This window comes from Trachurus japonicus, chromosome 4 (assembly GCF_045865225.1).
Source record: "Trachurus japonicus isolate A0001 chromosome 4, Traja_1.0".
NCBI lineage: Eukaryota > Metazoa > Chordata > Actinopteri > Carangiformes > Carangidae > Trachurus > Trachurus japonicus.
Window position 1 is genome coordinate 32,257,052 of NC_140910.1, and position 63,616 is coordinate 32,320,667.

A 63,616-nucleotide genomic window follows, 5' to 3' on the forward strand; every position below is an offset into this window, starting at 1 on the left:
TTCTCTGTTTTTCCAAGACTTTTCATGACCATGTTGAAGATCTGAGACAGGTGCTCTGTCGCCTACGAGAGCATGGTATCAAACTACGTCCAAAAAAATGTGAACTGTTTAAAAGCCAGGTTAGGTATTTAGGACGCCTAGTGACTCGTGAAGGTGTACAGATTGACCCTAAAGACATTGAGGCAGTTCAGCATTTGAAAGAGAAAGAGCCAAAGAATGTGGGAGAGGTCAGAGCTCTCTTAGGTTTTTTAGGCTATTACAGAACATTCATACAGGACTTTTCTAGGATAGCAAGACCCCTGTTTCAGCTAATAGAGAGTCCTAGTGAGCCTAGTCAGAGAGCTACCAAAGTTAAGTCAAAAAATGCTAAGAGTGGTCAGCTCTCATCCAAAACACCTGTGTATTGGACACCAGATCACAGTGTTGTAGTGTCACGCCTGGTGGATACGTTAACCAGTCCACCCATTTTGGCTTATCCAGACTATGACTTACCTTTTGTACTCCACACAGATGCCTCGAACGAAGGTCTGGGTGCTGTGCTCTATCAACAGCAGGGAAACAAGCTCCGGGTTATTGCTTATGGCTCCAGGACACTCACGCCTGCAGAGAAAAACTACCATCTCCATTCTAGCAAGCTTGAGTTCCTGGCGTTAAAGTGGGCAATCTGTGATAAATTTAGAGATTACCTCTATTACGCCCCCACTTTCACAGTATACACAGACAATAACCCCCTTACATATGTTTTGAGCTCAGCCAGGTTGAACGCAGTCGGGCATCGGTGGGTGGGTGAGTTAGCCGACTTTCATTTCAACATCAAATATCGGCCAGGAAAGTCAAACGCTGATGCTGACACCCTGTCACGACACCCAGTGCATCTTGTTGATCACCTAAAAGAGTACACAGAGACAGTGTCCCCTGATGTAGTCTCTGCCATCTGGCAGGGGGACAAAGCGGCAAAAGACAGTGATGTGCCATGGGTGGCGGCATTACAGCTACAGTCTGATGTAGGTGACACACAAACTGGAGGCACCCCAGTTATCACCCCAGAAAGTGTCAGAGCTGCACAGAAAGAAGATGCTCCTATCTGTGAGGTGATAAACTTAAAGAAAACTGGATGGAGTCCTCAGGATAAAGAAAAGAGACAAATGGGACGAGAAACACGCAGACTGGTACACGAATGGAACAGACTCAGACTTGACAAAGGGATTTTGTACAGACAGACAGGACAGAGGAAACAGTTGGTTCTTCCCAGTAAACTGAAGGCGACCGTGTTAAAACACCTGCATGATGACATGGGCCATGTGGGCGCTGACAAAGTCATACATTTAGCACGAGAAAGGTTTTATTGGCCTTTTATGCAACGGGACATAGAAGATTATGTTATTCGCCAGTGTCAGTGTATTAAACAAAAAAAGCCAAACATCCCAGAGAGAGCACCTATGGGTTCTATAACAACCAGTGCCCCATTTGAGCTCATCTCAATTGATTATCTACATCTTGAACAGAGTAAAGGTGGTTATGAGTACATTTTAGTCCTGGTAGATCACTTTACTCGGTTTGGTCAAGCTTATGCGACAAAAAACAAATCTGGCAGAACAGCAGCTGAGAAAATCTTCTATGACTTTATCCCTCGCTTCGGGTACCCTGAAAAGCTACATCATGATCAGGGCCGGGAGTTTGAAAACAGTCTCTTTCAGAGACTCCAGCAGCTCGCAGGCATAGCACACTCCCGAACGACTCCCTACCATCCGCAGGGGAATCCTGTCGAGCGCCTGAACAGGACACTTCTACAGATGCTCCGCACTCTGCAGGAGGAGAAAAAAACAGAGTGGAAGGATCACCTACCTCACATTGTCCACGCATACAACTGTACAAGACATGAGGGAACGGGTTATTCACCATTTTTTCTTCTTTATGGTAGAGCTCCACGTTTACCGGTAGATCTGCTCTTTGACTTGAAACCTGAAGAGGAGCCACGGTCCAGGCAAGAGTATGCACAGAAATGGGCCTCACGCATGCAGGAAGCATACAAAATTGCTTCAGAAAACAGTGGGAAGCGTTCAGCTAAAGGAAAGAAGTATTATGATCAGCATGTTAAAGGTATTACACTGCAGCCCGGAGATCGTGTGCTTATCAGGAATCTGTCAGAGAGGGGCGGTCCGGGCAAACTCAGAGCTTATTGGGAGAAAAAGGTTCATCGAGTGGTTGAAAAGATGGGAGACGGACCTGTTTACAGAGTTCAACCAGAAACAGGAGAACGCACTCTCCGCGTGCTGCATCGCAACCTTCTGCTACCTGTTAATGATTTGCCCTTAGAAGTCCCACCGAGTCAGTCCGCACCTAAAAAGAGACAAAGACAGACAGACTGTTACAGAAACAACAGAGAGACAGTGGAGCAGGAGTCTGAACACTCTGAGGAAGAGGAGGAATACACATATTGCCTTCGAACAATCCCAGTGTATAGCAGGAGGAGAGTCAGACCTGCAAGTCCTCAGTCTAACCCACCAGATGAGCTCAGACCCGTAGCTCCAGAGTTTCAACCACTGAGACAGGTAACAGATATGGCTCAAAAACAACAACAACATGATCCTGTAACCCTCCCAGATCCAGTGCAGACATCAGACCAGCTGGCAGCTGCTCCACCACCAGCTCAGGAAGTGCAAGGAGAACTCAGACCTGATGACACTGCAGAGGAGGTTGATTCAACAGAGCAGGAGGACAATGAGGAGCCTGCAGTGGAACTGTCCGAGGAGGAAGTGCAACCTGTGAGGAGGTCAGCTCGAGCACAGAGACCTCGTGAAATGCTCACATACGACCATCTTGGACAACCATCATACCAGTCTTGGAGACCAGGTGCAAACCTGATGTTTGCTTATGCCCCTTATCCCATGTCTCATCTCCCAATACCCCTCAATCCATGTCCCATACCCTCCTTTTACCCAGCTGTCCCCGAACATTGTTTCTACCCCCCACAAGCAGCGTGGACATGCTAGAGACATAAAGACTTGAAGAACAGACTAGACCAGACTTTACTGTACACATACACACCTACACCGACACACACTTATACATGTGGACATATGACTGTACGTTGACAATTGGACTGTTTTGTGACATTTTCTTTAAATACTTTTGTTGGTTCTAGATGTCCGGAGACATCTCTTGAAGCAGGGGAGAGTGTAGTGGGTCTGAATAGCCACATATAGTTTATTACTTTAACAGACACCCCCTCTTTTTCATTTTAATATTTGAACCTTTATTTGAAACTTTATAAACTCAGTTTTGCAGAAAGCATTACCACTTTGCGCCAGTAGATGGTGCTTTAACACCAGTGGGTCCAGCAAATAGTTTCTGCTCTGCTTTGCTCTGCGCATGTGCAGAGAATAAACCTGCTGAGCAGCAGTAGCATGAGCTAACAGCTCTCGTGTCCTGTGTTTGGATCCACAGGTATGTAAAATGTATTAATTGTACAGTTTTGTTCAGTTAAACTATGTAACAACATAAGGCGAAGCCGTGAAGGGAAGCTAAGCATAGTAGGATGTTGAAATATGTACTTTATCGTCGTTGTTTACTATCGGGCGTTCATGTCCGCAAAAGGTCGGGTAAACCTGAATGAGTGTATATGTGTGTGTGTGTGAGCAGTTCCGACCATAAACGTTGCCTGCTAGAGTTATTGTTTATTAATATTTTTCTGAGAGTAATTCGTACGGTATTTACAGTGTTGTGTATTATGAAATGTGAACATTAAGCGCATGTGCAGAGAATAAACCTGCTGAGCAGCAGTAGCATGAGCTAACAGCTCTCGTGTCCTGTGTTTGGATCCACAGATAAACTGTTAGCACCGTAACTCAGCCGCTCAGTGCCCGCCGCCTGAGAGGCTCATGCTGCCGGTCCAGAGACCCCTAGCTCTGGCGCCGGTAACAGACGCAATACACGCGATTCTTTTATGGCGACGGGACCATCGCGTCTTCGTCTATTTCATCGTGTTTGGTGGGAAGACCCACAAGGGGCTTCCCACCAAACACGAGGAACGCTTTTTTTTCGCGCGAGCTTTGACGCGCGACCAAACGCGAGATACGCGAGATACGCGATTTGACGCTCGTTTTGACTCGTGTAAAAAAAAAAATTCATTTTCACTACAACATTTTTTATTTTTATTTTTTCAAAGGAGGTTAAATCGAAAGCAACTGGACTTAGTTATTTGTCTGAAGACGTTTCACCTTCATCCAAGAGGCTTCATCAGTTCTACGCATCTGACCAGGCTGGGACTGGTCCAACTGGTCTGGAGACTCAGTATAAGTCCGGTTGCTGAGACTTTAGAGTCAAAGAGGAGCAGTGCGTCTGCGTCGCTGTGTCGGACTGTTTGGATTTAATGAAGAAGCTGCACGGTGTCCTCCCGTATTTTACCTGGGTCGCTACCGGAGCTTGATAAATGGAGAGAAAAAACAAACGCCAGGCGCACGTCGCGGTGGAACCGAGAACAGCTGAGTTTTCCTCCTCCAGCTGAACAGCTGATCTGTGATCTGTGGTGAAGACGTACAGAGACCTGCCACTGTGTCACGGTGCATTAATATAAACTTCAACCTCAGAGCTGTCTGTCCTCAGACTGTCCTGACTGTCCCTGAACACCACACAGAGACAACATGGAGCTGTGTGAGGTTGAGTTTTATTTATCATGATAATTAATACATACTTAGTAACAAGCCTGTAAGTTCAACACATCAGTATGCTACTGTGATTTAACTAGCCTAGTTAAATAAAAAGATGTAGTTTAATACCATAATATCTAGGGCTGACCAAAGGCCAATGTCTTTACTTCATGTGTCAAATATTTATTACTTGTTGCTACGACTCATTTTAGCTTCTTTCACCAAACTCCCATGATGCACTGAGCTCCTACATCCCATCCTTGTTCTGTAGGGCTGCTGTGTGTGGACCAGATGCTGCCGTCACCATGACAACGTCCCAACGTGCAGGAGGACACACGGTCAGAAACTCCAGAGGTCAGAGAGGAGGTGGGTGGTGTGTGTGTGTGTGTGTGTGTGTGTGTGTGTCATCAATAATTCATCAGTTCATTGATCAGTTTGGACTCTGTTATCCTGGACCGGACCAGTTTTGTTGTTTTTTTTCTATTTGGAAAATTAATCCTAATAATAATAATTTTAATCGGTGAAACTTTTAATTTGAAAATCACAGGAAGTGAGACTGAACCAGTGTGTGTGTGTGAGAGAGATCCAGAACCAGAGTCTGGGGGGGTTGGGGGGAGGGGGGGGGGCAGAACTGGGTCCTGAGACCTGAGACCCGGGTTCACCAGAGTCCAGTTCCATCAGTTCGATCCAGATCAGATGAACCCGTCTGGGATCTGGTCCAGTTTAAAGTGGTTTTCTGAGTCCAGAACCAGGACCAACCGCTCTGTGAAAGGTCCACAAAGTCTCCGCTGATCATCAGGACCAGAACTTCACCTGGTTCTGGTCCTGGTCCTGGTCCTGGTCCTGGTCCTGGTCCTGGTCCGATCTGGTCCTGACTGACTGAACTGTGTGTAAATGAACCGGTGGACCTGCTGCTGGTTCTGGTTCTGGACCCGTCTGACTGTTACTGCTCCTCCAGCTCCTGAGGGGAAGACCTGGTCCTGGTCCTGGTTCTGGTTCTGGTTCTGGTCCTGGTTCTGGTCCTGGTTCTGGTCCTGGTTCTGTAGCTGCTAAGTGCCCCCCCCCCTCTCTCCCCTCCCCTCCCCCCACCAGCTGCTCCCTGACCTGGTTCTGGCTCTGGTCCTGGTCCTGGTCCCGGTCCCGACGTCTTCCTCTGGGCTGCTGGGTAACGATGGTGTCGTAGTTTTTTTTTTTTTTTGATACTGACCTTTATTTTGTCTATTTTGTTTTGTTTTGTTTTGTTTCATGTGTTGAAATGTTTGTTGTTTGTTGTTGTTGATGCTGTCGTGGTTTTGTGTTGGGATGTGGATCCAGATCAGGACTCTTGGACCTGGTTCTGGTTCTGGTTCTGGTTCTGGTCCGACTCATAAACTGTGAAGTGTCTGAACCCTGGTCAAACGAGAAAAAAGAAAAAAAAAGAAAAAAAAAAAAACTCAATAAAGTTGAAGTGAACCAAGTCTGAGTCGTTTGTGGTGAGTTCAGGTTCCTCAGAGAACGTGGGAGAAGTCACTGTCTGGTCCTGGACCCAGTTGTTACAAAGGGTTAAAAACTGATCGGATTTTGGATCATTGATCAGATCAAATCTTGAAAATGGATCAAACCTTCATCAGTTTGTGTCGTTCAGAGCTTTTTAGTCGGATCAGGAAAACGTTGATCCAGAACATCAGGATTATTCTGATCCCAGCAGTTTGGTGGATTCAGGAACAAAATGGGATTTAAATTAAATGTTATCTGGTCAAATAAACAACATTTATAATGTAGAATATATAAAGTTTTGATTATTTCACAATTAAAGAACTTTTTCCCAACTATTAGCAAATTTAATGAGATTTGAAGTTTAAATTTGAAACACATGGGGAAATGTTCCCAATGTATTTGACTGATGTACTGTATATTTGCATTTTTAAAATCTATTTAAACAGCCAGACCAGATGAGATCATTTCTGGCTGTTTAAAAAACACTGAAGAAACAAAAAACCAATCCAACAAAGTATAAATGAAACAGTAATCTCTTTCAATGAAAAAAACATTTTTTTAATTGCTTTATATATATATACGGTATATATATATAATTATATACAGAACAATACAATTCTCTTTCTCTTTCTTGTTTTTGTTTTGTAGTTTTATTGAGATTTTTGGGGATTATTCTGTTATATGTATTTTAGTGATTATGTATGTAGTTGGTATATTTGTGTTTAATTTTTGTATGTTGTTATTTATTTGAGTCTGATGTAAAGGATTTATATCCTGTATCAGATGTTTTTCATTAAAATTAAATTAAATTTCATTAAATACATTTTTTGCCAGGGGTAATAGTTACAGGGTATCCGCGGGGTCTTAAAAAGTCAAAAATTTGAAAATCTAAATTTTAGGCCTTAAAATGTCTTAAATTTGTTGAATTATTGTGTTCAAGTCTTAAATAATTTTAGACAGGTCTTAAATGTTCTTATGCCCACCATGGGCGAGCATTTCACTCGCATTTGCCCCTAAAAAAAAAATACATGTGTGAACCGGGAAAATCACAAAAACAGAAAGAGCACAACCTGCGATTGGTCAAAAACTACAAATCCCACAATTCTCTGGCCTCAACAATAACAGTAGTTAGTGTAAGTAAGGGAGAGTGGAGCTGTCGGTGAAAAGAGGAAACAACGCCACGTCTGGTCCTGTTCTATGTTGTCCGTTCACACCGTCACCGTTTATTCGTTACGTCCGCGGTGTAAAAGGCCGTGACGCAAAGACGCGATTAGGCGCGAGACGCGATTAGGCGCGCGACGCGGTATACGCGACTTTTTTTTTTGCGACGCAATACACGCGATTCTTTTATGGCGACGGGACCATCGCGTCTTCGTCTATTTCATCGTGTCACGAGGAACGCTTTTTTTTCGCGCGAGCTTTGACGCGCGACCAAACGCGAGATACGCGATTTGACGCTCGTTTTGACTCGTGTAAAAAAAAAAAATCATTTTCACTACAACATTTTTTTTTTTTTTTTTTTTCAAAGGAGGTTAAATCGAAAGCAACTGGACTTAGTTATTTGTCTGAAGACGTTTCACCTTCATCCAAGAGGCTTCATCAGTTCTACGCATCTGACCAGGCTGGGACTGGTCCAACTGGTCTGGAGACTCAGTATAAGTCCGGTTGCTGAGACTTTAGAGTCAAAGAGGAGCAGTGCGTCTGCGTCGCTGTGTCGGACTGTTTGGATTTAATGAAGAAGCTGCACGGTGTCCTCCCGTATTTTACCTGGGTCGCTACCGGAGCTTGATAAATGGAGAGAAAAAACAAACGCCAGGCGCACGTCGCGGTGGAACCGAGAACAGCTGAGTTTTCCTCCTCCAGCTGAACAGCTGATCTGTGATCTGTGGTGAAGACGTACAGAGACCTGCCACTGTGTCACGGTGCATTAATATAAACTCTGTCCTCAGACTGTCCTGACTGTCCCTGAACACCACACAGAGACAACATGGAGCTGTGTGAGGTTGAGTTTTATTTATCATGATAATTAATACATACTTAGTAACAAGCCTGTAAGTTCAACACATCAGTATGCTACTGTGATTTAACTAGCCTAGTTAAATAAAAAGATGTAGTTTAATACCATAATATCTAGGGCTGACCAAAGGCCAATGTCTTTACTTCATGTGTCAAATATTTATCACTTGTTGCTACGACTCATTTTAGCTTCTTTCACCAAACTCCCATGATGCACTGAGCTCCTACATCCCATCCTTGTTCTGTAGGGCTGCTGTGTGTGGACCAGATGCTGCCGTCACCATGACAACGTCCCAACGTGCAGGAGGACACACGCGGTCAGAAACTCCAGAGGTCAGAGAGGAGGTGGGAGGTCCTTCGCTCTGATTGGCTGAGAGACCCCGACTCCTCTCCCAGGACCCAGGACCGGGACCGGCCCAGTCATGTGACTCTGAGTGGAGGGGGGGTAAGAGGGGGGGTAAGAGGGTAAGAGGGGGGGTAAGAGGTGGGGGTATCTGTCGGTCACATGACCTGGAGACTCTGACTAAAATTAACCAGCAGCTGATCTGATCTGAGGTCAAATTTCTCAGCAGCATGGACGACGACTGTTGCCGCTGCGCTGAGACAAGGTGAGAGCTGCTACACTGAGACTGTACTACTACAATAATACTGCAATACAATACTGCTACACTGTAATACTACTTCACTGTTATACTGTAGTACCACAGTACTGCAATAACTATACAACTACAGAACTACACAGAACAGAACTAAACTACAACATGACACCAGTGTTCACCGACTACAACACTAACACTGTGGTACTGTGTGATACTACTACAACACTGTACAGCTGTACTCTGATAATACAACACCGTAATACTTTTGAATACTACAATAACACAGTGGTGCTATGATAATACTACTGTAATTATACTGTAGTTCTACAACACTGTTAGATTACAGTACCACAACACTGTAACACAACAGTCCATTACTGTGATACTACACAACAATAACACTGTGCATTGTTATATTACTGCACTGTAATACTACAGTACTAATGAAAATACAACTAACAAGATACACTCAGAGTAAATGTACTTTTTTTTTCATTCTGTGTAACTGTCAACGTGAAGATAAATGGAAAATAAATCAAATCAAATAAATAACTTGTAATTTCACCAAAATGAGGATTTTCTGTTATCTTGTAAATTTCAATTTTCCTTTATTGTCATCGAGCAACGAAGCACAACAAAATATATGTGAATCTCTCCCTAATAACTTTAAAGAGTAATTTAAGATATAGATATATTCATTATGTAATAATGCAAAAAAAAATTCACCTCATGATGTAATGATCTGCCACATTTTGTGATAAAATTCTTAAACGCAATAGGTAATAAACCTTGTTGCATTTTGTTACAAGTTGTTACATATTGCATTAGTTACAAAATAAAAGTGTTGCACTTTTTTATATAGAAAATGTAAGAATTTTGTGCAAAATGTAACAATTTATTACAAAATGCAGCAAAGTTTATTACATATTGCATTCAAGAAGTTTATTACAAAATGTGAAAATGAATTACATTATTACAAAATGCGGCCTCAGCACAGGCCTTAATTAAATAAATCATTTTTAACAGTTTTCTTCACAATTTATTTAGTAAAATAGAAATTAAATGAAAGAAATGAAATGTTTTGTGTTTGTTCCTCTGGTGATAATACGACAGGATGATCAGGAGGAGAGCGAGGCTGCAGCTCAGAGGTCAGAGGTCATCTCGCCTGTCTCCCCGTGCGGCGCTGTGACGTCGTCGTCGTCGTGGTGACCATGGTGGGGGGCGTGGCGGTGTGCGGCTCCATCAGCTCGGTCAGAGCTCTGTGGGAGACCCGGATCAAGAGGAGGAGGGAGGAGCAGGACGAGGAGGAGCAGCAGAGGAGGAGGAGCGGCACCGAGCGGCGCTCCAGACTCAGCCTGGGGGTCTGGGAGGACCGGGCCCTTCTGGCTCGACTCAGACAGAAGCTGCAGACCGAGGACGGACGGCTGGTGCTCCGCATCGAGCAGGAGGAGTGGAAGGTATCAGATTATTGTCCTGGTCCAGTCTTCGGTCTGATGCAGGGGCCTAGCTTTGGGTTAAACATTTGGGGGGGGTTAAGATCTCTGTCTGTATAGGGATTTTTTTAAGCAAAAAAGTCAGCGTATGCGTGGAAAAGTGCAAAATCATTAACTTTGATAAAAGGACAAGGCTTATTTACCTCTTTATTTTGTCATCCCCACCTTTCAGTCATTTACCACTATTAGTATTATTATCTTGCCTGGATGAAGCATTATGAACATAGAAAAAACTGAAATGGCAGCACTCACAAAATAATCTTGAATCATTTATTAAACGCACAGCAGTGCCTGACGGACGCGTTTTAGCCCTTGGCTTTCTTCAGCGTGGGGAATTATGAACATAGCACATCACAGCTTGTAAATAGCACAATGCAAAAAACCAATTTGATTCAGAGAGAAAAGCCAATCAGTAGCCTAGCTACTGAGACCAGACAAAAACGTAACTTTTTAACTCAGTGATATGACTACAACCTCCTTGGGACAGTCCATTTAAGACTGTTTCTTGGCCTTGTGGCTCTTTTCATTATGTTTCTGAGCAGAATGTGGGCTTGACCAATTATGACCAGGGATTACTACGGCGCTACTTTTTTCAGTAACAGTAATCAAAAAAGTTACTGTTTCCCCGTTACAATGCTGTTACTGTTACTGACAATAAAATGCGCCGTTACTTGACTCAAGAAGTCCCATCAGAAAATAGTAATACACCTGTTAAAGTTTACGTTATAACATTCTTTTTCAGTCCATCAACTAGTCTAACATATTTGAGCATTTTATGAAATAAAAGTAATTAGTAATTCAGTTACTAACTCTTTTTGGTAGGGCTGCAACTAACGATTATTTTCATTATCGATTAATCTGTTGATTGATAATCTTTTTTTAAATTTTTTATTACGGACTCAGGTCCATTATGGGGAGACAATACAAAAACACATACAATACAAGATAAAAAAAACACCATCATAAATTTAAAACACATACAGACACCTGTTCCAGTGTCTCCAATGTTAAAAAATGTTGAAAAACATCAATAAGTGTTTCTCAAACCACCAGACCTCAAATGTCTTGTTTTGTCCACAAACCAAAGAGAGACTCAGTTTATTGTCATAAAGGAACAAAGAAACCAGAAATATTCACATTGAAGAAGCTGGAATCAGAGGATTTGGACTTATAAAAATAGTTGATGATTAATTTAATAATCGATTATTGTTTGATTAATCCAGTAATTTTGTTTTTTTTTATATCATAAATTACGGCCTTGGTCTGATATGAGTGTTTGTCTCTGCAGGTCCTACCGGGCTGTCTGGTCCAGCTCAACCAGGTCCAGGAGTGGCAGCTCCACCGGACCGGACTGCAGAAGATCCCTCACTTCATCTCCAGCTTCCAGAACCTCCTGGTGCTCGATCTGTCCCGCAACGGCGTCTCTGAAATCCCCAAACAGATCGGTCAGTAGTACCAACGACAGGTCAAAGACCGACCCTGTAGCCGGTCTCACCATGTGTCCTCCTGGTTCTGGTTCTGGTCTCAGGGATGTTGACGCGGCTCAGAGAGCTGATGCTGAGCTACAACCGAGTGCAGGTGGTTCCCGAGGAGCTGAGCGGCTGTGAGAGTCTGGAGAGACTGGAGCTGGCCATGAACCGGGAGCTGGACCACCTCCCTGACCAGGTACGGACCAGGGGCCGCATGAGAGTCGACTTAGGAGTGAATGCACTTAAAAGGTAGTTATAATCAGACTTTTAGTGGAGTGTAGGACTGAATCTTAAAGGAATAGTTCACCAAAAAATGAAATTCAGTCATTAGTGACTCCCCCTCATGCTGATGAATACTCCGGAGTAGTTTTTTATTCCTCAAAGTGCATCTGGAGACCCGGGAGGCCGGTTCCTAGTCCAACCAAAACTTTATATGAGAGTTATAGGGTCCGACACAAAAACGTCCATAAAACTACACAAAAACCATTTAATATTCCTCCACACTGCTCGTCCACTGCAATCCAAGTGTCCTGAAGGGAGATAGTCCAGAATTTACTCGAAACAACGTCATTTAGGCAAGTCCGGTCGAGAGCGCACACCAGGCAAATTCAATCCAGGACTGTTCAGGCTGTAAAAATGTCCTAAATGAGGTTGTTTCCAGTAAACTCTGGACTATCTCCCTTCAGGACACTTGGATTGCAGTGGACGAGCAGTGTGGAGGAATATTAAATGGTTTTTGTGTAGTTTTATGGACGTTTTTGTGTCGGGCCCTATTACTAACTATCATATAAAGTTTTGGTTGGACTAGGAACCGGCCTCCCGGGTCTCCAGATGACTGTATTTTTAGTGATTATGTATGTAGTTGGTATATTTGTGTTTAATTTTTGTATGTTGTTATTTATTTGAGTCTGATGTAAAGGATTTATATCCTGTATCAGATGTTTTTCATTAAAATTAAATTAAATTTCATTAAATACATTTTTTGCCAGGGGTAATAGTTACAGGGTATCCGCGGGGTCTTAAAAAGTCAAAAATTTGAAAATCTAAATTTTAGGCCTTAAAATGTCTTAAATTTGTTGAATTATTGTGTTCAAGTCTTAAATAATTTTAGACAGGTCTTAAATGTTCTTATGCCCACCATGGGCGAGCATTTCACTCGCATTTGCCCCTAAAAAAAAAATACATGTGTGAACCGGGAAAATCACAAAAACAGAAAGAGCACAACCTGCGATTGGTCAAAAACTACAAATCCCACAATTCTCTGGCCTCAACAATAACAGTAGTTAGTGTAAGTAAGGGAGAGTGGAGCTGTCGGTGAAAAGAGGAAACAACGCCACGTCTGGTCCTGTTCTATGTTGTCCGTTCACACCGTCACCGTTTATTCGTTACGTCCGCGGTGTAAAAGGCCGTGACGCAAAGACGCGATTAGGCGCGAGACGCGATTAGGCGCGCGACGCGGTATACGCGACTTTTTTTTTTGCGACGCAATACACGCGATTCTTTTATGGCGACGGGACCATCGCGTCTTCGTCTATTTCATCGTGTTTGAAACAGGAACGAGGAACGCTTTTTTTTCGCGCGAGCTTTGACGCGCGACCAAACGCGAGATACGCGATTTGACGCTCGTTTTGACTCGTGTAAAAAAAAAAATCATTTTCACTACAACAATTTTTTTTTTTTTTTTTTTTTCAAAGGAGGTTAAATCGAAAGCAACTGGACTTAGTTATTTGTCTGAAGACGTTTCACCTTCATCCAAGAGGCTTCATCAGTTCTACGCATCTGACCAGGCTGGGACTGGTCCAACTGGTCTGGAGACTCAGTATAAGTCCGGTTGCTGAGACTTTAGAGTCAAAGAGGAGCAGTGCGTCTGCGTCGCTGTGTCGGACTGTTTGGATTTAATGAAGAAGCTGCACGGTGTCCTCCCGTATTTTACCTGGGTCGCTACCGGAGCTTGATAAATGGAGAGAAAAAACAAACGCCAGGCGCACGTCGCGGTGGAACCGAGAACAGCTGAGTTTTCCTCCTCCAGCTGAACAGCTGATCTGTGATCTGTGGTGAAGACGTACAGAGACCTGCCACTGTGTCACGGTGCATTAATATAAACTCTGTCCTCAGACTGTCCTGACTGTCCCTGAACACCACACAGAGACAACATGGAGCTGTGTGAGGTTGAGTTTTATTTATCATGATAATTAATACATACTTAGTAACAAGCCTGTAAGTTCAACACATCAGTATGCTACTGTGATTTAACTAGCCTAGTTAAATAAAAAGATGTAGTTTAATACCATAATATCTAGGGCTGACCAAAGGCCAATGTCTTTACTTCATGTGTCAAATATTTATCACTTGTTGCTACGACTCATTTTAGCTTCTTTCACCAAACTCCCATGATGCACTGAGCTCCTACATCCCATCCTTGTTCTGTAGGGCTGCTGTGTGTGGACCAGATGCTGCCGTCACCATGACAACGTCCCAACGTGCAGGAGGACACACGCGGTCAGAAACTCCAGAGGTCAGAGAGGAGGTGGGAGGTCCTTCGCTCTGATTGGCTGAGAGACCCCGACTCCTCTCCCAGGACCCAGGACCGGGACCGGCCCAGTCATGTGACTCTGAGTGGAGGGGGGGGGGGTGAGAGGGGGGGTAAGAGGGTAGGAGGGGGGGTAAGAGGTGGGGGTATCTGTCGGTCACATGACCTGGAGACTCTGACTAAAATTAACCAGCAGCTGATCTGATCTGAGGTCAAATTTCTCAGCAGCATGGACGCCGACTGTTGCCGCTGCGCTGAGACAAGGTGAGAGCTGCTACACTGAGACTGTACTACTACAATAATACTGCAATACAATACTGCTACACTGTAATACTACCTCACTGTTATACTGTAGTACCACAGTACTGCAATAGCTATACAACTACAGAACTACACAGAACAGAACTAAACTACAACATGACACCAGTGTTCACCGACTACAACACTAACACTGTGGTACTGTGTGATACTACTACAACACTGTACAGCTGTACTCTGATAATACAACACCGTAATACTTTTGAATACTACAATAACACAGTGGTGCTATGATAATACTACTGTAATTATACTGTAGTTCTACAACACTGTTAGATTACAGTACCACAACACTGTAACACAACAGTCCATTACTGTGATACTACACAACAATAACACTGTGCATTGTTATATTACTGCACTGTAATACTACAGTACTAATGAAAATACAACTAACAAGATACACTCAGAGTAAATGTACTTTTTTTTTCATTCTGTGTAACTGTCAACGTGAAGATAAATGGAAAATAAATCAAATCAAATAAATAACTTGTAATTTCACCAAAATGAGGATTTTCTGTTATCTTGTAAATTTCAATTTTCCTTTATTGTCATCGAGCAACGAAGCACAACAAAATATATGTGAATCTCTCCCTAATAACTTTAAAGAGTAATTTAAGATATAGATATATTCATTATGTAATAATGCAAAAAAAAATTCACCTCATGATGTAATGATCTGCCACATTTTGTGATAAAATTCTTAAACGCAATAGGTAATAAACCTTGTTGCATTTTGTTACAAGTTGTTACATATTGCATTAGTTACAAAATAAAAGTGTTGCACTTTTTTATATAGAAAATGTAAGAATTTTGTGCAAAATGTAACAATTTATTACAAAATGCAGCAAAGTTTATTACATATTGCATTCAAGAAGTTTATTACAAAATGTGAAAATGAATTACATTATTACAAAATGCGGCCTCAGCACAGGCCTTAATTAAATAAATCATTTTTAACAGTTTTCTTCACAATTTATTTAGTAAAATAGAAATTAAATGAAAGAAATGAAATGTTTTGTGTTTGTTCCTCTGGTGATAATACGACAGGATGATCAGGAGGAGAGCGAGGCTGCAGCTCAGAGGTCAGAGGTCATCTCGCCTGTCTCCCCGTGCGGCGCTGTGACGTCGTCGTCGTCGTGGTGACCATGGTGGGGGGCGTGGCGGTGTGCGGCTCCATCAGCTCGGTCAGAGCTCTGTGGGAGACCCGGATCAAGAGGAGGAGGGAGGAGCAGGACGAGGAGGAGCAGCAGAGGAGGAGGAGCGGCACCGAGCGGCGCTCCAGACTCAGCCTGGGGGTCTGGGAGGACCGGGCCCTTCTGGCTCGACTCAGACAGAAGCTGCAGACCGAGGACGGACGGCTGGTGCTCCGCATCGAGCAGGAGGAGTGGAAGGTATCAGATTATTGTCCTGGTCCAGTCTTCGGTCTGATGCAGGGGCCTAGCTTTGGGTTAAACATTTGGGGGGGGGTTAAGATCTCTGTCTGTATAGGGATTTTTTAAAGCAAAAAAGTCAGCGTATGCATGGAAAAGTGCAAAATCATTAACTTTGATAAAAGGACAAGGCTTATTTACCTCTTTATTTTGTCATCCCCACCTTTCAGTCATTTACCACTATTAGTATTATTATCTTGCCTGGATGAAGCATTATGAACATAGAAAAAACTGAAATGGCAGCACTCACAAAATAATCTTGAATCATTTATTAAACGCACAGCAGTGCCTGACGGACGCGTTTTAGCCCTTGGCTTTCTTCAGCGTGGGGAATTATGAACATAGCACATCACAGCTTGTAAATAGCACAATGCAAAAAACCAATTTGATTCAGAGAGAAAAGCCAATCAGTAGCCTAGCTACTGAGACCAGACAAAAACGTAACTTTTTAACTCAGTGATATGACTACAACCTCCTTGGGACAGTCCATTTAAGACTGTTTCTTGGCCTTGTGGCTCTTTTCATTATGTTTCTGAGCAGAATGTGGGCTTGACCAATTATGACCAGGGATTACTACGGCGCTACTTTTTTCAGTAACAGTAATCAAAAAAGTTACTGTTTCCCCGTTACAATGCTGTTACTGTTACTGACAATAAAATGCGCCGTTACTTGACTCAAGAAGTCCCATCAGAAAATAGTAATACACCTGTTAAAGTTTACGTTATAACATTCTTTTTCAGTCCATCAACTAGTCTAACATATTTGAGCATTTTATGAAATAAAAGTAATTAGTAATTCAGTTACTAACTCTTTTTGGTAGGGCTGCAACTAACGATTATTTTCATTATCGATTAATCTGTTGATTGATAATCTTTTTTTAAATTTTTTATTACGGACTCAGGTCCATTATGGGGAGACAATACAAAAACACATACAATACAAGATAAAAAAAACACCATCATAAATTTAAAACACATACAGACACCTGTTCCAGTGTCTCCAATGTTAAAAAATGTTGAAAAACATCAATAAGTGTTTCTCAAACCACCAGACCTCAAATGTCTTGTTTTGTCCACAAACCAAAGAGAGACTCAGTTTATTGTCATAAAGGAACAAAGAAACCAGAAATATTCACATTGAAGAAGCTGGAATCAGAGGATTTGGACTTATAAAAATAGTTGATGATTAATTTAATAATCGATTATTGTTTGATTAATCCAGTAATTTTGTTTTTTTTTATATCATAAATTACGGCCTTGGTCTGATATGAGTGTTTGTCTCTGCAGGTCCTACCGGGCTGTCTGGTCCAGCTCAACCAGGTCCAGGAGTGGCAGCTCCACCGGACCGGACTGCAGAAGATCCCTCACTTCATCTCCAGCTTCCAGAACCTCCTGGTGCTCGATCTGTCCCGCAACGGCGTCTCTGAAATCCCCAAACAGATCGGTCAGTAGTACCAACGACAGGTCAAAGACCGACCCTGTAGCCGGTCTCACCATGTGTCCTCCTGGTTCTGGTTCTGGTCTCAGGGATGTTGACGCGGCTCAGAGAGCTGATGCTGAGCTACAACCGAGTGCAGGTGGTTCCCGAGGAGCTGAGCGGCTGTGAGAGTCTGGAGAGACTGGAGCTGGCCATGAACCGGGAGCTGGACCACCTCCCTGACCAGGTACGGACCAGGGGCCGCATGAGAGTCGACTTAGGAGTGAATGCACTTAAAAGGTAGTTATAATCAGACTTTTAGTGGAGTGTAGGACTGAATCTTAAAGGAATAGTTCACCAAAAAATGAAATTCAGTCATTAGTGACTCCCCCTCATGCTGATGAATACTCCGGAGTAGTTTTTTATTCCTCAAAGTGCATCTGGAGACCCGGGAGGCCGGTTCCTAGTCCAACCAAAACTTTATATGAGAGTTATAGGGTCCGACACAAAAACGTCCATAAAACTACACAAAAACCATTTAATATTCCTCCACACTGCTCGTCCACTGCAATCCAAGTGTCCTGAAGGGAGATAGTCCAGAATTTACTCGAAACAACGTCATTTAGGCAAGTCCGGTCGAGAGCGCACACCAGGCAAATTCAATCCAGGACTGTTCAGGCTGTAAAAATGTCCTAAATGACGTTGTTTCCAGTAAACTCTGGACTATCTCCCTTCAGGACACTTGGATTGCAGTGGACGAGCAGTGTGGAGGAATATTAAATGGTTTTTGTGTAGTTTTATGGACGTTTTTGTGTCGGGCCCTATTACTAACTATCATATAAAGTTTTGGTTGGACTAGGAACCGGCCTCCCGGGTCTCCAGATGACCTTTGAGGAATAAAAAACTATTCATCAGCATGAAGGTGAGTCAATAATGTCTGAATTTCATTGTTTGGTGAACTATTCCTTTAAGTGCCGGTCTCAGAGTCGAGTTACCACAGTACTATGTGCCGTAAACTGAATTTTAGATGATGTCACTTTCAAGTCGACCCTTATCTAAGAATATAGAAATATCTCAGTGAGTTAAATGGCCAATTGGATTCAACTGGAATCTACATAATAATACAAAATATATAGCCTACATTTCCCTCATCAAACTCATCAAATACACAATCCAACAACTCCACAACGCTCTGGTGGACAAGTTGTGAGCTGCACATTCACCACGCTATGAGATAATAACACAACGTTACCAGACAGAGTTGTTTTAGAGGGAAATACAGAGACTACTTAATGAAAAACTGTCACTGAAGGCAACACGTCGCATCAGCGGTTTTGCATGAATTTCCCTCTAAAACAACTCTGTCTCTGGTCCAGCTGCTGGTCTCAGGTCTGTTGTGTGTCCCCGCTCTAGTTCAGACACCTGAGGAACCTGCAGCACCTGGATCTGTCCATGAACGACTTCACCGGCATGCCGGACTGCGTGGTCGCTCTGCCGGCGCTCGAGTGGCTCGACATGGGAGGAAACCGACTGCAGTGTTTACCTGAGGACATCCACAGGTGGGTGGTGGTGGAGACACAGTGTCAGCCCCCCGCACTCTGCCACTTTTATTTATACATCTATTCTTGGACTTTTGCCTACATATTTGTATTTACACACCCTGTGTAGAAACCTTAGCCGATGTGGCCTACGTTCTCTGGACATTATACAGATGCAGGTCCTGAGAGTCAGAACGGAACTGGGCAAAAAGGCTTTTAAATGTTCTGCCCCGTCTACCTGGAACGATGTGCAGCAGGACTTGAAATTGACTCATCTTGTAACTCTGGGGGAATTTAAGTCAGTTATAACAAGGAAATGAGCTCAATAGGATCTTGTGATTGCATTGTGTAATCATGTAATCCCACTCTAGTTTTCCTGTAATGTGTCATCGTTCATTTTACTTGTTGAGTCTTGTGTGTTTGGTGTAAACATCTTGGCTAGGTCACTCTTGGAAAAGTACGACGGTGTATTAGGGCCACATTGAGGAAAAAAACAAAACACACAGACTTCAAGAATAAAGTCGTAAATTTACGAGAATAAAGTCGTACATTTCCTACAAGAAAAAAGTCGTAACATTAGGAGAATAAAGTCGTAAATTTACGAGAATAAAGTCGTACATTTCCTACGAGAAAAAAGTCGTAACATTAGGAGAATAAAGTCGGAAATTTACGAGAATAAAGTCGTACATTTCCTACGAGAAAAAAGTTGTAACATCAGGAGAATAAAGTCGTAAATTTACGAGAATAAAGTCGTACATTTCATACGAGAAAAAAAGTCATAACATTACGAGAATAAGTCATACATTTACGAGAATAAAGTTGTACAGTTCATACGAGAAAAAAAGTCATAACATTACGAGAATAAAGTCGTAAATTTACGAGAATAAAGTCGTAAATTTACGACTTTATTCTCAAAGCTTGTGATTTTTTTATTTGTCAATGTGGCCCTAATACTCCGTCGTAGAAAAGAGTTTTTTCAATCTCAATGAGTTTTTTACCTGGTTAAATAAAGGATATTGATTGATTGATTGATTGATTGATTGATTGATTGATTGATTGATTGATTGATTGATTGATTGATTGATTGTCAGCCAATCAGCAGCCAATCAGCAGCGAGGTGTGTGTGTGTGTGTCCTCAGGATGGAGAAGCTGCACACGCTGTGGCTGCAGAGGAACGAGCTGGAGAGACTTCCAGACAACATCAGCAGGATGCAGAGTCTGGACACGCTGGTCCTCAGCTGCAACCGGCTGAGGGACATCCCCTCTCTGATGGAGGACATGTCCAAACTCAGGTCACTAGTGTACACACACACACACACACACACACACACACACACACACACACACACACACATCTGTGACCTCTGTCAAAGGCAGAGTCCCCATGAGTCCACATGTCAAAGTCTCACAGTCAGAGTCTGAGTCGACATACGGTAAGTCAGAGTCCCCATAAGTCAGAGTCCCCATAAGTCAGAGTCCACATGAGTCAGAGTCCCCATAAGTCAGAGTCCCCATAAGTCAGAGTCCACATGAGTCAGAGTCCCCATAAGTCAGAGTCCCCATAAGTCAGAGTCAGAGTCCCCATAAGTCAGAGTCCCCATAAGTCAGAGTCCCCATAAGTCAGAGTCAGAGTCCCCATAAGTCAGAGTCCCCATAAGTCAGAGTCCACATGAGTCAGAGTCCACAGAAGTCAGAGTCAGAGTCCCCATAAGTCAGAGTCCCCATAAGTCAGAGTCCACATAAGTCAGAGTCAGAGTCCCCATAAGTCAGAGTCCCCATAAGTCAGAGTCCACATGAGTCAGAGTCCCCATAAGTCAGAGTCCCCATAAGTCAGAGTCCCCATAAGTCAGAGTCCACATAAGTCAGAGTCAGAGTCCCCATAAGTCAGAGTCCCCATAAGTCAGAGTCCCCATAAGTCAGAGTCCACATGAGTCAGAGTCAGAGTCCCCATAAGTCAGAGTCAGAGTCCCCATAAGTCAGAGTCCCCATAAGTCAAAGTCCACATGAGTCAGAGTCAGAGTCCCCATAAGTCAGAGTCAGAGTCCACATGAGTCAGAGTCCCCATAAGTCAGAGTCAGAGTCCCCATAAGTCAGAGTCCCCATAAGTCAGAGTCCACATGAGTCAGAGTCCCCATAAGTCAGAGTCAGAGTCCACATGAGTCAGAGTCCCTATAAGTCAGAGTCAGAGTCCACATGAGTCAGAGTCCCCATAAGTCAGAGTCCCCATAAGTCAGAGTCCACATGAGTCAGAGTCCCCATAAGTCAGAGTCAGAGTCCCCATAAGTCAGAGTCCCCATAAGTCAGAGTCCCCATGAGTCAGAGTCCCCATGAGTCAGAGTCCCCATAAGTCAGAGTCCCCATAAGTCAGAGTCCCCATAAGTCAGTGTCCCCATAAGTCAGAGTCCCCATAAGTCAGAGTCCACATGAGTCAGAGTCCCCATAAATCAGAGTCAGAGTCCCCATAAGTCAGAGTCCCCATAAGTCAGAGTCCACATGAGTCAGAGTCAGAGTCCACATGAGTCAGAGTCCCTATAAGTCAGAGTCAGAGTCCACATGAGTCAGAGTCCCCATGAGTCAGAGTCCCCATAAGTCAGAGTCCCCATAAGTCAGAGTCAGAGTCCGCATAAGTCAGAGTCCCCATGAGTCAGAGTCCCCATAAGTCAGAGTCAGAGTCCCCATAAGTCAGAGTCCCCATAAGTCAGAGTCCCCATGAGTCAGAGTCAGAGTCCCCATAAGTCAGAGTCAGAGTCCCCATAAGTCAGAGTCCCCATAAGTCAGTCAGAGTCCACATGAGTCAGAGTCCACATGAGTCAGAGTCCCCATAAGTCAGAGTCCCCATAAGTCAGAGTCCACATGAGTCCGAGTCCCCATGAGTCAGAGTCCGCATAAGTCAGAGTCCCCATGAGCTGGGCCGTAAAGTATACCCCCGCAGCCCCCGCGAGGCAGGGGGGCCCCGCATGCAAGTCCCCATGAGCCAGAGTTCACATGAGTCAGAGTTCACATGTGTCAGAGTCACCGTGAGGTCAGTCAGAGTTCACATGAGTCAGAGTCAGAGTCCACATGAGTCAAAGTCCCCATGAGTCCTCCATGTTTGTCAGTTCAGTCTGATGCACTGATTGAATAACATCTGTCTCCAGATCAGTTTTAACTCAACTCTCCAACGACCTCTCTCTCCGTCTCTGTTCTGAGCAGGTTTGTGAACTTCCGGGACAACCCCCTGACCCTGGACGTGGCGCTGCCGTGCGAGGAGAAGGAGGAGGAGGAGGGGGAAGAAGATGACGAAAAGGACGACAGAGAGATGTTTGGACGAGAGTTCATGCACATGTACATCAACGAGTCCAGGAAGAGGGCGCACGCCGTACTGAACATGCACCGCGTCAACCGTTAGTACCAGAGTCCACATGAGTCCGCATGAATCCACATGGGTGTGAGTCAGAGTCTAGTCCTCACAAAGTGGACTCCGGTAGTCAGGGTTAGTCCACATGAGTCAGAGACCAGGAGTCAGAGTCTACGAGTTGACATCATGAGGTGGACTCTGGTAGTCAGGGTTAGTCCACATGATTCAGAGTGAGAGTCCCCTTGAGTCAGAGTCCCCACGAGTCAGAGTCCCCATGAGTCAGAGTCCCCATGAGTCAGAGTCCCCATGAGCAGTAGTCGAGTTGAGGGGGGATGGGGGGGGATGGCATCCCCCCTGAAATAAAAACGATCAAAATCATCCCCCCTGTAAAAATGCCATCCCCCCTCTCCATCCCCTTTTTACATTAAATGTTGGACATAACCATAATTATATTCAGGCTGTCGCCTGGCCTGGGCTTCCCGGCTCTAGCCCCGAACATTTCTTATACAGCCCAGGTCCAGGATGTTTTCTAGACGGAGTTAAACAGAAGCGCACATTAACTGAGAGGGTAGTTTTGTAATTTCCCGGTCACAGTGAATGCAACACAGGCACGACGCCACGACCAATCAGAGAGAAGTGTTGTAGAAGCGAGAATCCTCCTCCGTGTTTTATTGGTTAACAGCCAGGTAACCAAGGTGACAATCTGAACTCTAGCGATAGATAGCGTTCCGAGCGGTTCCGAATCACGGAAAAGGGGAGAAGTTTCTGCAGTCGTGGTGACTCGCGCCAGCAGGGGCAGACCGCCGGTGGGTCAGTGGACCGGCCCGGTCCGGTCCGGCGTGGTGCTGCAAGTGACCCGCTGACGTTAGTGTGTTTACATTTTTCTAACGTCTATGAGCGCGAGGAGTGACTATTCTCGGTCAGAGTTTTGTTTTTGCTCTCCAGCCACAGCTCCACACTAGTTCTGAGTTCACTTTCATACACTTAGCCATTCTTGTCATTACAATGAAAGGAAGTTTAGTCAGTAGGCCTACTAAATGGGCTTTTTAAAATGTTTTATGTGAAGCAATGTAGCCTCTCCCTTTATTTTCTCCTCAGAGTACACCAGAATGCCTTATTTATGTGTTAAAAATCCCAAAAAATTTCTGGGGGAGTGCCCCCAGACCCCCCCTACAGTGCTGTATAAAGATGGCAAATCAATGAAAGCCCAGCTGAGTTGGTACTATTGGAGAAGCTCCATAATAATAATAAAAAATATATATTTACTTTTTTTAATAAGGTGAAAAAAATTGACCATCCCCCCTGAATTTTTTTTACAACTCGACTACTGCCCATGAGTCAGGTCAGAGTCCCCACGAGTCAGAGTCCCCACGAGTCAGAGTCCCCATGAGTCAGAGTCCCCATGAGTCAGAGTCCCCATGAGTCAGAGTCCCCATAAGTCAGAGTCCCCATGAGTCAGAGTCAGAGTCCCCACGAGTCAGAGTCCCCATGAGTCAGAGTCAGAGTCCCCACGAGTCAGAGTCCCCATGAGTCAGAGTCCCCATAAGTCAGAGTCCCCATGAGTCAGAGTCCCCATGAGTCAGAGTCCCCATAAGTCAGAGTCCCCACGAGTCAGAGTCCCCATGAGTCAGGTCAGAGTCCCCATAAGTTAGAGTCAATGAGTCAGAGTCAGAGTCCACATAAGTCAGAGTCCCCACGAGTCAGAGTCTCCATGAGTCAGAGTCCCCATGAGTCAGGTCAGAGTCCCCATGAGTCAGAGTCCCCATAAGTCAGAGTCCCCATAAGTCAGAGTCCCCACGAGTCAGAGTCCCCATGAGTCAGGTCAGAGTCCCCATAAGTTAGAGTCAATGAGTCAGAGTCAGAGTCCCCACGAGTCAGAGTCCCCATAAGTCAGAGTCCCCATGAGTCAGGTCAGAGTCCCCATGAGTCAGAGTCAGAGTCCCCATGAGTCAGAGTCCCCATAAGTCAGAGTCCCCATGAGTCAGAGTCCCCATAAGTCAGAGTCCCCATGAGTCAGAGTCCCCATGAGTCAGAGTCCACATGAGTCAGAGTCCCCATGAGTCAGAGTCCCCATGAGTCAGAGTCCCCATGAGTCAGAGTCCCCATGAGTCAGAGTCCCCATGAGTCAGAGTCCCCATAAGTCAGAGTCCCCATGAGTCAGAGTCCCCATAAGTCAGAGTCCACATGAGTCAGAGTCAGAGTCCCCATAAGTCAGAGTCCCCATAAGTCAGAGTCCACATGAGTCAGAGTCAGAGTCCCCATAAGTCAGAGTCAGTGTCCACATGAGTCAGAATCAGAGTCCCCATAAGTCAGAGTCCCCATAAGTCAGAGTCAGTGTCCACATGAGTCAGAATCAGAGTCCCCATAAGTCAGAGTCCCCATAAGTCAGAGTCCCCATGAGTCAGAGTCCCCATAAGTCAGAGTCCCCATGAGTCAGAGTCCCCATGAGTCAGAGTCCCCATGAGTCAGAGTCCCCATGAGTCAGAGTCCCCATGAGTCAGAGTCCCCATAAGTCAGAGTCCCCATGAGTCAGAGTCCCCATGAGTCAGAGTCCCCATGAGTCAGAGTCCCCATGAGTCAGAGTCCCCATAAGTCAGAGTCCCCATGAGTCAGAGTCCCCATGAGTCAGAGTCCCCATGAGTCAGAGTCCCCATAAGTCAGAGTCCCCATGAGTCAGAGTCCCCATGAGTCAGAGTCCCCATGAGTCAGAGTCCCCATGAGTCAGAGTCCCCATGAGTCAGAGTCCCCATGAGTCAGAGTCAGAGTCCCCATAAGTCAGAGTCCCCATGAGTCAGAGTCCCCATAAGTCAGAGTCCATATGAGTCAGAGTCCCCACAAGTCCTCCATGTTTGTCAGTTCAGTTTGATGCCGTGATTGATTAACATCTGTATCCAGATCAGTTTTAACTCAGAGCTGCTGGGATTCGAACCAGCGACGCGAGGCTGTGATCCCACTGACCCACTGATCCCGACCCTCTGACCCGGTTTGAGTCCTGTTGACGTTTACCTGTGGACACCTGGACTCTGGACGTTTCACAGACGTGTGAAACTTCTACAGTTGATTACTAAACAATTATTAATAATCAATAACAATTAACGGACCTCGATTCAGTGAAGTGGTTTCACTAAAAGTTGTTGTTTTTGATTTATAACCAGTGGTGGACAGTAACGGAGTAAATTTACTTGAGGAGTACTGTACTTAAGTACATATCCAGAGGATTTGTACTTTACTTGAGTATTAGATTTCTTTGGTACTTATTACTCTTACTTGAATACATTTCCAAGACAAATATTTTTACTTTTACTCAAGTTAATTACTAGGAAGGCTGAAAAGTACTCGTTACTTTCAGGTCTGCTCTTTTTTTTTTCTAAAATCCTATTGGACACAAGCTGTGTTTGTCAAAGAAGAAAACCCTAAAGGCCCTTTCACACCGGAGACGTATTTTTCGTGCGAATAATTCGCGCGTCAATATTTATTTTCGAACCCCGGTTTTCATCACGGGTCCTTTCACATCGACCGCGAATGTTTCGCGGCGAAAATGCGGCACAATTTTTTTTCGGAGCGAGGTCGATTTTTCTGAGCTTTCGCCCGGCGAATAAACGCATCAACCAATCATGTGGCGTGAAAAGGAGGTAGGCCACGTCACACCCACCACGTCAGAACACACACAGCTGTTTCCCATAACAGACGGTGGCCGCACAGTCTCGGGCCGCCACAGTCTCTCACAGGAAAAATAAGTTGTTTCACCGTCTTTGCTCTGATCTCTGCCAGTCAGCCTCCACCTGCTGTCTCTCTGGGCACACACACACACACACACACACACACGCACATGTGGGCGCATGGACACGTGCTTGGCCGCTAATGTAAACAATAAATAACCTGTGTCTCGGAGAAGGAGAGGAAGAGGAGGAGGAGGAGGGAGGAAGAGGAGAGAGGAGGAGAGGAAGAGGGGGGGTAAGTGGAAAGAGGAGAAATAGCAATAGAGTGTGTCCATACTGTCAGGACAGTGATCAGATATTGATCAGTGATCAGACAGTGAGCTGCTGCTGTGTTGAGTGAAGTTGGTAACAAGACAACAGTGGCATAACGTAGCGAATACATGAGGGATAATTAACAGATTAGAAATGACGTGGAGGCGAAGAACAACCCGTCGCAAAGCGAAACTTTGGAATTTAATTGTCGCATCGTCGCATATTCGCGTCGCCGCCGGTGTGAATGGTTTTGATGCGAAATATTTGGCCGCGAATATTTCGCAATTTCGTGTCGTTTATTCGTTACGTCCGCGGTGTGAAAGGGCCTTAACCCCTAAAAGCAGCACATCAGTGCAGCTGCTTTCAAAGAGTTAAAGCAGAAGTAAGCGATCCGGTCGTTTTGGCTAATGCTGCGTTCCAGGCAGGCTTTTGAAACCGTAAATTACAGCTTCAAGTCACGACTTACGACTTTGTAGCGTTCCAGGCAACCCACTCGTGTTTTTCCGACCTGTTTTACCTGTGAAAGTCACTATAACGGCCACTCGTAACTTCTGACCTGTGAACTCGTACCAGATCGAACTGGTACCACTTCACAGGTCGGAAAAACACGAGTTACGAGTTTCCTTGAACGCACCATAACTTCTTGTCAGCCGACGGAGTTAGCAGCCCCCGCCCTCGTCATGGATCTATTGGTCCTCGTCCCTACATCACCACATTCACGCGCATCCCTTGGCTGCACACACAGAGAGGACTGCCCCTTTATGCCGTTCTCTCTCCTCATTGGATAAAGGTTGTAGGTTACAAGGAAAGTTTTCTTCTCGGCTCAGAGCAGAGCAAAGTGACTGACAGACCCGTGTTTCAGACCAAACACTCTATGTAAGTGATTGCTGTCGGAAGATATAACTATTTAAGACTTATATTAACACAAAAATATCGCTTACTTCTGCTTTAATTCTCAGAAACAAGAGTTAAAAGCTCCTTAAATTCATTTAGAAAGAAATATAGTAATTCATTGATGTGAAAAATAAGAAATTTACTCTTACTTTTACTTAAAGTAAATTTAAAAGCATGTACTTTTGGATACTTTAGTACCTTTAAAAGCAAGTACTTTTTTACTCTTACTCCAGTAACATGTGGACTGAGCTACTTTTACTTGTAACGGAGTAAATTTTGACCAGTAGTATTTGTACTCTTACGTACTGGAGTCGAGTACTCTGTCCATCTCTGTTTATAACTCATTTGTAATAAATCTTAATAACAATCAGACTAATTGGGTCTAATTTTTCATTTCTTGATGCTGATTTATTGACGAGTTTCTGTTCTGAACGTTTCAGATGATTCTTCAGATTAAAAGAATCGTCGCTGCGTCTCTTCATCTTCTTCTGCAGCTTTGTCAGTCGAGATCTCAATCTCAACTCAGAACAGATTTTTACGTCATGTGACAGTTTGTCATGTGACCGCTTCACCTGCTGCTTCCTGTTGTTGTTGTTGTTGTTGTTGAGACTGGACGACACCGAACAACAAAGAACTGAAAACGCTTTATTAGAAACTTTACAAAGACTGGACAGATTTCAGTTTGATGATGATGATTCTCACACAATAAAATAATAAAAAAACTTTTTACAAACACAAACTGTTTCTGAGTCTCAGTCTGGTTCTCAGGAGGAGGAGGAGGAGGAGGAGGAGGAAGGCAGCGCCGTCAGCAACATGTTCTCCAGAGTCGTCTGAGCGTCGACGTATCGACTCAGTTTTCCGTCGAATCCTTTCGTCCGCAGGAAGTCGACTCGGCCGCTGTCGATGAGAAGTTTACAGAGACGACCGACCTGCTCGCGCTCACCGGCCGACAGAAACCTGCAGACACACACAGAGAGAGTCTGGTCAGGACCTGGTCAGATACCTCCATACTTACACTAACTATTCTGAGTGTGTAAGTGCAGCAGGGAAAATAAGCATTGAGCCTGTCGATAGACTTGGAGGTTGAGTGCATTACTTTTTCTTTTTTTTTAAACAACTGTACCTGCTAATTCCAGGTGTCTCTACATCTCTCTGTCAGTCTCCTCGGCTCTTGGACGACTCCTCTTAGTTTTCTTTTGACTCTGTCAGAAATCTTGTGAGGACCTGGTATTGTCCAGTTTATGGTGAAATGTTCATTTCTTTTTTTTAAAGGTACATTGTGTAAGTTCTTCTGTTATCTATTCACGAAAATCGATTATTTTTACCTGAATGCTGCATTCAGGTGCAGTCGGGCAGATGGCCGTCGGTAACAAACCAGATGTCATTTTAGTCACAGAAGTCCAGAGAAAGACGGTAAAACGTGGGTCAGGTAAACAATACCACATCGCCATGACAACATATTGTCACGTGTATTGTTTTGCCTCGTGCTGACGGACCACTTGTTTACATAGAGGCTTGTTTATGCCGTTACATGCAGCGGCTGTTGTCCGTCTGCCTTAAGCACGATTTCACGTGAATGCAGCATGAAAAATATGACTGAGTTGCTTGCGATCTACAACCGCACCACTAGATGGGAGTAATTCTTACACAATGTAACGTTAAGCATGTGTTTATTAGTTTTTGTTTGCAAGTTACAGCAAATCAAACAAGACTTTCTTACATGCAAGAAACAGAGCAAACCTTTTCTCCCTATTCTCCCTCCCTTCCCCTCTTCCCCTCGCTAAATAAGTAAAATATTAAAACTATAAAAATAAGAAATGTTCTTTTCTGTTCTGGATTAACAGCGCTAACGGATAAAACGGTGCATTCAGGCCCGTCTGTAACCGATGCATCAGGATGTTCTGCAGCATCAGTTTCTGAAGGTCTGGAGAAGCTCTTTGCTTTTACACTGCAAAAACTCAAAATCTTTCCAAGAATATTTGTCGTATTTCTTGTCAAAATGTCTCATTTCTAGTCAAAACTAATCTCTTTCCACTTAAAATAAGACTCATCACCTAAAAATGAACTTGTTTTTAGATCATTTTCACTTGTTTCAAACTAATTTTCACTTGAAATAAGTAGAAAAATCTGCCAGTGAAAGCAAGTTTTTTTGTGCTTGTAATGAGAAATAAAAACTTGCTCCACTATCAGATTTTTCTACTTATTTCAAGTGAAAATCTGCTTGAAAGAAGTAAAAAGTGTCTAAAAACAAGCTGCTTTTAATGTGATGAGTCTGATTTTAAGTAGAATTAGATTAGTTTTGACTAGAAGTTTGGACTAAAGCAGCTGATATTACTTTGTACTGATGAGGATTACTCACAGGATAACTTTCTAAACACTGACAGACTCCAGCTGCTTTCTTGTCTTTCCAAACCTTTTTGTTCCTCCATGTGTTCAATACTTATTCCCTGTGTCATTTCACTTTATTACACATTACTTAATTGATGGACATAAATGTTTGGATTTCTTTGTATATGTGCATTAGTTGGGTTGTTGCCGACATCTGGTGAAAATTTCATGTCAGTAGCTCCATTAGAAATATATTTACTGAGGAAAATGTTGACGCGTCCAAGACTTATTTTCCCTGGTCTGGTTTTCAGGACCACAACCACCTGAATGGGCTCTTTGCACAGCTCCACTACTTCCTGAACTTAATGCTGCTCCTTTGTTTCCTGTCTTACATTATTGGACAAATTGATTAAAGGGACAACGAGGAGTTTTGGCAAAGCGAAGTGTTTTCACACTACATTTATGAGCCTCCGCACCGTGAAATTCTTTGACCGGCGCAAGACAGACTCATGTTTTCATTCATCAAGAATTAAAGTCAGAGGTTGGAAGACGATCACATACCGTCGTAGTTCCCACCATAAACGGAGATTCAGCGGCGTTATTCTCATGACTCACCACGAAACCGAAAGTAAAGAAACGCTGGTCGGCTCGACCAGCGTTTCCACCACCACTAATAATAACAAAATAACCATAGAGACAAAACCATAGATTTATCTAAAATGGACCATTAACAAGTGGTAACGTAGATTCATCCACATTAATATGAGACTTTTTTATAACCAAATAGAAACTCCTCGTTGTCCCTTTAATCCAGGTGTGTCTGACCATTGTGACCACTCAGACACACCTGGATTAATCAGTTTGTCCAATAATGTGAGACAGGAAACAAAGGAGCAGCATTAAGTTCAGGAAGTAGTGGAGCTGTGCAGAGAGACAATCTCGTGACTTACCCGTTCACATCTGCATCCGCCTCCTCTGCTGCTTCATGCTCGTCGTCTTCATCCTCCGCTCTCTGATTGGTCGACTCCCTGGGCAGCAGCTGGTGGTGGTGTTGGTCCTGATTGGTCGGTCTGAGTCTGAGTCCGCACGTGGCCCAGCTGGACATCCGGCAGAAGGCGGAGAACTCTGCGGCGCCGAGCCCTCGCTGCAGGAAGAACCGCTGACCCACGTAGTGACGCCACTCACAGCGGTGGTGGCAGCACAGCGCCACGGTCAGACCCAGCACCGGACCGGGACCGGGACCAGGCCGGACTGGTTCTGAGTCCGCGGGGGGAGAACCAGAGTCTGGGCCGGAGGGTCTGAGGCGTTTTGGTGCCGGTTCAGACTCCTCGCCGAGTCCCGGTGTTTCCAACAGACAGCGAAGAGCCAGATCTGAGGACAGAGACCAGAGATCATGATCAAGTCAAAGTCAAAATCTTTATTTGCAATTTGTGCATATTACACACATAGGAATTTTTGTACGGTTGTTCCAGGTCAAAACAAAAAAAAAAACACACAAGGACATATAAGACACAACGAAAAACACTTTAAAAAGTAGGGGTGGGAGAAAAAATCGATTCACATAAATATCGCAATATCTTTTTTGATGATTTTTAAATAATTTTTTTTTTTTAAACACTTTGAAAATGTTTTTAAATATTGTGCAATGTGCATTTGTTAGCCTTTTTTACATACAGAGAGTCCAGGTTTTGAAAAGGGTTTAAGTTCACTTTATAATGGAGTATGTTCATTTATAGGCTCCTACAGTATTTGTGTGCAGATGTAACGGATGTGCACTCACTCCACCCATAAAAGACGTGCTAACCAACCCGCCAAGTGGTTGTCAACCTCTTGGCGAAGGGCAGGCCGTGAGAAACACAACGCAGAGGGCCAGATATGACATCGGCTACACAGATAAATGTTAAAAATGCTGAAGACTAAAAATCGAGAGAATCTGCAATATCGTAGAATCACAATTTAAATCGAATCGCCATCCAAAAAATCGTAGAAGAATCGAATCTGGAGAAAAGCATATCGTCCCAGCCCTATTAAAAAGGCTCAAGCCTGGGATTAAGAAAAAGGACGAGGACATAACATTTCTAAAAAAAAAAGGCCAGGGATCTATATCTGTAAATAAATAAATAAAATCAGCTGTTCAGCAGCAGGTTAATCGAAGCCGGCAGCCAATCAGAGCTCACCTGTCGCCGCTCCACACAGGTGTTTCCCGACTCCGACCAACGGGAGCTTCTTCTGTCTGAGCAGAGGGACTTTACCTGAAACAGCAAAAGAGATCAGAGGATTCAGACCAGGAGCGTCACATCAACACCAAGTCATTTTTGACCTTGAAATAATATTTCTAAACTCATTGAATTCTTGTGGAGTTGTAGTAAAAAAGCAACTGGACTTTTTCTCTTGTTTGAAGACGTTTCACCCGTCATCCAAGAGGCGTCTTCACTTCTGAGACTAATGCAAGAAACCCAGGTATTTAAACCCAGAGTTTCCCACTCTGGGTTTAAATACCTTACAGGGGACAGTCACTTCTCGATTATCGAAAAACTACTGCGCCTTATCTCTCCACAGTGATTTTATGAGGATAAATGAATGAATGCAGAAAGCTTTCATGTCATATTAAATAGTAATTACATAACAACACATAACTATGTGCTAATTATCAAGGATCCACAACAACAAGTACAGTGAACTTGTTCAATATCTCCCCTTGCAGTCCTGAGTTAGTGGGGTCAGTCTCATTTCAGCACAACACCGGCATATGGCAACATGTTCACGTGGGCGACTGAGCTTCTCTGGGAACGAGGAAGACAGTTGCTCTTCTCCACCAGAACCACTAAACTACATAGTGTTACTTTAAAGCACCAGGGTCCAGAGATGGACAGAGTACTCGACCCCAGTACTTGTATTTGTAAGAGTAGAAATACTACTGGTCAAAATTTACTCCGTTACAAGTAAAAGTAGCTCAGTCGACATGTTACTCAAGTAAGAGTAAAAAAGTACTTGCTTTTAAAGGTACTTAAGTATCCAAAAGTACATGCTTTTAAATTTACTTTAAGTAAAAGTAAGAGGAAGAGTACATTTCTTATTCTCTACATCAATGTATTACTATAATTGTTTCTAAATGAATGTAAGGAGCTTTTAACTCTTGTTAGTGAGAATGAACTCTTTGCTGCTCAGCTGCACTGATGTGCTGCTTTTAGGGGTTAGGGTTTCCTTCTCTGACAAACACAGCTTGTGTCCAATAGGATTTTAGAAAAAGACCTGAAAGTAACCAGTACTTTTCAGCCTTCCTAGAAATTAACTTGAGTAAAAGTAAAAATATTTGTCTTGGAAATGTATTCAAGTAAGAGTAATAAGTACCAAAGAAATCTAATACTCAAGTAAAGTACAAATCCTCTGGATATGTACTTAAGTAAATTTACTCCGTTACTGTCCACCACTGCCGGGGTCTGTGACTGCGAACGAGGTCTCTTACTCAGATCCAGATGCTGGATGTCGACCTGCAGCCTCTCAAACTGAACTCCTTCGTCCTGATGTTTCCCGTCCACCTGCAGCAGACCAGAGACCAGCAGGTCGGAGTTACTGAGTCAGGGAATGTGTGAATGTGTGAATGTGGAGTTTGTAGCGGTGAGCTTCCTGGGTACCTTGAAGCGGGTGCTGCAGCGCTCCACCAGCAGCAGCTGCAGCTCCTCTCCGCTGGTCTTCAGCTGCTCGTCGGTCTTCAGAGCTTCGTGGATCCAGTGAGACAGTTTCCCTCGACCGGCTCCGAACTCCAGGAAGCAGCGGTGCCGGGCCAGCAGCCCGAGCTCCGCCAGGTGGCCCAGGATCGACGACTGGAGGCACGGGACATCATGGTTACACAAGAACAACTCGAGCTCCGCCTCCTCAAGGGAAACAATGGCCGACTACAGGTGTGTGTCACTGAAGACCAAGGTTATTATAGTTTAAAGGGGACTTATTATGCTCATTTCTGCTTCTTGACATGGTACCTTGATGTCTAAAAGTAATGTTAGTAACAGGCTTTGGTCAGAAAAAACAAAAGATTGAGCACAGCTGGGTTCTCTACACACCAGTTTCACAGCCCTGCTCTAAACGGTCGGTTTAGAGTCTTCGTAGTTGTCAAAACTGACGTTTAAGGGGTGAGGAAGCACTCTGGATACGCAAATACACATACTAAAGCAATGAAAAAGTGAGTTTTGCATAATATGTCCCCTTTAACATTTTCATTAGTTTTTATTTTTCATTTAGTTTTTCTAGTCTGTTTTTTATTTCAGTTTAGTTCTAGTTTCGTTTAGTGATGAATCAGTTTTTGTGATGAATTAGTTTTTATTTTAGAGGAATTGACTAGTTTTTATTTAGTCTTAGTTGTAGTTTTTCAGGTTTTAGGAGAAAGCCTCTGTCAGACCTCTGAAGATGAACTTTTTCCATTTTAGTTGCATCCCATAATGTCAAATTTAGTTTACCTTAGTTTATCATTATTCACTGTAGTTTTTATTTAGTTCTCGATTTTGGAAAAATTGTCATTTTTAATTTTTATTTCAGTTTACTAAATTATTTTTTCACTGCTAGTTTTAGTTTTAAGTTAAAGGGACAACGAGGAGTTTTGTAAAAGCAAAGTGTTTTCACACTACATTTATGAGCCTCCGCACCGTGAAATTCTTTGACCGGCGCAAGACAGACTCATGTTTTCATTCATCAAGAATTAAAGTCAGAGGTTGGAAGATGATCACATACCGTCGTAGTTCCCACCATAAACGGAGATTCGGCGGCGTTATTCTCATGACTCGCCATGAAACCGAAAGTAAAGAAACGCTGGTCGGCTCGCCCAGCATTTCCACCACCACTAATAATAACAAAATAACCATAGAGACAAAACCATATATTTATCTAAAATGGACCATTAACAAGTGGTAACGTAGATTCATCCACATTAACGTGAGACTTTTTTATAACCAAATAGAAACTCCTCGTTGTCCCTTTAACATTTTCATTAGTTTTTATTTTTCATTAGTTTTTCTAGTCTGTTTTTCCACTTTAGTTCTAGTTTAGTTTAGTGATGAATCAGTTTATTTTAGAGGAATTGACAAGTTTTTATTTAGTCTTAGTTGTAGTTTTTCAGGTTTTAGGAGAAAGCCTCTGTCAGACCTCTGAAGATGAACTTTTTCCCTTTTAGTTGCATCCCATAATGTCAACTTTAGTTTATCATTGTTCATTGTAGTTTTTATTTAGTTCTCGTTTTCGGGAAAATTGTATAACCTTTAGGCTATTTAACCAGGTTTGTCCCGACTCCCATTAAACGGATAGTTCACTCAAAATTGAAATTTCACTCATTATCTCCTCCCCCTCATGTGGACTAAGGGCTGGGAGAAGTTTCAGAGTCCTCCGTGGCTTCTCTGAGTTACAGGGGGTCTCGGCGTAGCAGTGCATGTCCATATGACGGTTGCAAATGGATACCAACTGTCTTCGTAACAAAAAGACACACCAAAAAACATCCAAAAGAAAAGTGGTATCCATTTGCAACCGTTATATGGACATGCACTGCTACGCCGAGACCCCCTGTAACTCAGAGAAGCCACGGAGGACTCTGAAACTTCTCCCAGCCCTTAGTCCACATGAGGGGGAGGAGATAATGAGTGAAATATGAATTTTGGGTGAACTATCCTTTTAAGTATAATAATAACCCTGATGCAGACTCACCTGAGCAGGATTTTTAAAACGATGAGCGGTGTGTTCAGGTGTTATTGTAGCCTACTGTACCTGCTGTTTCAGGTGCTTGTGAGCAGACTCTCCGTTCTTTGGGTCGCTGAGTTGTTCCTGGAGGACTGGATGGGACAGAACTCTGTCCTCCACGTCGCGCTGCAGACCTGTCACAACAGAAACAACAGAAAACGCCACGCTTATAGATTCTTAGTTGTCAGACTACCCACAGACTGCTCAGTAGTTGGCCTGTGTGACGCTCACCTCTGGCCGCCGTCTTCAGTTTGTCCAGCAGAGACTCCAGCTCCGACCTGCTGCGCTCACACAGACTCACCTGCGACAGGAGAGAAGAGTCGGCGTTAGAAGTGCAGCTGTTGTTCAGAGAGTTAACAGCAGCAGATCAGACGTTACCTGCTGCAGAGCGTCGTCTCCATCGGCTGGTCCAGCGTTTATGTTCTCCACATAGTAAACCTGAAGAACACACCACAGTCAGAATACAGCTGATAGATAGATAGATAGATAGATAGATAGATAGATAGATAGATAGATAGATAGATAGATAGATAGATAGATAGATAGATAGATAGATAGATAGATAGATAGATAGATAGATAGATAGATATTAAGACTACAGTTAACCAGACTACAGTCAATCAGACTATACTTAGACTTTAGTTAGTGAGACTACAGTTATACTACAGCAATACTACAGTTATACATCGACATGAAGTATGAACAGTGTCTCACAGGTTTCTCTTTCGCTCTGGAGTTACATTTCTTCAGGTGTTTGTCCAGTTTGTCTTCACTCACAGTGCTGAAAACACACACACACACACACACACACACACAATCACCAATCACAGCATCACCAGTCAATAACGCACAAACTGTCCAAATCAAATGGTTTCTGAGTCAATGAAAACCGACTTTATTTTATTTATTTATTTTTTTACTTATATTTATATTTATTAACAGACCAATAATCTGATTGATAACTGATAATTGAACAATAACTGACTGTTTGGGGTCCAGGGGACAAACGATCCGTCTGCTGCTGCTGAGTCCCTCCTCCTGGAAACAGCAACCAAGAGAAGAGGTGAGCTCTAGGAATTATCTTTGGATATTTGTCTTATTTCATTCATTCATTCATTCATTTCTTTATTTCAGACCCAAGGGGATATCGCCATAAAAGCACAATAAAATAATAAAAAGACAGTCTTAATATGAGGAGTGACGAAGTTTAATGTGTGTTCAATCACTCAACTGCTATTATATGTTATAGCAACAATAATATGTTTCACATGTAAAGCTTATTATCAGTAACTAAGCTGTTTGAGTGTTATTTAAGCATTAATAAAACAATTCAATGATATGCAACATAAACAGTGTATTTGTGCACATTCGTAACTAGGGCTGCAACTAACGATTATTTTCATTATCAATTAATCTGTTGATTATTTAAACGATTAATCGATTAGTTGTTTGGTCAATAAAATGTTAAAAAATGTTGAAAAAACATCAACCAGTGTTTCTCAAACCACCAGACGACGTCCTCAAATGTCTTGTTTTGTCCACAAACCAAAGAGAGACTCAGTTTATTGTCATAAAGGAACAAAGAAACCAGAAATATTCACATTGAAGAAGCTGAAATGAGAAAATTTGAACTTTTTTCTTTAAAACAGACTCAAAACCGATTATTAGATTATCAGAATAGTTGGCGATTAATTTAATAATCGATTATTGTGCGATTAATCGATTAAGTGTTGCAGCTCTATCCGTAACTCATTGACCTGAGGATAACAGCCATATAAGATCAATATTATTATTATTGATGTGGCACCATATATAGACTGTATATGTGGCACAGTCATTCTTGCTTCCTGTCAGTCTGACAGCGCCACCTGCTGGCTGATGACGGAGCTGAAACACCTTTTACCTTTGTTTAACTAATTAAATAGCCTATTAGTTTTTTCTGAACTTCAAATCTGATTAAGAATAAATTAGAAACTGCCTTTAAATCGGAGGATCAAAGTCTGAGCGAACCAGAACCAGAACCTGAACCCTTTGCAGCTGTTTTCATCTGTTCACTTTCTGTTGTTGTCATCACTTTGTCTGTGTCTTTGAAGGCAGCACGGGTCCGTGAACTCACCATGGTCGCATGTTCTCCGCAGAACTTCTTTCCTTTCCCCACGACCATCTTACAGAACCGCTTCTTTTTCTCCACGAAGAACGCACACCGACCGGGCAAGGGGGCCGCCATGTTGGAAGACCGTGATGCGTTCAGGAGCTGAGTGAACTGTGGGAAAATACCAAGGGGCCACGATTAATTTAATATTCATGTCAAATGTGTTGTTGTTTCAGGTTTCAATTTCAATACTCGATTGCCAACATGTGAACATTTTTGATTGGAATTTGTTTTGTTTTTTTTACATAAAAACATTCACCCAATACAATACATGATAAATAGCCTATATAAAGAAGAATTAATAAAAATCCAGAATGTAAGGGGAAATGATACCAAGGCACATGTGCTGTGGGTTGGCAGCAACATCATTTAACTGTGCAACTGCATATCAAAGTAAAGTGCACAATAAAAATTTGTAAGAATGGATAAATCAATATATAATATGGCACATTAAAACAATACTCTGAGGTGATATTTCTGAGGTGTTGAGGAGGTTATTTGTGGAAAACGAACCAGACCTTTTTTCCGCCCATAAATTCAGAGTATGAACATCAGACTAGTTTCAACTGAGACTGAAAAAGCGGAAAAGAAAAGAGGCTGATGCTTATTTTTTATCATTCAGTGCAAGAGGGGACTGCACTACTTACTACGTCATTTATATTAGCTCCTATGAGGATTTCAGTCAAAGGTGCTTTGATATGCTTTTGATATGCTCCACACTTTATATTCTCCAATAAGTAGGCAGGCTACCTTTGCAAATTGCACATTACACCTGCCTTGTACTAAGCACTAATAACCTTTTTGCTATTGTAGTGAATGTGGTTTAAAGTTGGGTATGTATTGGATGTTTTGTATGCATTGTTTTATTGTATAGTTGTGCTTTATGTCGTTTGGACAACAGATGGAAATGAGCTTTTGCTATTTGCTTTTCGTTTCCTGGAAATGATTAATGCAAACACCCTCTGTCCTTCAATAAATAAAATTAAAAAAGTACAACATTTGGTTGGTTCTCTGTACCCTGAAAATGGTGATAATTATAATGGAGGGCCGTTTTACTTTTTTTCTATCATTTTTTTCCCTTTTTCTTCACCTTTATTGTGTTTCTGTTGTTTGTGGTTGATGTTGTTGCTTTTTTCCCCTTATTTTTTGTCCTTCTTTATGGTTTGGTTTTACTGTTAATCGTGTTTATTTGTTTGCAATTGTGGATTTGTAGCAATGATTTTGTGAAAATATATATATATATATATTGAAAAAAAAACTTGTTTATATTATTTGTGGAACACAAACAACATTTTTTTATTTTTATGTTGAATAAACTTTTTCAACTTCATTGAAGTTTTGTTTCAGCTCAGTTAACTGTGCAACTGCATATCAAAGTAAAGTGCACAATAAAAATTAGTAATAAATAGATCAATCAATAATGGCAATGGCAATATGGCACATTAAAACAATACTCTGAGGTGATATTTCCCATTTGCTATTTGCCCATCTTTTCGTTTCCTTGTAAGCTTGTACTGTTTTAAATGCAAGCAAATGTTTCCTCAAATGAGTTCTTTGAAAATGTATGTAAATTTCATTTCAAATTGAAATGTATGACATATTGTGATTTGAAATAAAGCTTTGAAAAAAAAAAAAATCTTTTCGTTTCCTGGGAATGATCAATACAATAAATAACATTGTTTTTTATTATTTTTGGAACACGATTCTTTTTTTTTTTTTTTAATGTTGAATAAACTTTTTCAACTTCATTTTAGTTTTGTTTCCGCTCAGTTAAAACCATAGAGGTTAAAACTTTCTGTCGGGTGCTGGTTTCTCCCGAGCCGCCCTTGAACGCCCCTCTCGCCTCTGATTCGCCAGCGTCTCTTTATTGCTCCTCTCTGATTGGCTGCCTGCGCTGTGCGTTCCAGTTCCAGCTGTCGCGTCTTCTTGAAGTCTTCCCGCCTCTCCAACGGGAAGCGGGGGGGCGGGGCTTGTTGTGAGTGTCCCGGTGACGTCACCAGCGGACCGTCCATGATGCCATGATGGCGGCGGCGGCGGCGGCAGTGGAGCGGGGCGGCGGTCCCGGTCCTGGTCCCGGTCCCGGTTCTAAGCGGCCTGAAGCGGCGGCGGCGGCGGACCACTCGGTGCTGGTGGTGGTGGGGGCGCTGCGGCCCCCCGGCCTCCTGGAGCAGCTGCTGCGGCTCATAGAGTCAGGTGAGTCCGGGTGGAAGAAGAACCAAGCCGAGCCGAGCTGAGCCGAGCCGAGCTTCCTGTAGAATAGAATAGAATAGAAGCTTTATTTGTCATTGTAAAAGAAAATACAACGAAATTGCCAGTGGCCTCTAGCTGTGTCGACAAATGCAAACAAATATAGGCTATATTATGCACAACAAACACATAGGCTACACAACCATTCTGGCCAGCAGGAAAAAAAATAACTATGTAGCCTAACTAAAATATATAAAAAATAGGCTAAAAATAACAGTGCAAATGGCAAAAGTCCACTCACACCGCGCTGCTGGGCCTTTCATAATAAAACCAAAACCCCGTGCTGCTGCTGCTGCTGCTGACGTCGCTGCTGCTGCTGGAGTTTAATGTGTTTCCTCCCAACAACACATGCTGCTGCTCCCCCTCCTCCTCTTCCTCCTCCTGCTCCTTCCCTTCCCGGGGTTTGTCCCAGTTTCTGTCCGGGATTCACGCACCATTTCCCGGGTAACGGTCCCATCCACGCGTCGGTAACTCGAACCGAGCAGCAGCAGCAGCAGCAGTAGCAGCAGCAGCAGTAGTAGCGGGCCTAGTTTCCTCTTTTCCGCCTCTGACTCACGGAGTTAACACGAGGAAACTCCCACTGGAGACAGTTGTGTGTGTCCCACTAACTGTGTCCAACTGTGTCTGTCTGTCTCTCCACGCGTGGGTCCGGTGTGACGTAGATCAAAGTGAAAACAGTTGGTTTGTTTGTATTGCATTCATGTACAGTACAGGCCAAAAGTTTGGACACACTCAATGCATTTCCTTTATTTTCATGACTATTTACATTGTAGATTCTCACTGAAATTCCACTGAACCCTGACAAGGCACACCCGTGAAGTGAAAACCATTTTCAGGTCAGGTTCACCTCTTGAAGCTCATCAAGAGAATGCCAAGAGTGTGCAAAGCAGTAATCAGAGCAAAGGGGGGCTACTTTGAAGAAACTAGAACTGGTGGGGGCAGAGATAGAGGAGGAGGAGGAAGAAGGAGAGGAAGAAGAAAGAGAAGACAAAGAAGAAAAGACGTGTTTTCAGTTAGTTCACACTTTTTTGTTAATTCCACATGTGTTCATTCATAGTTTTGGTGCCTTCAGTGAGAATAAAGGAAACACATTGAATGAGAAGGTGTGTCCAAACTTTTGGCCTGTACTGTAGATAGATCAATGCATCAGTTCAAAGTGAAAACAGTTTGTTTTTGTTTTTATCCTGGAGGTTTTCTGTCTGTTTGTTGTTGTTTTCTAACTTGTAACAGTCGACACTCCCTGTATTGTTCCTCTGTTGTGAGGACTGAGTGAGGAGGCCTTTATTTTGAAAATCACTACACACACCGGATGTTTTTAGTTTTAGTAGCAGCAGGTCACCTGGTGGACGGACTGACGCTACAAAGTCGTAAGTTGTGACTTGAAGCTGTAATTTACGGTTTCAAAAGCCTGCCTGGAACGCAGCATTAGCCAAAACGACCGGATCGCTTACTTCTGCTTTAACATCCAATTGGCTATAGTGAATAAACATGAAGATAAGGATTCACACCAGCTAAGTGTCATCCAGTGACGGTGAGCGTTATCATCTAACTCTGCAGCTGTGTCTGGAACCAGCCAGACAGTGAGATTGAAGACGCCACAGAGCGACCACGGCCTTGGCATGTTCCTCAGAGAAAATAGGGCAGATAACTGCCCCAGCAGTAATCTAACAGAAAGTCACTATGACACAGAGGGATTGACCATCAAAGCAGAAGTAAGCGATCCGGTCGTTTTGGCTAATGCTGCGTTCCAGGCAGGCTTTTGAAACCGTAAATTACAGCTTCAAGTCACGACTTACGACTTTGTAGCGTTCCAGGCAACCCACTCGTGTTTTTCCGACCTGTTTTACCTGTGAAAGTCACTATAACGGCCACTCGTAACTTCTGACCCGTGAACTCGTACCAGATCGAACTGGTACGACTTCACAGGTCGGAAAAACACCAGTTACGGGTTTCCTTGAACGCACCATAACGTCTTGTCAGCCAATGGAGTTAGCAGCCCCCGCCCTCGTCATGGATCTATTGGTCCTCGTCCCTACGTCACCACATTCAGGCGCATCCCTTGTCTGCACACACAGAGAGGACTGCCCCTTTATGCCGTTCTCTCTCCTCATTGGATAAAACTTGTAGGATACGAGAAAAGTTTTCTCCTGGGCTCAGAGCAGAGCAGAGTGACTGACAGACCCGTGTTTCAGACCAAACACTCTATAGAAGTGATTGCTGTCGGAAGATACAACTATTTAAGACTTATATTAACACTAAAATATCACTTACTTCTGCTTTAACTTACAGAAACAGTACCCAATACACAAGCAGACTTAAGATATTTCAAGTAAATCAGACAAACACTAATTGATTCAATTGTACCAAATAGCTTCGGCTAGATAGAGAGCTGTTTGACTAATAAATGTTCTTTCAATAGATCTTTAAATCTGTATTTGTTATGTTCTTGGATAACTTGTCCTGGCAGAGCTTTCCATATCACCATGGCAACTATACATTACTGTGCTTTTCATCTTGTTTGTTTTCACTTTGAGTTAGGTGAATTTACCCTCCGTAGCTTCCTGTATGTCATGACGACATGTGAGACAGGACCAGAGTTTATGAAGCTGATGTCATTAGGGATAATATATCTGAGCGTGTGTTAGTGTGTGTGTTAGTGTGTGTGTGTGTGTGTCAGTCAGCTGATCTCTGACTGTGACTGAAGCGTTAACCGATGAGCCGCAGATTCTCCACACTGATCACACTGAGAGCCGGCGGACATGAGGAAATCTGCTGATTCACTGCTCAACACACGCTCACACTCAGGCACTCTGTCTCTCTCACACACACACACACACACACACACACACACACACACACACACACACACACACACACACACACACACATACACACACACACACACACACACACACACACTCAAAGTGACATCACTAATAAAGCTCGACCTTAGAGGACAGTCGCATGTGAAACCAGGTTGAGACCTTGGAAGATGCAGATCAGGTGCATTCTGGGACATATAGGATGAGATGATGAGTGTGTTTTAGAGCTGCAACAATTAATCGATTAATTGAACAATAATTGATTATTTAACTATTCTGATAATCTAATAATCAGTTTTAATAGTTTTTTTTTACAGAAAAGCTTCTTAAATGTGAATATTTCTGGTTTCTTTGTTCCTTTATGACAATAAACTGAGTCTCTCTTTGGTTTGTGGACAAAACAAGACATTTGAGGACGTCGTCTGGTGGTTTGAGAAACACTGATTGATGTTTTTCAACATTTTTTTAACATTTTATTGACCAAACAACTAATCAATTAATCGTTTATTGGCATAAAGCAACAAAGAAACCAGAAATATTCACATTTAAGAAGCTGAAATCAGAGAATTTTGACTTTTTTTTTCTTAAAAAACGACTCAAACTGATTATTAGATTATCAGAATAGTTGACGATTCATTTAATAATCGATTATTGTTCGATTAATTGTTGTGGCTCTAATGTATATGAATCATAATAGTGTTTTAGCTGACTGTATTGATATGATGGAGTTTTGAACTGTAATACTTTCCATACTGAAAGACGTAATGCAGCATTTCATTTCACCTTTATTTATTCAGGGAAGGTCAATTGAGACCCAGCTCTTTTTTTCAATGACGCCCTGATTACAAAAACACACAATTATACATTATACAAATACACTTAAAATTATAATCAACAATTACATACAGGCTGTAGAACAGTTGATAGTAAGTTTTTGAAGATATCTAAAGAAATGAGGTGATCCAGTTTCAGATAGCTTTGTAGGTTATCCCACTTATGGGGCATTGACTCTGTCCTCAACTTTAACCATTGTGTGTGTGTGATTGTGTGTTTCAGGTGTGCGTCGCTGGCCTGTTCGCCTGGACGTGTCGGTCCTGGATCAGCAGCTGAAGCTCTTCGTGTCCAGACACTCGGCCTTCCTGTCGGAGGACGTCCCAGGTGAGACACTAGAGGCGCTGTCCTCTCTCCATAACCCCTCTATAGTCACAGCAGTAGGTTAATTTACCTTTAGTTATTGGTGCATGTTGTTTTGAGATCGGCGGGGCAGAGTCGTGAGCTGCTCAGTGAACGGTCCAGGTCCCCTTTCCCTCATCAAACTCATCAAATACACAATCCAACAACTCCAAAACGCTCTGGTGGACAAGTTGTGACCTGCACATTCACCACGCTATGAGATAATAACACAACGTTACCACACAGAGTTGTTTTAGAGGGAAATGCAGCCGGGACTACATTCCAGACACGGCTGCTGCTGGGCGGAGGGATTTCAGAAGAGAAAGTAGTTCAGAGTATTTGCTTCATGTGTCGTAATGTTACATAATTATACAGGATTGTTTTGGGCTTTTTCGCCTTTTAATCGATAGTATAGTTGAGAGAGAGGGAGAGACAGGAAATGGGAGGCAGAGAGGAGGGGAAACGCCATGCAGCAAAGGGCCGCCTGATAAATAAATAATTACATAAATAAAAAACATTTATTTTATCGGTAATCTGTGAAAGAAAGAAAGAAAGATACGATTATTAGAAAATCCCGAATACTGGCTGATATTATTGGCCATGCCGATAATCGATCTATCCCTCGTCTTCATCATGAAACATTCAGTTCATGTTGAAAGATTTTTTTAAAACCACTAATCTCAAACTTTCCTCCTCCTCTGACTTCAATCAGACATTGGAGATGAAAGGTCGACGCCCCCTCTTTCTCAGACTGAGTGTGTGTGTCTGCAGGCTGTTCAGCAGAGTCTCAGCTGACTACACACACACACACACACAGAGTATTGTCTTCTACATGATTAGCTACATTCATTTCATTTCATTTATTTGTTTATTTGTAACAGGACTCTCTGTATTCATAATAAACATGCAAAATGTAAATACACCAGATTTAGCTCTAGGCTAATTTTTCATCCATAGTCCCACAATTAACACAACAACAACAATTATACATGGACGAAAATAAGAACAAAGTACAACAAGGTACAAATACCATATCACAATATCACAATATATACAATATAACATACCGTAGCTTCAGTCAGAAAGAGCAAGGAGTAGTAGTAAAATTTAGTGCATTTAATCGACAAAGGTGTCGTATAGCGCTGTTAAGATTCATTAAAGGACAATTCCAGGCGAATTCAACTCAGGGGTGTCTTTTCCTATCATTTTAGGTCTAAAAGAATGAATCTGAAGATTTTCAGTTTAATCGCTCCTGTTTTGCGGTAGTTGCGTCTGTCCCTGCATCGCCACGGCAGCAATGAATGGGAGTGGATGTAAGTTCCGCTGTTTAGGCTGTTTACAGCCCTCAAAGCCGCATTTTTTTCCACAGACAGCGTCAGATGGAGACTCAAACATGCACCGAGAAGTTTATTTACTTCAAGCAAGCCAACATGTTTGTAAAAGTCGATCTAATTCAAAGTCTCCCGGAGTCTCGCGCGAGACCCAGTTGCCGTGCTCGGTGTGTTCAGGAGCAGTGGGAAAAGCTACCGTTTGTGTCATAAACACAGGAATATCAACTCTTTACTTGCTTCAAGTAAAAAAAACTTCTCAGCGCATCTTTGAGTCGCCATCTGACGCTGTCTGTGGAAAAAAATGTACACTTCAAGCAAGTAAAGAGTTGATATTCCTGTGTTTATGACACAAGCGGTAGCTCCCACTGCGCCTGAATACACCAGCACGGCAACTGGGTCTCGCGCGAGACTCCGGGAGACTTTGAATTAGATCGACTTTTACAAACATGACGGCTTGCTTGAAGTAAATAAACTTCTCGGTGCATGTTTGAGTCTCCATCTGATGCTGTCTGTGGAAAAAAAATGCGGCTTTGAGGGCTGGAAACAGCCTAAACAGCGGAACTTACATCCACTCCCATTCATTGTTGCCGTGGCGATGCACGGACAGACGCAACTACCGCAAAACAGGAGCGATTAAACTGAAAATCTTCAGATTCATTCTTTTAGACCTAAAATGATATGAAAATACACCCCAGAGTTGAATTCGCCTGGAATTGTCCTTTAAAGTGCATCTATTATAAAGCGCTGGTTTTTAAAGTGCAGCCAATCACGACGACGATGAGGTGGAGGAAACAATAAAACAGAGACAGAAGAGAGACTGTCGCTTCTGACCCACCTCTGCAAGCAGCCGTTGTCGTGGTAACCACATGACCCGGCCGGCTGACAGTCAGAGAGGAAGGAAGGAGGGACTTCCTCTTCCTACTTCCCTAACCAGCCCCCTCTCACCCAGAGTCCAGACTCATCTGACGAGGGACCGTCCAGGTCCTGGACTCGTGGAGACCAGCCAGGTGTTTCCTGTTTCTGTCGGAGGAGATAGATCCAGATGCTGGAATCGAACCCACTTGTACCGGTCCTCGCCGCTTCCACGTCTCCTGTTGTTGTTTTAGAAGTATAAAATCTGGGCCATAATAACTGTGGAGGAGGCTAAATACTTTAAAAATAAAACAGGAAGTCACCGGGGAGTTCTTTCATTCATTCATTATAAGGTCAGATAATGATGAGTTCATAATAATAATAATATTGATGCTGAAAGTCAAAGAGTAGAAAAGTCTGAATATACGAACGTGTTAGAGCCATTTTGTATATTACACATAAGGTGATAAATAATTTAGATTTGTTGGATTTATTCTGATTTTGTATATTTGAGGCTATTAAGAGTGCCTATTAGTTAATAACAACTGCTCTCTTCCTATTGGCTGAGACGTGCGTAACGTGATGTGTGCGTACTTGGGTTCAGTTCAGTCGGCGAGGAGAGCACACTAGTTTTAGACCGTGCTAATCGCGCTAATGATTATTGCCTAAATTGGATTGCTACACAGTTTGGTTTTTTTTGTTATAACTTGAAGAAAGGTTTCAATAAACCCTCGTGAGAAAGAAGAACTGTGGAGTTTTTGTGGCTAAAAAGACACGCGCCGACTACATGCTCGCGCTCCATAGTTTAGTGTGTGTTTAAAAAAGTAAAAAGAGACGGAGCCATACTAGATTTATAATACGTATGTCCTCCAGGAGCATGATGGGAAATAATCCAGCCTTGTAAAAAAGGGACCTCAGTCTTTGTAGAGTCTTGTAGTGCGATCCTTTCTACACATACAGAGTGAGTTACCTGTGCACAGGTGAACAGACGGACGACAGCGAGTGACGGCTGCTGCTGCTGTTTGGGTTTTCAGTCTTGTTTTTTGTTTCCTGCAGGTCAGAGGACTCTGCAGCACAGTGGAGACGTCCTGGACACTCAGGTGGTCGTGAATCCATCTCACGAATTCGTCTGCTCAGAGGTGAGAACGTCAGGACTTGGTGCCGTAGTTCATATGTAGGCTCTGGATTAAAGGGATAGTTCACCCAAAATTGAAATTTCACTCATCCTCTCCTCCCCCTCATGTGGACTAAGGGCTGGGAGAAGTTTCAGAGTCCTCCGTGGCTTCTCTGAGTTACAGGGGGTCTCGGCGTAGCAGTGCATGTCCATATAATGGTTGCAAATGGATACCAACTGTCTTCGTAACAAAAAGACACACCAAAAAACATCCAAATACCTCCATGCTGCTCGTATGTAATGTCCGTCTTGTATTGAAGCCCCGAAATGCGAAATTGTCCTGGAAAAAATTAAATACGTCTATTTCTCAAGCTCGTTTTGTAGCAGAAGCTCCTCTTACAGACGAGCAGCATGGAGGTATTTGGATGTTTTTTGGTGTGTCTTTTTGTTACGAAGACAGTTGGTATCCATTTGCAACCGTTATATGGACATGCACTGCTACGCCGAGACCCCCTGTAACTCAGAGAAGCCACGGAGGACTCTGAAACTTCTCCCAGCCCTTAGTCCACATGAGGGTGAGTAGATAATGAGTGCAATTTGAATTTTGGGTGAACTATTCTTTTAAGACTTGTCAGACAGATATATTGAGATCAACTTGTTGTGTTAACCCATAGCTGGTATGTGAGGCATTTAGGGAGCGTCTGTATTGTACTTTCTCCTCCTCTAAACTGCATGAGTGATGAGATCATGTGTCTGAAGCATCATATAAATCCTCTTGAGCTGATGATGAGCTGTGTTAATCAATGGGAGCTGCTCTAAGCTGGAATAATCTGTGGGTCTGGCCACACCTCTGCGGTATGAACCCTTATTTGGTGTTTCCTGTTTGTAGGTCAGGCGTCTGCTCTGCGATTCGTCGCAACACAAGCTGTTGGTTCTGGCTGGTCAGTGTGTCGAGGAGACGGGAGACATTGTGCTACAGAAAGGCTGTTTCTCCCTCAACGACTTCATCCACATATTTGCTGATGAGGAGGTAAAGAACCATTTTAAACCTCTCTTTCCTTTTTAATTTAACTAACTATTGGTTTTTAAAGGTCCAGTGTGTAAAATGGGGGTAAAACCGTCACATGTAGCGTTCAGATTCTAGATCGCAGCGCTCACCCCTCCCGGCAAAATGACGGTGGTCTCAGAGGACAAAAAAACTTGTCTTCCACAACTGGGACAACTGTTTCCTCCTCCTTCTTCAATGGTTTATTTATTAACGTGGAACTCTTGAAACGTGCTCTCTGGTTTGCTGGATTTTCCCTTCAGGCTGCCGTACAAACATGGCGGCGCAAGATGGCGACACTCTCTAAAGCAAGACCCTTGCTATATGTATATATAAAAGAAGAATTATAAGGCTACGAAAACCAAACAAATTTTTATTTTATAGTGATTATACAAATATATTCATGGGTAGTATATTCAGATTTTACCAATAATTGCCTTGACAATTATTACACACTGGACCTTTGATATTCGTAAGCAGAATATCTGCCATAATCGTTTTTAAACGTAACTTCTTTGTGTTTCAACAGGTTGGGGAGTTGTTGAGCTCAGTAGGTCCAGATGCGAAGGCCAGTCTCACCCTCAGCTGTCCGAATTTCGGTCTTTGGAAGGACCATCATCTGTTGAAGAAGCAAAACCTCCAGGACTTCATAACCATCCAGATCAACCCTCCTACCGTGCTCCCAGAAATGGAGGGTCTGCAGGAGTTCACAGAATACCTTTCGGAGTCGCTGGAGCCCGAGTCGCCCTTCGATCTCCTGGAGCCTCCCAGCACCGTGGGGTTCCTGAAGCTTTCTCGACCCTGCTGCTACATCTTCCCCGGTGGGAGGGGGGACTCTGCCTTCTTTGCTGTGAACGGTTTCAACATCCTGGTGAACGGCGGCTCCGACCCGCGCTCCTGCTTCTGGAAACTCGTGCGACACCTGGACAGAATCGACTCGGTACTCCTGACCCACATCGGTGTGGACAATCTCCCCGGACTGAACAGCCTGCTGCTGAGGAAAGTGGCCGAGCAGGAAGACGAGTCCGCTGCATCTCAGACAGAAGAGGACTGGATGAAGAACCTCATCTCTCCTGAGATTGGTGTCGTCTTCCTGAACGTTCCTGACAGAGTGAAGTCCATCCAGGGAGATCTGAGTGAGCTGCGGAGCTGTGACCAGGTGGCGCTCACTTTGCAGCACTTACAAAGATTGTCAATCAAACCTGAGCTTCTCAGCCGGGTTAACGGACCCGTGATAGAACCAGTTATCTTATTCCAAAAGATGGGAGTCGGCCGTCTGGAGCTGTACACGTTGAATCCCATTCATGGAAGTAAAGAATTTGAAGCTTTAATGCAGACTTGGCCAAACAGCGGCTCGAATATAAAGGGCTCAAGTCTCCCACTAACTTGCCTTGTTTCCATTTGTGCTTTGCTGGTCTGGCATCCATCCAGCCCTCAGGAGAAGATCATCCGTGTCCTATTCCCAGGGTGCACTCCACAGTCCAAAATTCTGCTTGGACTTGAAAAACTGAAACATCTAGATTTCCTCAAACATCCATCAGTGTGTTTGAAGGACCTAGAAACATCCAAAACTGAGAAGCAGCCAAAAAGAGCGGAGAGTCGGGAAAGCCTTAAGTCCAATTCGAAGGATGTCAGACCCACTAGTGCCTTGCAGAAAGACAAGTTCGGACGAGTAGATGTCAAAAAACAGGAATTGAAAATGAAGCCAAAGGCAGCAGGTGACACTGCACCTAAAGACAAGAAGGATGGGGACGAAAAGCCCAAATCAAAGGATGCAGATTTTAAATCAAAGCCACCAAAACTTGCTGAAAAAGTTGTTCCAAAGAAAGATGTGTTGAAAGAAGAGAAAAAGGAAGTAAGAAAGACGGATGAGAAAGTTGTTGCTGCTGCTGTAAAGAATGAGGAGAGTGCAGAGAAAAAGAAAGAACTCACAAAGAAGGAAACTCTAAGTACAAAACCAAAGAAGGATTTAAAATCTGAACCAAAACAAGGGATCAAGAGGGATGTAAAGACAGAGGAGAAGAAAACAACAAAACCAGCAGTGAAAGAAGTGAAGAAAACAAGTGGAGCATCAGCTGCACACGCAGACCTTAAAAAAGCATCAGGGAAGAGTGGGACTCTAAAGAAAGATGGGACCCTTCAGAAGAAAGACACTTTGAACAAAGGAACAAAGGGGAAGCCAAGTTCAAAGGACCAGGAGAACCAGAAGGAGGCGGATCGCTCCAAGGTGTCAACACCTGAAGACATGACTGCTGAATTTGAAAAACTTAGATTGGAAGATGCCAATGGAAACGGTGGACAAATTAATTCTGTTGGAGTAAATGCCAATGGGAACCAGACCTTGACAGTAGAGAGTCCCGAAATGTTTCGCTGTATGGAAATCAACCAGGAAATGGCTGCCGCCTCTTCACCTCTTGCTAAAACACCAAAAAGTGACCTCAGTGTCAACTTTGATCTTACGCCGACTGCATACCAGCCAGTCATGGGATCCCTTAAAAATGGAACAGATGACTTCTGTGTGAGCTCAGATGAGAAAACACTTGAGCTGGTCTCTCCTGCAGATTCAGCCCCTAATAGTGCAGGACATACTCCCTTTCATCAGTCCCCTGAAGAGGACATTAGATGTTTGGGTGAGGACAGCAGCCTCGGGGCGAGAGGGTCCAGTCTGGGCTTTGAAGATTACAACCAGGGGGGATCTTGCAGAACCTCAGATCTTGGTTCGCTGAGGGAGGGTCTGGAAAACTCCACATCCTCTCAGGACAAACAGTCCAGCCTTCTGACTCTCAGTCCTTTCAAGGACCTGATGCCAGACTCCTCTCCCACCATGACCTCCATGCCCGCTGAGGTCGGCTCACCTCATTCGACAGAAGTTGACGAATCTTTCTCGGTGTCTTTGGAACAAGTGGTTCCACCTACCGCCACGTCACCCAAAGGACCAATGGGAGACAGAGTCTGCTCCAACGGACATGTCAGCGACACCGACTCCAGCACAGGGATGGCTCTGCCTCTGATGTCGTCCCGTAATGGGCGTTGTGGAAATGGATCGGAAGAGCATATCCATGGGATGTCAGAGCTGACCTCGGATGTCCCACATGATGTTGATCTGTGTTTGGTGTCGCCTTGTGAATTTCAGCACCCTAGGACCCTGGAGAACCATCAGCAGCATGTCAGCCCTGGCCTCGCCACCGGCGTCTCACCAGACATCTCTGACAATAACAACCACTCCCAGGATCAGAGCAGCAGTGGATGCGCTTCAGCCTACAGCCAAGAAACTCCACCCACATCGGTTAGTGACTCGCTGCCGACGGCCACAGACTCGGACGTCCCCCCCGGTACAGACGACTGTCCTTCCATCACCGAAGACATCGACTCCGACGATGAGTCCAGTTCTCTCTTTCTGCCCAACCATCCACAAGATCATCCCAGTCTGCAGTTCACCCACAGGGCGGGGCAGCTCTCCTCCCATGACCCCCCACCAGCCCCGGTCAAGGATCTGCCTCCGTTACCGCCCCAGCCCGGAGCCTGCATGGCCGACGCAGAGGCCGATGGCTCAGTCAAGAATCTGAAGAGTTCTGCTGCCAAGACTGCCAAGAAACCGTCAGGCACATTGCAGAAGGGAACCTCTGCAAGTACCGCAGCCCAGAATGGAAAGTCCAAGGCTGGCAGTTCAACAGGGTCACTAAAGATGACCTCCAACCTTGACATAAAGGCATCATCCCGAAGCACACTTGGTGGATCCAGAATCGGAGCTGCAAAAGCACCGTTGCCAGGTAGGCATAATCCTGTAAATATTGTTACCTACTGCCAAATGTTTTTCGCTGCTGGTGGAGGGCGACTTTGCCAATCAAGAAAGCAAAGACTAAATTCGTGTGACAAGCTCTGTATAGTTAATGAACCCGAGCTTTCAGCCATATCGGGTGATTGCTGTACACTTCAGGTCCAGTTCCTGAAACCTCTGACTTGAAGACTCCTGATTGGTCTAACAGTCCAGCCACATAAAGCAGTCCCACTGGGATGTTTCAGGTGGTCCCCATTATATTGGTGGTGTCCATAATGGTCCATAATGGTCCATCATAGTCATGCTCTGAACCTGTTGTGTACAACTCGTACGCCTTTTTCACCAAACTGGTTCCAGTGCTGGTTCGGAGCTAGTACCTGACTTAGCACTGGTTCTTTGCTTTTCCACCGCTTAAGCACCGGTTCTTGGCTCTTAAAACTGGTTCCAAACTGGTTCCAAGCAAGCACCAACTCCGAGCTGGTCTAGAGCTAAGAGCCGATGACGTACATGACCAAACAGGAACAGCAAAACAATAAAAACGACAATGAGTGAGTTATCTTTGTTGTGCTAATACGAGCGAGCGCCACGCAGTCATGCGGTGACGTTTTACGCTAACGTAATGACGTGGCTCTGACTTTGCTCCTTGCTTGTGGAAAAGGAAACTGGTTCTTTGGAGGCTCCAGGCTGAAACCAGTTAAACATTGGCTCTAGCACCAAACTAGCACCAGGTTTTCAGTGGAAAAGGGGTATAAGAGTTGTGGACAAGGGTTAAGATCTCTGCCCCTGTTCATGCTGACAGTTACAGCATGGGCCTGAAAGCTTGTGGAAGTGGTTTTGACCTTGTATTGAATTTTTAGTCTAGCGTGAACCTCCAGTTTGTCCTCAAAGTCCGGCATTAGAAAAAGTAATTTGAGTTAGTGACCTTTTTTTGTCAGTTTTTTGTCAGTTTTGTCTTGCAGCTCCACCTAGTGGTTGTTGGAGGAACTGTCCATCTCATTCATCTCTCTTGTGTCCAGCTTCCAAACTCACAGGTCCTGGCGGTTCTGGAGGTTCTGAGGGTTCTTCGGTGTACGTGGACCTGGCCTACCTTCCCTCCGGCAGCGCCTCCTCCACCGTGGACATGGACTTTTTCCGGCGCCTCCGTTCGTCATATTACATCATCAGCGGCGACGACCCGGTGAAGGAGGCGTCGATGAGGAGCATCCTGGACTCGTTGCTGGAGGGAAAGAGCAGCTGGCCGGACGTCCAGGTTGGTGGAGAGGATGCCCAGTGATCTTTTTTTTTTTTTTTGTTGATCAAGGTCTTTTTATTTAGTTTTTACAATTTACAATTTAACACAGGTCCAACAAAAACAAAACAAGATACCAAACCCCTTCCACCCCCAGCCCACCCCCCTCTCCACAAATGCCAGGCTTACAGTGTTAACAGTATAAAATACAGAGTTCACAAAGCCAGACTTAAAGGACAATTCCGGGCAAATTCACCTGGGGGCTGTACTGTATTTTCCTAACATTTTAGGTCTAAAAGAAGGAATCTGAAGATTTTCAGTTTAATCGCTCCTGTTTTGCGGTAGTTGTGTCTATCCCCGCATCGCCACAGCAGCGATGAATGGGAGCGGATGCAAGTGTCACTTCTTAGGCTGTTTCCATCCCTCAAAGCCACAGACAGCGTCAGATGGAGACTCAAACATGCAGCCAGAAGTTTATTTCCTTGAAGCAAGTCAAGAGTTGATATTCCTGTGTTTATGACACAAACGGGAGCTTCCCACTGCACCTGAACACACCGAGCGTCAACTTGGGTCTCGACTCCGCCAGACTTTGAATTAGATCTAGTTTTACAAACATGTCGGCTTGCTTGAAGTAAATAACCTTCTGGCTGCATGTTTGAGTCGCCATCTGACGCTGTCTGTGGCTTTGAGGGATGGAAACAGCCTAAGCAGCAGAACTTCCATTCGCTCCCATTCATTGCTGCCGTGGCGATGCGGGGACAGACACAACTACCGCACAACAGGAGCAATTAAACTGAAAATCTTCAGATTCCTTCTTTTAGACCTAAAATGTTAGGAAAATACAGCCCCGAGTTGAATTTGCCCGGAATTGTCCTTTAAGAATGATAGATATCACTGAAGAAAAAAGGAAATGACACAGGGCAATTACTTTGTTTCAGCGTTAATCTCTCCTAATGAGATGTTTGTTTGTTTATGTTTGTTTATTATTAAGATCCCCATTAGCTGCAGCAAAACCACAGCTATTCTTCCTGGGGTCCAACAGTATCAAATATACAGTTGAAAACACAAAACATAAACATTATAAAAATTAAAAACAAAAAATTAAGTGAGCGATATGCTTAACCTAACAACAAAACAAAAACAGAGTAAGTGTTTACATTTCTTAACTGTGCTTCATTCATTCTTCGTTATATTAATTGTTCACAAACTAATCCTATTACCCACATTTCTACATATCATATATGTATACTGTACATCATTACACATCACACATCATACTTGTATACATTCATTCTACAGAATATACATTATAATAACACATATCATATATCCATCGAAATATACTCCCTCCCCTTTTGGCAGATGGTTTAATTTTGAAGACGGCCACTTGCAGATCATCTTCCACATTTAGACACAATCTGTAGGCATCTAAAGATGGGGAGGAAAATGTTTTTGCATGGTTTTATTTTTAATTTTAACTACTACTTTTATCTTTTTTACAATTTACAGCTAAAATGCGGTATTTATAATAATTTTCAAAAGTTTATTTAAAGGGATAGTTCACCCAAAATTCAAATTTCACTCATTATCTCCTTCCCCTCATGTGGACTAAGGGCTGGGAGAAGTTTCAGAGTCCTCCGTGCCTTCTCTGAGTTACAGCGGGGCTCCGCGCAGCAGTATTTGTCCATATAATGGTTGTGAATGGTGCTCACTTTTCTTCGTCCAAAAAGACACACCAAAAACCATCCAAATACCTCCATGCTGCTCGTATGTAATGTCCCTCTTGTATTGAAGCCCCGACATGAAAAATTGTTCCCCAAAAAAATTAAATAAGTCTATATTTTAAGCTTGTTTGTAGCGGAAGCTCCCAGTGTCTCAGTTCACTGCACTACACTGCACAACAATTTCTCATGTCGGGGCTTCAATACAAGAGGGACATTACAGACGAGCAGCATGGAGGTATTTGGATGTTTTTTGGTGTGTCTTTTTGGACGAAGAAAAGTGAGCACCATTCACAACCATTACTTTGGGAACGCCTTGGGATCTTTTTTGTCATCTTTACCTTCTTATCATCTAATCCCTGATTGGCCCATTTTTCCTCCTCTGACCCTCTGATGATCTTCATCTTCCTCTTCAGGTGACGCTGATCCCGACATTCGATTCGCTGGTGATGCACGAGTGGTACCAGGAGACCCACGACCGGCAGAGGGAGCTGTCCATCACCGTGCTGGGCAGCAACAGCACCGTGGCCATGCAGGACGAGACCTTCCCCGCCTGCAAGGTCGAGTTCTGACCGACCCCTCGACCTTCGACCCCCAACCCCCCACACCTGGATGCCCCGCCCACCTCCACCTCCAATCTCAAACACAGGTGGAGGAGGAGGAGGAGTTAGACTTTTGCTTAATTAACTCTCACTGGGTTGATGATTTCACGGTATGAAGAGCCTCGTCTTTCATGAGAAACCACTTCCTTTGCGTTTATCTCACCTGTGTGACATCACCATGCGGTTTCTCACCTGTCACTAATCCGTCAACTCCTCTCTGCTGGATCAGAACCGCTAACAAACCTTATTAAGCTCGTTAGCAACAGGTCCTGATTGGTAATGTAATTTGTGATAATAATTACAATATTTATATCGTAATTATAACACGTTTATCCCAAATTTGCTCAAACACAATCACAGTTACAAGGTTTTGTCTTGTAGCTGTACAATTTTCATTTTACAGTTCCAACTTTTTTTTTACCCCGAAGTCGCCATATCTTCCTGTCATGATTTTAATGTCGTCTTTATCTTATTGTTTTGTAATCTGCCGCTGAGTTTTCCTCGTCACACACAATGATATTTATTCCAGAAATAATCTTAATGCTGAAATGTTCCGATCAGTGTTACAGTGAATCATTTTGTTTTTATAATGTGGGTTTCACAGCGAAAGGAAGAGGGACCAATTGGACAAAAACAACTTAAATTCTCTACTTGTCTGAGACTTAAGGTTTAATTTCTCCTTAGTTGAGGGACTTACTTGAGGCTGCTACACAGAACCAATAAAAAAAGGTTCATTTTCTTCATTTATCTCCCATAAACTCCCCGTATTGCAGTTCAGACACAGTCAGAGGAACTTAAGTTGTTTTTCACAAGTTTGGTCCAACAGTTTAACTGACCTGAAGTGATTCCTTTAAGTATGAGGCTAAGATAAGAGAGGAGAAAACCTTAAAGGGATAGCTCAACATTTTGGAAAATTGGCCCATTGCCATAATCCCTATAGTCATAGCGGTAGGTTCGTTACCTTTAATTGTCGGTGCAAGCTATTTTTAGAACGGTGGAGCAGAGCCGTGAGCTGCTCAGAGCTACGCTACGGAGGCTAAAGGAATTTCTTGGTTTCCCTCATCAAACTCATCAAATACACAATCCAACAACTCCACAACGCTCTGGTGGACAAGTTGTGACCTGCACATTCACCACGCTATGAGATAATAACACAACGTTACCAGACAGAGTTGGTTTAGAGGGAAATTCATGTAAAACCGCTGATGCGCGTTGCCTTCAGGGACAGTTTTTCATCAAGCAGTCTCTGCATTTCCCTCTAACACAACTCGGGTAACGTTGTGTTATTATCTCATAGCGTGGTGAATGTGCAGCTCACAACTTGTCCACCAGAGCGTTGTGGAGTTGTTGGATTGTGTATTTGATGAGTTTGATGAGGGAAACCAAGAAATCCCATAATGAGCCTCTGTAGCGTAGCTCTGAGCAGCTCACGGCTCTGCTCCACCGTTCTAAAAATAGCTTGCACCGACAATTAAAGGTATAACGAACCTACTGCTATGACTATAGGGATTATGGCAATGTGGCCAATTTGCCAAAAATGTTGAACTATCCCTTTAAATAAAAACCTTAACCAAGGAGAATCTTTAAAAAGTGAAGGTGTTTTCAGGAGGTTCAGGCGCCCCCCGGTGTTTGAAGTCGGCATGGACGTGTTGATCTGATCCAGTAGAGACAGAAAATAAAGAAAACTGTCGTCTTGTTGTGATGAAGGACGAGGTCGTCACGTCACGTCACTGAGCACGTCGTCACGGCTCAGACGACAATCAGCTGTTTGTAAGTGAAGGAGAATCGAATCAGCTGTTTTTACTTTACTGATAGTTGTTGAGACACATTTTCATGTTAAAGGGATAGTAGCATTTTTTTTAAAGTGGGGTTGTATGATCTACAAATAGCCCCTAAGTACTTTAATTGCAGTAGAAGACTCTCTGCACTCCTCCCGTTAGCAACGCCAGCCCATAATTTACAACATACAGTGTTGTGAATGGACCCAAAGAAACGGCCTATACAATGTATGTTGTAAATCTCTGGGCAGGGCTATTATGGGCTGGCGTTGCTAACGGGAGGAGTGCAGAGAGTCTTCTACTGCAATTAAAGTACTTAGGGGCTATTTGTAGATCATACAACCCCACTTTTTAAAAAAAATGATACTATCCCTTTAATGTTCCCCCCTCACTGTGAGTCTCTGGACTACATTACCCATGAGCCTCGGCTGCTGTGGTCAGTCCGGAGCTCACAGTTCTTACAGCGGTGCAGCTGGCTGTCGACTCTAAAGGGGTAATAATCAATAATCAGAATTATTAAGAGTTTCCATTCAAAACGTTCCATTATTGGATTATTGTGTTTTTTGTTTTTTGAGTTTTTTTGTTTTGTAAAAATCGACTGAAACCATGAAGATAAAACTTGACCGTCCTTTTTTTCATTTCACAAAAGATCAAATCACACATTTCAATTTTAACTTATTTATTTATTTTGATTTTCTCTTTTTTTTCTCCTCTTTTTTAAAATTCACATCATGATTTAACGACCCTGACTTTGGTACGAGTTCAGTTTTATTTTAAGAATCCCACATGTTTTTTCTCTCCTCCCAGTTTTATCAGAATAAGTGAATCTGTGAAGCTTTAACCTGATCAGAGTTCAGGGAAGTTAATGTAATCTGATTACTTTGTGAAACAGACATTTTTTTTATTGGACGATAAGATGCTGAGTGACTGTTAAAGGACCAGTCTGATGGTTTTTTTGTTTTTTAAAATCAACACGGGCCTGTTCAGTTTGTTTTCAACAACGTTCAAATATTCAGAGATTAAAGCCGTAAACTTCTTCAAATGATGTCATTGTTTAGGGAAAATTATAATGTTTTTAAATAAATAAAGACTCAGGAGAAAAGTGGAACTGTTCGGTAACTGTTCAGATGTAATTTGATTCAGACGTTTGAAGTTACAGTTTTATTCTCTGAATGTTTCTGACGGTTATTTTCATGACGTTTGAATCAGGCCACACGAAGCCATAAGATCAATAATCTGATCTATTGTGTTAGTTTTCAGCACAAACACACACTCCAACACCCACACACACACACACACACATACACCCCCACCCCCAACACACACAGAAGCACACACAAAGGGGAAATTTGTCTTGTAACACTAATTTTAACAAGTCTTTCAAAATAAAAGCTAGCCATTTAACAACGTGTCTGCAGCGTCTTTTATTATGAATATCATGTTTTACTTACAAACAGAAGAAATATGTATATGTTGAACTTAAAGGGATACGCCAACATTTTTTTTCATGTCTTGCCTCACTCCCGTGTCCATGACCAGCAGATAGACACCATCCTTTCGACTGTGCGTGCAGTAACAAGGGAGATAGAGCCGTATCGCCCGTAATTAGCTTAGCTCAAACACTGGAAGTGTATGGGTAGTGTTAGCCTGCCTCCTTCCCGAACCGAAATCAGCAGTCAGAAGCTGATTTCATTTTAGCTCTAAACTCTGTAAATATATCACTTTATCTACATTTCAAACATGTTTAGGTGAGAAAGTAGCCGTTTAGATCAGCAGTGTGTCGTTAATTTGTCTAAATACCAGCTGTTTACAATTTTGTTTGGAGGAATTCGGCGCTACTCAAGCTAGCCGCTGTGACCAACGCACTTCCGGTTACTTTCACAAAATAAAACACCCGCTCAAGATGCCTTACCGGAGAGTTTTGTCAGCTCTGAGACGAAGATCGGCCCGCCGGTTTCCGTTTAGAGTTGCTGAAGAGTTTCTCTGATGACTTTAGGTGGAGGCAGGCTAACACTACCTCGGTCAAAACGGAGGGTTCAAGCAAAGACGGTTTATTTTGGTTCAAGCTAGCTACAGCGAGGGTAGGTTAGCTTCCTATTTCAAAGTAAAAGCACAAATTCTATCATCATGGTTTTCTGTCTGTAAAGGGCAACGGGTGTTTTATTTTGTGAAAGTAACTGGAAGTGCGTTGGTCACAACAGCGAGCTTGAGTAGTGCCGAATTCGTCAGAACAAAATTGTAAACAGCTGGTATTTAGACAAATTAACGACACACTGCTGATCTAAACGGCTACTTTCTCACCTAAACATGTTTGAAATGTAGATAAAGTGATATATTTACAGAGTTTAGAGCTAAAATGAAATCAGCTTCTGACTGCTGATTTCGGCTCAGGTAGGAGGCAGGCTAACACTACCCATACACTTCCAGTGTTTGAGCTAAGCTAATTAGCGGTGCGCTAGCTCTGCCTGTATCTCCCTTGTTACTGCACACACAGTCGAAAGGATGGTGTCTATCTGCTGGTCATGGACTCGGGAGTGAGGCAAGACACGGAAAAAAAAAACATGTTGGCGTATCCCTTTAATGTTTTTTTTACATATTGACCACACAGGATGTTCTCACCTCTGTCTGTTGGAGAAGGTCCTGGTCCAGGATCCTGCTGCCCTCTGCTGGACTCACGGCTCAAACACATCTGTGACTGATCAGCAGCATCTCTCTCTCAGCATCTTCATCAGTCTGGGACATTTAACCCTCCTGCTGTCCTCCTGGGTCAAGGAAGGAAGGATGAAGGGAAAGAAAGAAGGAAGGAAGGCAGGATAGGCAGGAAGATAAGATTGAGATTGAGGGAGGGAACAGATTGGGTCAAAAAAAGAAGGAAGAAGTAAGGACAAAGGGAAGGAAGGGAGGGAGGCAAAAATGATTGTGGAAAGAAGGAAGGAGAAGGGAAGGAAAGAAAGATGGAGGGAGGGAACAGGATAAAAAAAGAGGAAGGAAGAAGAAGTAAGGACGAAGGGAAGGAAAAAAGAAAAGGGAAAAGGGATTGTGGGAAGAAGGAAGGAAAAGGGAAGGCAAGAAAGATGGATGGGGGAACAGGATCAAAAGAGGAAGGAAGAAGAAGTAAGGACGAAGGGAAGGAAAGAAGAAAAGGGATTGTGGAAAGAAGGAAGGATGGAGGAAGTGAACAGATCAATTTCAGGTCAAGAAGGACAACACAGGAGGGTTAAATAAAAACTCATCTAAACATGCGGATTTGTCCTTCTGCTTCTCTTCTCCTCTAATATCTCCATCCCTCTCTTCTCTGTTTAATGTGTCCTCTCTCTCTCTCTCTCTCTCTCTCTCCCTCTCCCTCTCCCACCACCCCTCCACTCCCCCCCCCCCTCCATCCCGGTGGGCGGGGCTCCTCTGTCTCCTGGATGTGGTGGATCAGATGAGTCGGGCTGTGGTGCTGGACTTGGACTCAGACATGGAGTGAGTATACTCTCTCCTTTCGTTTCATTTCTCTCGTTCACATCTTCCCCTCCTTTTTTCCCCCTCTTCTTTTTCTCCTGTGCATTTTTCCTCTTCTGTCTCTTCTGTTTGTGACGTAAAAGCCGCGCGGTGGCCGGCCGCTGTGTCGTCATTGTGCGGCATCAGACCGCTGAGTCAGCGGCGGGATCAACCTGCGCACAAACTGCGCAAAAAAAAAAAGAAAAAATCCCAAAGTCCCAGGACGCGTGGACCGGCGCCGTGTGAGTGGGACCGGGGGGGGGGGGGGGGGGTTGAAGCCGGTGTGGCCGTGGGGGGAGAGGGGTGAAGCGGCTTCAGAGACACACAGAGTCCGCGTCCTACTTTTCTCTGCGGAGACAGACCAGACAGACCTGCATGAGCAGCACGACCCCATGCACGATGATTACATATCGATCAGGGATAGAAGGATCAGATTTGTGATCAATGGCAGCTATAGTTGTCAAGTTTGGCCACGTTAGGGCGACTTCACTTCCGCTCATGCTCTTCAAAATAAAAGCATGAGCGAGCCTTATTGGTTATTTTGTGGGTGGGAAGAAGATGTTTTACTTTAAAATATCTAGAGGAATATTAACAGTCAGATGATGTTACGACAACAGGAAAAAAAAAATCAATTTTATCATCATCGTCTCAAACCACTGTTTTTAGAAACAGTTGTAGTTAGAGTAGGCTAGGCTATTACTGGATTATTTGGTCTCCACCCTCGTGTTTTTGTATTTGCACAGTTTTTTTTTCTTGTGTGTAGGCTACTTTTTTTTTTGTTACAGTTTTATATCTTAATAGGCACTTTTTTGACATTGTAGTCTAGCTATGTGTTTGTGCTGCTGGCAACAGATTTCCCCATTGTGGGATAAATAAAGGCATTTATTATCTTATCTCATCTTACCAGCTGATACACAACAAATTGTGACTTTATCACTGATTAAAACTAGTAAAGACAATCAATTGATGATGTAACACACATTATTCTAGAAAGTTGATGTTCACCTGTTCAGGTGCATTCAAAATGTTAAAGCAGAAGTAAGCAGAATATTTGTGTTAATATAAGTCTTAAATAGTTGTATCTTCCGACAGCAATCACTTCTATAGAGTGTTTGGTCTGAAACACGGGTCTGTCAGTCACTCTGCTCTGCTCTGAGCCCAGGAGAAAACGTTCCTTGTATCCTACAACCTTTATCCAATGAGGAGAGAGAACGGCATAAAGGGGCAGTCCTCTCTGTGTGTGCAGCCAAGGGATGCGCCTGAATGTGGTGACGTAGGGACGAGGGCGGGGACTGCTAACTCCATCGGCTGACAGGAAGTTAGACAAAACCACCGGATCGCTTACTTCTGCTTCAACAGTCAGTCAGACACATCATAACGTCACGGTAACAGGAAATAAATCAATTTTATTATCATCATCTCTGTTGAGACGAAACAAACCACTGGTTTTAGAAACAGTTGTAGTTAGTTATCATATTGTTTACCTGACCCATGTTTTACCGGCTTTCTCTGGACTTCTGTGACTAAAATGACATCTGGTTTGTTAGCGACGGCCGTCCGCCCGACTGCAGGTGAATGCAGCATCAGTGTAACGCAAAAACATGGCGACACCACATGGCAGCCAGCACCGAGCTTACCCGCTCCATGGAGATATGAATGATATGAACGGCTCATTCAGAGCTGAAAGGAACACTTCACTTTGTTGATGGGGGGGATTAGCCTACTGGTTAATGAAAAACAGACTGAAGAACCAAATAATCGATTTTCATGAATAGATAACAGGAGAAGTTACACAATGTCCCTTTAATACTCCTGCACTTTTTTGACATTGTGCTGCTGGCGACACTGGGATTTCCCCATTGTGGGATAAATAAAGGCATTTATTATCTTATCTCATTTTACCAGCTGATACACAACAAATTGTGACTTTATCGCTGATTAAAACTAGTAAAGACAATGAATTGATGATGTAACACACTTTATCCTACATAGAAAGTTGATGTTTACCTGCTCAGGTGGATTCAAAATGTTCATTCATTATCTCCCCCCCTTTTTTTATAATAATAATTTTAATATGATCCTTTGAACTTTAATTATTCATGTCATTACTGATTCAGTGACTCATCAATATAAATGTTTGACAGACTGAATCTGGACCAACTCTGAACTGCAGTGGGGGTTTTATTTTATTTTATTTTGAAGGCCAGTGCGGCTCATTTCCTGTGTGTTAGTGTGTGTGTTGTGTGTGTGACAGAGCTGCAGCAGCGGCAGCAGCAGCAGCAGCAGGGTGGAGCCTGGGGGGCGGATTCATGTCATGACAAGGACACAGACAGGTTCACTGTGTCACACACACACACACACACACACACACACACACACTGACAGATGAATGAGTGAACAGCCTGCACTAATCAGCCCTTCACAATAAAAGACCCAGGAGGAGAAGAGAACGTGTTGAACATGTTTTAACTAAATAATGTTGATCTTTAATAATAATAATAATAATAATCTGCAGCTAAAAACACACCAGACCACCTCATGGGAACTGGTCCATACTGGTCTGAACTGGTCTGAACCGGTGCCTCCTCATTCAAAAGCTAATAAGTTGTTTTAGTTTGTAGTTTTTTGTAGTTTTTATAGTTTGTAGTTGAGTAACTTCCTGTCGGTCGGTGGTTGAGACAGGTTTCCAGTTGGGACCAGTGAACTGTGTTGTCTCTGTCTCTGTCTCTCTCTAAAGTTTTCCTCTCAGATTCTCTGTTGCTCGGTCTCGTGTCCATGGAGACGACAGCGGCTTTGTGCAGAGCTCAGCAGATTCACCGCTTCACCAGGCCATTTAACCGTTTAACAGCTGCAGGAGCCCCACACGCTCACACACACACAGAGCTTCATCATCATAGTCGTCGTCATCTTGGTCGTCATCTTCGTCATCGTCAGCATCACGTTCTGTGCTGCTGCTGCTTCCTGTTTTCTGGCTCTGGTTGTGGTAACAAAGAGGGTTCAGTAGCAGCGAGCTAACGGCTAGCAGCGCTGCCTCATGTGACTGTCAGGCTGCAGATGAACAGCAGCTCTGTGACGACCAGACGCAAACATCTCAAACATCCA

General features: G+C 43.4%; 5 protein-coding genes across 5 annotated transcripts in view; 4 read left to right on the forward strand and 1 right to left on the reverse strand.

The window, feature by feature from the left end:
• Positions 1-9,857: 9,857 nt before the first annotated feature.
• LOC146989259 (uncharacterized) lies at positions 9,858-15,696 on the forward strand. Its single transcript, XM_085773177.1, has 5 exons — positions 9,858-10,197; positions 11,522-11,678; positions 11,762-11,951; positions 14,133-14,217; positions 15,601-15,696. Exons 1-5 carry the CDS (start codon positions 9,952-9,954, stop codon positions 15,694-15,696), a joined length of 774 nt encoding a protein of 257 aa, XP_085629303.1. The 5' UTR covers positions 9,858-9,951.
• LOC146989260 (leucine-rich repeat-containing protein 39-like) lies at positions 15,599-27,671 on the forward strand. Its single transcript, XM_085775243.1, has 7 exons — positions 15,599-15,944; positions 17,270-17,426; positions 17,510-17,646; positions 18,813-18,958; positions 20,077-20,229; positions 22,130-22,320; positions 27,580-27,671. Exons 1-7 carry the CDS (start codon positions 15,699-15,701, stop codon positions 27,594-27,596), a joined length of 1,047 nt encoding a protein of 348 aa, XP_085631369.1. The 5' UTR covers positions 15,599-15,698; the 3' UTR covers positions 27,597-27,671.
• Positions 27,672-27,770: 99 nt separating this feature from the next.
• On the reverse strand, positions 27,771-37,427 carry trmt13 (tRNA methyltransferase 13). The gene is made up of 11 exons (XM_085775244.1): positions 37,305-37,427; positions 36,174-36,226; positions 35,903-35,969; positions 35,567-35,626; positions 35,420-35,489; positions 35,216-35,322; positions 33,103-33,291; positions 32,934-33,006; positions 31,645-31,719; positions 30,418-30,838; positions 27,771-28,096 (listed from the first exon to the last, which is right to left on the reverse strand). The coding sequence occupies exons 1-11, from the start codon at positions 37,413-37,415 to the stop codon at positions 27,904-27,906; spliced, it is 1,419 nt and encodes a 472-aa protein (XP_085631370.1). The 5' UTR covers positions 37,416-37,427; the 3' UTR covers positions 27,771-27,903.
• A 1,914-nt stretch (positions 37,428-39,341) lies between these two features.
• map1sa (microtubule-associated protein 1Sa) lies at positions 39,342-56,149 on the forward strand. Its single transcript, XM_085775204.1, has 7 exons — positions 39,342-39,533; positions 43,466-43,567; positions 46,822-46,904; positions 47,769-47,909; positions 48,454-51,694; positions 52,719-52,951; positions 55,068-56,149. The coding sequence occupies exons 1-7, from the start codon at positions 39,359-39,361 to the stop codon at positions 55,221-55,223; spliced, it is 4,131 nt and encodes a 1,376-aa protein (XP_085631330.1). The 5' UTR covers positions 39,342-39,358; the 3' UTR covers positions 55,224-56,149.
• Positions 56,150-60,413: 4,264 nt separating this feature from the next.
• The window catches only part of palm1a (paralemmin 1a), a 16,780-nt gene continuing 13,577 nt past the window's right edge, over positions 60,414-63,616 (forward strand). The window contains exon 1 of the mRNA XM_085773178.1: positions 60,414-60,496. Coding sequence (XP_085629304.1) covers positions 60,456-60,496 — 41 coding nt within the window. The 5' untranslated portion in view covers positions 60,414-60,455. The remainder of the gene's footprint in view (positions 60,497-63,616) is intronic.

What these genes read in the sequence shown, in the direction of transcription:
- LOC146989259 (XM_085773177.1), top strand. Translation starts at nt 9,952, where the DNA reads ATGGTGGGGGGCGTGGCGGTGTGCGGCTCCATCAGCTCGGTCAGAGCT. An exon ending in TCGAGCAGGAGGAGTGGAAG is followed by an intron (nt 10,198 to 11,521) that starts GTATCAGATTAT and finishes TTGTCTCTGCAG; the next exon opens with GTCCTACCGGGCTGTCTGGT. An exon ending in GGAGTGAATGCACTTAAAAG is followed by an intron (nt 11,952 to 14,132) that starts GTAGTTATAATC and finishes CTTGTTCTGTAG; the next exon opens with GGCTGCTGTGTGTGGACCAG.
- LOC146989260 (XM_085775243.1), top strand. Translation starts at nt 15,699, where the DNA reads ATGGTGGGGGGCGTGGCGGTGTGCGGCTCCATCAGCTCGGTCAGAGCT. An exon ending in TGAAATCCCCAAACAGATCG is followed by an intron (nt 17,427 to 17,509) that starts GTCAGTAGTACC and finishes TTCTGGTCTCAG; the next exon opens with GGATGTTGACGCGGCTCAGA. An exon ending in TTACCTGAGGACATCCACAG is followed by an intron (nt 18,959 to 20,076) that starts GTGGGTGGTGGT and finishes GTGTGTCCTCAG; the next exon opens with GATGGAGAAGCTGCACACGC.
- trmt13 (XM_085775244.1), bottom strand. Translation starts at nt 37,415, where the DNA reads ATGGCGGCCCCCTTGCCCGGTCGGTGTGCGTTCTTCGTGGAGAAAAAG. An exon ending in GCGGAGAACATGCGACCATG is followed by an intron (nt 36,227 to 37,304) that starts GTGAGTTCACGG and finishes TGCTGTTTCCAG; the next exon opens with GAGGAGGGACTCAGCAGCAG. An exon ending in CATCCAGCATCTGGATCTGA is followed by an intron (nt 31,720 to 32,933) that starts GTAAGAGACCTC and finishes TTGCTGTTTCAG; the next exon opens with GTAAAGTCCCTCTGCTCAGA.
- map1sa (XM_085775204.1), top strand. Translation starts at nt 39,359, where the DNA reads ATGATGGCGGCGGCGGCGGCGGCAGTGGAGCGGGGCGGCGGTCCCGGT. An exon ending in GCTGCGGCTCATAGAGTCAG is followed by an intron (nt 39,534 to 43,465) that starts GTGAGTCCGGGT and finishes TGTGTGTTTCAG; the next exon opens with GTGTGCGTCGCTGGCCTGTT. An exon ending in CCTGTCGGAGGACGTCCCAG is followed by an intron (nt 43,568 to 46,821) that starts GTGAGACACTAG and finishes TGTTTCCTGCAG; the next exon opens with GTCAGAGGACTCTGCAGCAC.